Below are 72,089 nucleotides of genomic sequence, written 5' to 3'. Positions count from 1 at the left end.
ACCTCCTTTATCCATGGCTGGGCTGGTGTAATGGCTATATTAATACCTTTCTGTTTATAGCAGTGGTAGCCGGTACAGATCAGGGGTGGCGGGGTGAGGGACGGGAGATGTAAAAAAAGTAAATAAAACGTACCTTATCTCCACTGCGTCTCTCCAGTCTCTCCTCCACGTCCAGACTCAGCCAGAACAGGAACCAGTAAGCACCCAGGCTCCCTTGAACAATCACACTGCTGCAATGCAGCATTGTGATTGGTCTGAACGCCGTAGTGCGGTGCTCAGCCAGGGAATGGGGGCCTGGGCATGTTCTCCACGCAGGCTGTAGTGCTGCCTGCGTGGAGAACATGCAAAGTGCACATGAATGTTTGGTCGGCCCGAGACGGCCGGCCAAGCATTCATGCGCACTTAGAGAGGGCAAACCCCTCCTCCCTGCCCTGCTCTGGGGGCAGAGCAGCCCCTCCTGCCCCGGCTGCAATGCAGCAGGAACAAATAAAACGATAACAACATTCAGTTATTATCATTTTATTTTTCCTTTAGATAAACTGCTTAAAATAGTGGGGCGACGATCCTACGCCTTACCGGAGGAGCCGCCACTGTTTTGTAGCGGCTTCACAATGCGCATTTGCCATTATAAGTGCTTAAAATAACAGGCATTGATTCTGCCCAGTAGAATGGCACTCAAGTTACCGGCCTCAAAAGAATTTAAGTGTGACTTGGCCTTGGCAAGACTCACACTCTTGGCCTCGAGATCACTGTATTTTTTTTCCTTTATGTTTTACCAGCATGCATTCAAGTCACTGAGCCATCTTTCAGGCACAAATACAGATGGCGCAGAGGGCGGGGGCAGAGGCGGTTCTGCAGCTCTGCACGCGCCACTCTGCCCCAGTAGCTCAATCCTGACCCGGCGCTGCAGAGGCCTGACTGTCCAAGAAAAAAAAAAACACACTACACACTTCACTGCCAGGATACTTCATCACTGGTGAAGGCCTCAGCCGGCACGCTGTCAATCAAAGCGGTTTCACTCCATTCTCAAACTCTTTTGCGGCTTTTACTAGTTTATTTGATCTGCCGAATTGAATATATGACAAATCTATAGCGGCCTGATTTACAGGCGCTTTGCAGCAGCTCAATTAATGTACAATGCAGCAGCACAAGATGAAAAATGTAATCTGCAGAAAACCTTTTAGCTCGGCATAACTGCTGCTAAGTGGCAGGATTCACATCTTGCAAACTTTCAGCAGAACAAGCGCCATTTGCATATAATCTATTAACCGGGGCCGCGGCAAGCGAGCTTCCGGTGAATTGTTTACATGCAAGCACTTATTGTAAGGCAGTCAAGGGGCGAGAAGTCGAGAGAGATGAGAAATTACCCCGGCTTCTATCTTTAAACATAAGGGGACGTAGAAACATTAAAGCGAATCCATTTCTAAAGCATTTCTTGCCTGCTTTACTGTTTTTTTTCGTGGTCAGGACAGCCTGGCCTATCTTGTAGCACTGTCAGTGCTTAATTTGAGCCGGTGGCTGCAGGTGGGGCCCACCGGCACTCATTTTATAAGACCGAATATTATTATCCCTCATCAGTCATTTCCTGAGAGCAAGAGAGGGAAAAACACACAGGTCCTGATTCCAAAGGTAAAATGACACTTTTTTTTGTAAGTTTTACGTTTACTTTGGAATTCACAAACTCTTATTTAATAGTAAGTTTACAACTGTGGATGCTCCGCAGTCGGGTGGAGAACCCCATGCATAAGAAAATAGGCATGTTGCATTTTGTTTATGTGCGGAGTTCTCTGGCCCAACTGCGAAATCTCCGCAGTCGTTCACTTACTATTAAATCTGAGTTTTTGAATTCCAAAACAAACGTAAACTCACAAATAAGTGTACGTTTACCTTGTGAATCAGGCCCACAAAGAGGAACAAGCATTGGCATAGTCAATAGGTCACGCCTTTAGGACCTTATAAGTGTTTAGTTATGCAGCACATACATACATCGGGCCTCATTTACGAACAGTGACGCATCGCTGCGTGACTTCTCACTGCGCCCTCCTTGCGACATGCTGGATGCATCATATTTACAGTATGACGCATCATGTCGCATGGAGTTACAGATACGCCAGTATTTCTGACGTATCTGTAGGTGCAAAAATGACGCATTGCTGGACTGTGTCACAAAAGTGACGCAACTTCAGCAATGGGTCATTTCACATGGGCAAGTCCCATTTCAAATGTGCCTGCATCAATCTTCCGCCTGCTGTGAGGCAGGCGTAAGATATTGACGCATTTGCGTCTTAGAAGTGGCGCAGTGAAATCTCATAGATTCTAAGCGAAATAGCAAGCAAGAATTTTTAAAGGACAATGAAACAAACAAATGAAAAGCAGGAAGGGGGCTTTAATCCCACAAGAGAAGTATATACTAAAGTATATACTACAGGGCTTGAGCGCGACCTAATAAAGTACATACAATAGGTCTCGAGCTTACTTTAAAAAGGAAGGAAGAGAAAGACTGAAAATCCATCATAGTGGAGAAAGCAGGAAGCCACAAGAGTGAGATATAGGGGCAGGCAGTGTCTGGCAATGAATTAAAACTGCCCAGGGTAGTAAAGCTATACAGCCTTGGTATTCAGTGCACTGACATTTAATATCTGTAGAGGGATTTTGAGCATTATTTTACAAATTAAGCACTGTGTACTGTCCACCTTGAATTTACTTCATGTTGCGGTTACGAAAGAGCAAAAGATACGTACGGCAAAATAAGAGGGAGTAAATAGCCCAATCAACTTGCAATGTCAACATTAGTCAATGAAACAATATTGGTGGAGTGGATTAGATCCCCATAGCTGAATATGTGTTGGTGGTTGCAGGTGGTGGGCACAGGGACTCATTTTTCCAGACAGGATCCAGGTTTTCATCAACAGCATTTGACCCAGTGCAAGAGAGAACCAAGAATTGGCAAAGCCAATAAGTCTGGTGTTGGCTGCCTTTTTTGGCTTTGCTAATGCTTGGGAATATTAATGTAAAACTGCATATGTGTAGTACTTTTTGTGTAAGTGCTTATTTTCCAATAGCAGAATGCTGTCACTCACAGATGGTAAGCCAATGGCTGAAGTGGGCTAACACTGTGCCCCATTATGTATATCATAAGATGTATTTGTAAAGTGCACATTCACCCAAGTCTTGGGACTCTTGGCACCGAAATAACAGATGCTTATTGCTACCCAACTTATAGGTACTAATTGTATTGACCTCAGAAGGGTGAAAGGGTGAATGGACACACTGGATTCAAACCTGTGACCAGGAGGTCAAACACAGAACCATGGAGTGAAACATTAAACCACTGAGCCACAGACCCAGCTGTAAGCTGTGGTGAGTGGAACAAAAGAGTAAATGACACACTGACAAACCAATGGATGACAAGAAATGACTGAAAGTGCCTATAAGTAAGTATATTACGCACATTTGTTTTTAAATTAAAGGACTTGGCTAACAGGATACCTAAATAAGGCAGACAATGGAGAAAGAAAGTGGAAGATAAAGATCAAAAACTGACAAATAGAGAAACCAGTCATGAAAAAAAATACAAGATTGAGAAAAAAGACAAAGTGTAGAGTGGTGGAAAAAAGAGGCATTGATAGTCTTGGTATTCGGCAACACAGCATTGGGCGACTCAGACAACGGGCTTCTAGTGAAAGCTTTGGGCCTCCCAATTATTATTAATATTATTTTTTTGGGACAAATTAAGCAGTGGGCACCCTGACAATCTCAGAGAGAGCTTACCAGTGCCACACCAAGTAGACAGAAGGCATTCTTTGAATAAAGTGTTGCAGACGGGCTCATGCACATGAGGTGAACACCACATTGCAGTGGCATACTGAGGATGGGCATATGCCTACATAAAAATATGGAATGATTAGTACCTAGAGAAGCAGCAACCAGAGAAGCATCTGGCGGACCTGTTAAAAGGTGCGCCCTGCCCAAAAAAGGAGAGTGCGCCATATTGTATTGAATGTGCTGCGCCAGGGCAGCCACGAAGTCATGCTGCCTTGGGGGCAGCGCATTCAAGTGAAATACGGAGAGGCTTTGAAGCAGCTGCTCCATGCTTCACTGTGCAGGCGGTAGCCCGCCTGCACTTTTAAGGGGTAAATACAGATCCCCTTGCAGGTGGGAGCAGAGAGTGACTGCACCCGCTTGCAGGGAGCGGTCTGTGGGGGTCCATAGGACCCACTTTCCTCACCTTCAGAGGGCTGCTATCAGGGGGTTCGCTGACAGTGCTCCAGCTTTTAATTGGTGCACTATCAGTACGCCTCCTGACAGATTCTTTACCACTGCGCCCATATCTATAATATGGCGCGGGCTCAGAGGCATAGATTCCTTCATTTGCATGGGGCACGCCCCCATGCAAATGAAGGGACACCCTCCAGTGATAGCGCAGGTGCTCTATATGAGCCAGCGATATCTGTAATACAGAAGTACCGCACAAGCGTCTGCTACCCTTTCTAAAATACCAAAGTGCCCCGGAGCACTTTCCATAATATGGCCCTAGGTAGACAAAGGAACAACCAAATAAGTGAAAACGGGCTTGTTGGATATGCCTTTCTATTACCAAAAGATAGGGAATACCATATCCCACTGCAGAATTATCAACGTCCCTTGTTGCCCCCCAACATAGTATTAGTGTTGAAGAAAAGGAAGACAACCAGCTATCAGAATGTCCTACATTACTGCTGAATGTATATTATCCCTATGGATGTTTATTCATAACAATTTAGAAAATTTACGGATGGAAAAGGTCTCCTGCATAGCCCTCGGGAGCGGACGTCCCTACCTGGTTCCCATAAGGAGCTTCTCATATTTTTTTTTTATTTTCACCTCAGCACACAGAACAATCGTGCACCTGTGTTGGAGGTTACTTGTGACACCGAAAGAGACCCATATAAGTGTTATGTGTTCTGGAGGGCCACATCAAATGTGCACTATTTTTTTTTTTGCATGACCAATGTCAGCTCTCCAGGCTGTAGTAGACTAATAGTAGTGGCAGCAACTGATAGATTTGAGTGGCCAGACATGCAATTTTCATTTTCGCCTGCCAGGGCACACATCTATTGGCCTCGTCCATGTTTTAAATTGAGGTTTCAGTCCTCTACAACCGAGTCCTTCACTCCATAAATGTGTGACATGGATGACACCCCTGTGTGCTGTATATGTGTAAAGTAGAATATGTGTGGAGCAAGAGTGATGCCTGTTACTATGATACCCAGGAATCCATTTTGATTTCCTAAACCAAATTAGTACATGGGGTAGATATTGGAAAGAGCCCAGACAGCAATGTGAATCACTGGGCATATCTGAAGTACTCCTCTGGTCTTTTGTAGTGGACCAGACTCCGGTGTGTGGGGGAGAGGAGACAGAAGGGCCTTCTGAAGTGTAGGGAAATTCTCCTGCTCTACACTGTTCCATTGTTTCTAGAAGTGTTACCCCCATCTGGGCCTTTGTTTTAGGTCTCCCCTGGAAGGAAACTCCCAAATCCATCCCACAATTTATGTTGACACTGTAAAACAAAGACTGTGCTGGACGAGTCTGGGAGGAATACGCAAAAAAGTCAGTAACTGCTGAAATCAATCCCAGAATGGGCTTGTGGAATACACAACTCTGTCTGCAAACTTAGAATAAGTATGGAGCAGAAACTACCTCTCGGAGTACCAAGTTTCTCTTCCAGAATCCAGTGTCCCATGGTCCTATGGAAGTGGCAACCGAAAAACTCTTTTGAGCTTCAGGTTTGGGGTGTTAGGTGCTAACTTCCCAACTTATCTCACCAGAGTTGTGCCTACAAACCTAGCTAGTTTGTTTCTCTGATTGCCTTGGGACTGCCTTGTGTGAATTTGTGAAATGTGCACCTGATGTAGAAGTGTAAAGTCCTCGGTCTCCTCCCGATCTCCCGGGGAGTTTAACTGAAGCGCTCTAGTTACACTTCTCTAAGTCCCAGCAACCTGATGTGCTGTCAAACATGGATTGGGCATCAGGATGCAGGGACTTTTGGCTGTGCCACCCTGTGGTGATTTCCACAATCCATGGAGTAAGCAGTGAGTGGGCTTTGAAAGTCCTCCAGGACGATTTTGAAGATTTGCAAATAGTGGTGTAGCAAAGGGGGTTGGGGAGCCGGTCCGCCCCTGGTGGCATGAGTTTTGGGGGTGGTGGAACTCCCCCGCTCTTACCTGCGGCCGGCAGGGGCGGCAAACGCAGGGACCGTCACTGTAGTGTCCTGCTGGACACGTTCCAGTGTTTATCTCTGGTTTACACTCACACTAACCCCCTCCCATCAAAGGCGTCACCAGTCAGGTGACCCTGCTAATAAAAGGGGCCGGGCGCACATGCTCGAGGCCAGTTCCAATACAACATACCGTGCCTCTGTGTGGTCATTTAGTCAGCATGTGGGCCTAGGGCCGGAGACACCACAATTCACCACCGCCCATCTTCCCCTCTTACCTGCGGCCATCGCAGGGTGGCAAACGCCCCGACTGCCACGGGCGTCAAATGGCCTAGCTACGCCACTGTTGGCGAACGAAGATTGAGTCCATTGGGGCCGAAAAAGGTAGATGGGTGCTGTACCTGACTCTATAAGGCATCTTGCTGCAGGAAACCAGGGTTCGAGCCTCGAGGTCGCGTCCACATCCTGTGATTCTGGGCAAATCACTTAATGTCGCCGTGCCTGAATGTGTAATGTAAATACGGTGCTCATGTACAGCGCTCCAATACCTTCGGGTCGAGTTTGCGCTATGGAAAAGAAGCAAAAAAAAAAAAAAAAAAAAAAGGGTCTTGTTGCAGAACAGGACCTTTTTAATTACTATTTTATGTTTTGCATCTTTTGCTTGGAGAAAAACTAACAGGTTCATGTTTCAAAAACCTGGCGATTTATCTTAAATTGCGAAGATACGAGCCACCTCAGCTTATCAATCTTGCACAGCTCTAATTATAACATTCTATTAGTGAAAATTCTTCAAGTCCGCAAATACTTATTCCAAGTTTGAAATTCAGTAAAGAGATTGAAAATAAAGCAAACGCGTCAAATGTATCCCTTACTTTCAGCACATCCCTTGTGAACCCAGATATAATGCTAATAGTATTATTTTCGTAAAAGGTTTTATTTATTTTTTTATAACGGAAGGCATTGCTTCAGTTTCGTTAGCTGCCACATTAAATGCTATGCAGGACGTTTCAAAAGCCTGTTTCAACCATATCATTTTCTCCCAGGCCCCGCTCAGCTTCCTGATGAAGTTTCAGCATCTTCCAAAATCGCCTTCTATGTTCTTGGCTTTCAAAGAATACTTTCTACATCAAGGATGGAGTTCAACTTTTTCTTTATTATTAAAGAGACACAAAAAAGAGAGCAGCGTGCCCCGTTAACTCGGAGATCAGAAGTCATAGGGAACGGAAGCTGGTTTGGAAAATCAAGGCCGGGACTCCCTGCAGAGCAGACATGTATCTTCTAAGCTAAAAGAGTTGATCGGAATACACCCCCCACTGGAGGGGCGCAGCATTTCCCATTAGCATGGAGGCCGGCCGCATGAGGGTTCAAAAGGAAATATGTTAATGGGGAAGGTGGAGGAAATTATTCCATTTGCGGCCGTTTCGGTCTGTGACTTGAACGCAAACTCTGAGAAATAAACAAGGAAGGTAGAGTTAAACAACCATTGCCAAAGCCAATAGGTGTTAGTTTCGAGATATATTGAATTGTTAATTGACTAAAGCCATGCTGTGCAGCATCCCCGAGGCTGTGTAGCGTGATCAAATAGCAAAAATCAAAGGCTATGATGCGGCATAATTTTGGAGGCGCTGCACAAGGCTAGAAAATTATGTGGCTGCTTTCTTTCTTTTTATTGGCCGATCAAAGGGGCATATCAGCAACACCCGGCGATAATTATCGCTTAGCGCTCTTAGCGTGAGGATAATTATCGCCGGGTAACGTGGATTTGTATCGCTGAGATAGCGTGCTATTAGCAACGCTTATCTCCTCAGCGATAAAAATCCTTACGCTAACTGCCTAACGTGAGATTATCGCTAGAAACCCAGCAATAATCTCACGCAATGTGGCGTTAGCTTGCTGATAGGGACTCACAAACTTAGCCATGATATCCACCTTCCATAGGATATCATGGCTAAGTCAGTCCTGAAGCAGGCGTAAGGAAAGTAGCGATAACAGGGGTTATCGCTACTTTTCCTGACGCTATGCTTCATAGCGTGGGGCTTGATGATAGGAGAAATGTCGCTTAGCGACATTTCTCCTGTCATGTTAGTTCAGGAACGCCCACTTTGCATTTCATTAGAGATGCAAAGCTGGGCGTTAGGAATCCTGACGCTAAAGCAAGGTTTCACACGTTAGCGTGGCCTTGCTAATTAGGCGATAAAATTATCTCTGCTTTTCGGCCGAAAACGGCCGCAAGAGCGGCGATAATTTTTTATCGCCTGCTTGTAAATATGCCCCCAAGTTTTTTTGAAGGGCAGGTTGGGGATGGCGTAAGATGGCGTACCTTGATCAGTAAGATTGTGTGTGTGGGGGGGTGCTTCCGATTTCCCAGAAATTGCGCTGGCACGTTATGTTAAAATACATCATACAACAAACAGGTTGCACAAGAGGGGCTTAAGGGGAAGTGGAAAGGGAGAGGAATGTGGATTGATAGGGGTACTAAGTGAGAGATGCAAGAATTAGTAAGGCGCTGCTTGTGTACTTTATGTACTTAGCTTTTAAACATCGTCTTTCCTTCCACAAGCCTCACGTAAACTTACCTCTTTTGATCAATGGGTAGCGAAGAAAGAGGACGACAAACATCTCATAACGGAATTATATATGCTCCTTACTCAAAATCAGAAAGGGACTCGCACTCGAGGACAACTCAGGTGGGAGGCGGAGCTAGGTAGGGTTCTCACAGACAAGGAATGGGATAACATTCACTATAGAGCTCACCACACTGCATATAATACAGCTGGGACTGAATCCACGTTTAACGTTGCGACCTATCGGTATCTCATCCCTGCTAGGATCCACCAATGGAACAAAAAGCACACCGAAGAATGTTGGTGTGGCTGTGTGATGTCAGGCTCCCTTGTGCACCTATTATGGCATTGCCCGAGGCTAGAGCGATTCTGGGAACTGGTTCTCAATGATATTGATGCGGCCTTCAATACCGAGATATACCGCTTCCGATCCTACTACACTGGGGCACTACGACAGTGCCTGATCACTCGGCATGGCTCCATAGACTTCGGATGCCAAGCGCGACCATCCGGAAGCGCGCCCTTAGGACCCGGCTCCCCCCCGCCCCGTGCGACACACCCCCTTGGGGGCGTCAGCTTGGCCGGCAGCCTAAGTGGTTGCCGGGCAGCGGTTGTCCTTCCGGGTTATAGCAACGTTGGGCGAACGCGCATTTCCGGTCAAGATGAGTGGAGGTGGGGCGTAGGGGCTATTTAGGCCCGCTTCTCACCTTCACTCATCCTCTCTTCCTGCGGGGACAACGACGACTCCGGAATCTACTTACTTGCAGCGGTGTAGGCGTTCGTTGGCGAGACGTTGGGCTTGGCCGGGAACTTTGTCGGTCGTCGGGACTGCTGCTCGTCGGTTGCCGTGCTGCTGGGTGCATGCTGGTTGGGGCTCGGAGCTACGACGGTGTCGGTGTTCGGCGGTTGAGTCGAGGGTGCTGTTGCTAGGTAAGGTGCTTTGGGGGGTGAGGATTCGGGCTCGGCCGCTGGGGTTCTGCGGGTGGCAGCGTATATTTTATTTGCTGCTCCCACGGGGCTCTGGGCGTGTTACGGGCCTGCTTCCCTGAGCATCTGGGTGCGGATCGAGGCGCGTGAGTTTGTTCAGCGTACGAGGAGAGGTTCGGCTTAACTTTACAGTGGGGTGCATCTTCCTGTCTCGATAAACGGCGGCAATTTGGGGCACGAAGAGTTCGCGGGCGATTCGTATTGCTCGTTGTGTGGTCTGGACGGGAGTATTGTTGACCGGCTTCCGCTTCTGGCCGCGCTGTGGGTTATTGCATTATCGCTGGCTAGGCGAGGGGGGGTATAGGTGGTGTTTTACCCGCGCCTGCTGTCTGATCGGGAGGGAGCTGCTTTTTTAAACGCGTAAGGAAGGGCCTTTGGCGGTGCGTGGGCTGGTCACCGGGTGTGAAGGCAGGGAACTGGATACGTCGTATGGTGGGCGTGTTCGTGAATCTGAGGGCCTTGTTTGAATTTTAGACCTTGGTCGGCGTGCGCACGAGGAGTGTGGGGGTGGTATCAACAAGGGGACTGTGAGATCAAGGGCACTGCGAGCACGGGTGGTGTAGGCAGGACACATTACATTTGTTAAAGGGTGCTGGGGGAGGACGGTTGTTTGTGCAACCATATCCTCAGGGTCTTGTGAGGGGGCGAGCGCCGTCGAGCTGCCAGGGTGTTGAACCAGCCAGATCCGCTTGCTGCAATATGCCTCCCAAAAGGAATCAGAAGAGAAAAGGGGGGGATTCAGATATAGCGCAATTGTTGAAATTGGTGCTAGCAAAGATGAGTAGAGATGAGGACAGTGAGGCCGAAATACCGGAAGATGAAGGGGGTGAGGCTCCCGAGTCAGATACCGAAGGGGTGGCAGTGCCAGTAGCGCCGGAGCGCCCACGAAGGGCGATAGTTCCACCGAAGGCGGCCTTTCCGCCGTTGGTGAAGAAAGCGAAAGGGGGCAAGAGGAGGAAGGTGGTGAAAGGGAGTGATGGGGCTGTTCCGGGGAGGCTAGATTTGCAGCCAGATGTGCCGCAGCTGCCGGTAGAACCTGCGCCAGCCATGCTCCCTACTCCTATAGCCCCCCTGCCTGCACCTGCGCCCCCCGCTCCTGTAGTACCCTCACTGGCTCCTATACTAACACCTGCGCCACCGCCGGTCATTCCTGAGCCCATAGGGGCCCCACCAGCCCCACAAGAGGGGGCAGGGCTAGCTAGGGATGATATTGGTTTGATTTTGGCGGAAATTAGGGGAGCTTTCAAGACCTTGGCGCCACCCGCGAGTACCCCGGCCCCCCCTGTGCCGGAAGTTCCGGTGGCGTTTTCACCACCAGCAGTGATACCAGTTAGACAAGCTGAGGTAGTGGGGGCGCAAGTGCCTAGTACGTTAGGGGGAGGCGGTCAGACTGCTCACTCTAGTATTCTGGCAACCGTGGCAACGTTGTTGTCACAGCTGGGAGCGCCAGCAACAACCGATACAGCGACTGCCCCATGGGTTCCACAGGCGGGGGGGCAGTTCTGGCAGAGCTGGGCAAACAGGTGGCGCTATTAAGTAAGGCACAGGAGACAGCGACGAATGCGCCTGGACCAGCGGTGGGTCAAGCGGCCCCCGCGCATGCAGTGCCTGAGGTGACCTCTGCAGGTAAGGCAGTGGAAGGCTCAATTAATGGGGGAGGCAATGAACCTAAAGTGCCAAGGGGTGTGGAAACGGTGCTGTCAAAGAGAGGGAACTTGGCGGCGCATGTGGCACAGGATGTGAAAGAAAAGATTTGGAAGGGTGACTTTGTGGACATATTTTCACTGATCAGACCAAAGCGAAGGGATGAGGCCACTGGAGAGAAGGACAAGAAGGAGGGTTCCTTTAAGGATAGAAAGCCAAAGATGGAGGAATCCATCTCTAACTGGCTGTTTGGTTTTAACGTGTTTTCAATCATAATGCTTGAAAAAAGGCCAGAGTTGGCAGTGCCATTGATTTGTTATGCGAATAAAATCTTGAAGGTACAGGTGACATACGGGGGTGGCGCTTGGTTAGATTACGACAGGGACTTTAGGTGGGCTAAAGTTGAAGATCCTGATATGGGGTGGGACCAGACGGAGGTGAACGTGTGGCTAGAAAGTGTGAACAAGTTGCATGTGAGGCAGCCCTTTCGGACTTCCCAAGGAGGCCCGGGTGAAAAGAAAGGCACATGTTGGGCGTTCAACAGGAAAACATGCTCATGGGCTCCAGGGACATGCAAGTTCAGGCATGCATGTGGTTACTGTGGCCACCCTTCCCATCCCGAGTTCAAATGTATCAAAAAGTCCAAGGAAAAAGGGAGAGAAGCTAAGCCCCCATCTGCACAATGAGTTACCGATGCCGGTCAACGTGGGGAAACTGATGCTCTGGCTAAATCGGTACCCTGACAGGAAGGCAGCCAGAATGTTGTTTGAGGGTTTTTCTGTGGGGTTCCGCATTCCTGCCGTTGGGGTCCCACCGGTGGGTTACTGTAAGAATCTAATGTCAGCACGGATGCACTCAGATGTGTTGACAAGTAAGGTGAGCAAGGAATTGGCACTGGGGCGGGTGGCGGGCCCCTTTGGATTGCCTCCTTTGCCCGGGTTTGTGTGCTCTCCCCTGGGGGTGGTACCTAAAAAAGAGCCTGGGCAGTTCAGGATGATTCATAATTTATCAGCCCCGCAGGGGGCATCAGTAAACGATGCAATAGATCCAGCATTGTGCTCGGTGACATATGCTTCCTTTGATGCAGCATTACTGAAACTGCGGGCCCTGGGGCCACACGCTTTGTTGGCAAAGACTGATATTGAGTCTGCATTCCGGCTCCTGCCGGTGCATCCGGAGGACTATCACCTATTAGGTTTTCAGGTTGACTCCCGCTATTACTTTGATAAATGCATGCCTATGGGGTGCGCTGTGTCTTGCAAATATTTTGAGACGTTCAGCACGATGCTACACTGGCTGTTTGTGGAAAAAACCGGGCATAGGGAGATAGTGCATTACTTAGACGATTTCATGATCATGGGCCCTCCTGGGTCTGAGAGCTGTGGGTGGGCTTTGGGTCAGCTGGTATCTTTGTTGACTGAAATGGGAGTGCCCTTGGCCTCGGGGAAGACTGTAGGTCCTGTTACTAGCCTGTCCTTTCTGGGGATCGAAATAGATACCGTGGCAGGGGAGTGCAGACTGCTGTTGGACAAAGTGAGAGCATTCTCTCAGGCCATTGACGCCGCCTTGGCAGGCCCCAAAGTGACCCTGCATCAACTCCAGGTTTTGGTGGGTCAGTTGAATTTTGCACTGCGTATTATTCCTATGGGCCGCCCATTCTCGAGGTCCATTGCTCGGGCCATGACTGGGCTCACGCAGAAGTACCATCATGTAAGATTACGGGCTGAGGTCAAGGAGGACCTGAGGGTATGGCGTGATTTCCTGAAGGGATTCAATGGGAAGGTAATATGGCCAGAACCGGCACGGTCTTGCTCTGAATTGGGCTTAATTACGGACTCAGCGGGCAGCATTGGTTTTGGGGCAATTTTGGGGACCCAGTGGTGCAGGGGCGATTGGCCATTGGCATGGCATGAGAACGGGGTGGCCAGAAACATTGCTTTTTTGGAAATGTTCCCGATAGTGGTGGCGGTGGAGATTTGGGCCCCCTTTTTCAGGAACAAAACTGTGGTCTTCTGGTCTGACAATCTGGCGGTGGTGGAAGCCATTAATAGGCAGGGGGCTTCATGTAAGCATGTGTTGCGACTATTGAAGCATCTGGTTTTGGCCTGTTTGAAATTGAATTTGGTGTTCAGGGCCGCACATATTCCTGGTGTACGTAATCAGGCCGCTGATGCTTTGTCTCGCCTCAAGTTGCAGGATTTCAGGAAGTACCATCCGCTGGCGGACGAGCAGATGACGGCTTTCCCAGCTTCGCTATGGAGGATTGGAGTGCCGGATTAGCAGGGCTGGTGGGAGCATCTCTGAGCAGAAACACGAGTCGAATTTATCAGCAGCATTTCAGGGATTACAGGAATTTTGTGGGGCATGCAAGCCCAAATCGCCCCCCCCTTTTTTCAGCTGTGACACTTTGTGAATATTTAATGGTATTGAGGAACCAGGGCAGAGCAGCGTCTTATGCCAGGGCGCGCGTAACAGCGATAGGCTTCTTTGCAAAGTTGGCAGGGATCCAAGACCCTGGGGCTAGCTTCATGGTAAGGAGGGCATTGTCAGGTTGGGCCAGACTTGAGGGGTCTAGGAGGGATACACGCAGGCCTCTTAACGTACAGTTGTTAAGGGACATCCTGGGAGTACTGCCGACTGTTTGCACATCACGGTATGAGTGCACTTTGTTCAGGGCAGTTTTTTCTTTAGCCTTTTATGGGGCCTTCCGCTTAGGGGAGTTGGTGGGAGCTTCTAAGGAGGATCAGACAGGGGGACTGCAATGGCAGGACACAAAATTAGTCTCTGGCAGGTTAGAGGTGGTCTTGAGGCGTTCTAAAACTGACCCTCTGGGGAAGGGATCCATTATTTATTTATCTCCAGCCTCAGGGGACGTGGCCTGCCCTATAGCCAATATGGAAGCTTATCTGTCAATACGCCCCAGCGGGGTTGGGCAGGCGCTGTTTATTCATGAGCAGGGCGCCTGTTTGTCAAAATTTCAGTTCAAGGCAGTCTTTAAGCAGGCGTTGAGCGCTTTGGGGCTGGAACCCACAGGTTATTCATCGCATTCTTTCAGGATAGGGGCAGCAACTCTCGCAGCGGGAGCTGGTCTAACGACTGAGGCAGTTAAGAAGGTGGGGCGCTGGTCATCATCATGGTTCAAACGCTATGTGCGACCTGAGTTGCTCTGACGGACTGTTTTGATTCAGGATTGTCTTATGCTGACATGGCTTTCTTTCCCCTCATTTATTAGTATGTCGACGAAGGTAGTCTGGGTGCTGGGGCATTCATTCGTGCGGCGCGCCACGGTTCGGCTGCGGCAGAGGCGAGTGGTGAAACCAGCCGGTTTGAAGAGGGCATCCTTTTTGTGGCGAGGCGTCGGTGGCTTGAAGATCCGGCAGTTGCGCCAGCTGGTTCTGGAGACTCAGAAACGCGAGGGACTTCCGTCCCCGGATTTGATCATTTTGCACGTGGGTGGCAACGACATGGTGGATCTGGGTCGCATGGCTGTCAGAGAGGACTTACTGACGGAATTTGCTTGGCTAGGGAGGACATTCCCACAGGCCAGGATTGCTTGGTCGTGCATGATCCCCCGCCGGGTATGGTCGGGAGGGGTCAGATCCCGTGCCCTGAACGTTTCGGTGAGACGCCTGAATGGGGAGTTGGCTAGGCTGTGCTCAGTATCGGGCCGTCTATGTCACATCCCTCATAGACTGATTTCTGGTGAGCAGATGTTTCACTCTGATGGGGTGCACTTATCGGACATCGGCACGGACTTATGGATCAAAGGGATTTGGTCTTTTGTGCCGAACCTTTTCTTTGGTGGGGAGGGTGAAGGACCGATGGCCCCTGGTCACCCTAGTGGCGGAATAGAGGTCACAGGGTTGTGATTTGAAGACAACGGGAGGCCTGTTGGCATACTCCTGAACCCAGCATTGAGGGGAGAGATGGTAAGCTCTCCGCAGGGAGAACAGGGACACCGGCTGTTGGGGAGGCAAGGGCGACAGGTCACACGAGCCTCCTTGAACAGCCTGGTGGCGAGGGGTGGGCCCCCGGTAATACACGGACAAGGATCAAGGGCATTGGGGGCTCACCACTCATGGACGCAGGTGGGTTGCGCCTTGCGTGGTTCTCAAACGGCGGAGACGCGAGCCTGGAGGCCCCTTGGTGCTGGAGGGTATTATGGTCTAGAAGGATAGTTAGGTTGTGAAATATGAACACTTGGTTTAATTGTGTGATGTTCTTAAACTTCATGACCTAAGAATTGTCAAATGATATTTGATTGTCATGTTTGTGAAGATTTATTGTATTAAACATGGCCTGTTTTTTCCCACATCAGGAGTGAGGTTACTTTGTGGTTACATGGGGGGAGCGGGGGCGAGATGGGGGGTGTCCGGGTTCTATGCCAAGCGCCACCATCCGGAAGCGCGCCCTTAGGACCCGGCTCCCCCCCGCCCCGTGCGACACACCCCCTTGGGGGCGTCAGCTTGGCCGGCAGCCTAAGTGGTTGCCGGGCAGCGGTTGTCCTTCCGGGCTATAGCAACGTTGGGCGAACGCGCATTTCCGGTCAAGATGAGTGGAGGTGGGGCGTAGGGGCTATTTAGGCCCGCTTCTCACCTTCACTCATCCTCTCTTCCTGCGGGGACAACGACGACTCCGGAATCTCCCACCCACCCGTCCCTTGAGTTAGGGCTTCAGCTGGTTGGTTGGGGCAAGTGGGTTGCGGAATAGAGGTCACAGGGTTGTGATATGAAGACAACGGGAGGCCTGTTGGCATACTCCTGAACCCAGCATTGAGGGGAGAGATGGTAAGCTCTCCGCAGGGAGAACAGGGACACCGGCTGTTGGGGAGGCAAGGGCGACAGGTCACACGAGCCTCCTTGAACAGCCTGGTGGCGAGGGGTGGGCCCCCGGTAATACACGGACAAGGATCAAGGGCATTGGGGGCTCACCACTCATGGACGCAGGTGGGTTGCGCCTTGCGTGGTTCTCAAACGGCGGACACGCGAGCCTGGAGGCCCCTTGGTGCTGGAGGGTATTATGGTCTAGAAGGATAGTTAGGTTGTGAAATATGAACACTTGGTTTAATTGTGTGATGTTCTTAAACTTCATGACCTAAGAATTGTCAAATGATATTTGATTGTCATGTTTGTGAAGATTTATTGTATTAAACATGGCCTGTTTTTTCCCACATCAGGAGTGAGGTTACTTTGTGGTTACATGGGGGGAGCGGGGAGGAGATGGGGGGTGTCCGGGTTCTATGACCTTAGCAATGGAACGGCTCTCACTAATCCAAACTCTTACAGATGAGAAATATGCCGAACTCTGGGCTCCATTTATTACATTGCTATCAAAAGATCTCCGTGAGGTCACTTGCCCCAAACTTCTGCAAGTTTTGCATTTGATACCTCCCCCAGCAAACTGCGCAGACCCCTAAGTAGCGGGAGCAAGAGCGGGTGAGTTAGTGGAGTACGGTTCCTCTACCGCTCTAGGCCATTAGATACGGAATCCCCCCTTTTATCTTTTGTTTTTCTGTCATGGGGGGTGGGGGGGTGGGAGGGTGGGGATTCTCTTTTTCTTCTTATTGTTGTCTCCCCCTCTGTGTTGACTCTTGCTCTTGGCCACACGGACTCTCGGTTGATAGAGGCCGCTGCCTGCCTCCGGGATGTTGTCCCTATTACAGCGCCTTCTGTACACCCTTGCAAGCACTGTTTGTAGCCGCCGGCCCATGTGGTTGTAGGCTGAAGGCTGTGTACAACTAATGAGTCTCCTTTCAAATGTCTAATACAATAGATTTGTTCCATAAACATCGTTCTTGCACTACCGATTAGCGATTTAGGGTTCTTATCTGATTTTAATACAGGCTACTGCTATTCTTTTGCTTTTAATACTTGAGCTTAACTTCACAAGGGCCTTCCGACTCTCTGGTCCGCCCCAGGCTTTTTATACCGTTTGTGCGAAGAGAGTGCGTAGTGGTGCTCCTCCTTTCCATGTTAGACAGCCGCCATATTTAGCGCTTAGCGGTCTAGTTGTTCTGGGCTGCTGGGAGGATTTCCAGGCAATCAAGGGATAAATGAGCATGGTAACCCTGGCGTGCAGCAGACGCAAGAGTTAGTAAGGCGCTGCTTGTGTGCTATATATACTTAGCTTTTAAACATTTTTGTTTTTGAACTACCGATCTTAATCACCAATTGTTTTTTTTCTAATTGTTTTAGCGTTTTAGTGTATTTATCTGCTTTTAATACAGGTTACCGCTATACTTTTGCTTTTAATACTTGATCTTACCTTCCCAAGGGCCTTTCGACTCTCTGGCCCGCCGCAGCTTTTTTGTCCCGTTTGTGCAGAGAAAGTGTGTAGTGAGGCTTCTCCTTTCCATGTTAGACGGCCGCCATATTTAGCGGTTAGTGGTCTAGTTGTTCTGGGCTGCTGGGAGGATTTCTAGGCAATCAAGTGATAAATGAGCATAGTAATCCGGGCCTGCAGCGGGCACCCCGCTGGCATGCCGAAGGCACGCTGAAGGTACACCAAAGACAAGCCTGTCTGCGCCTGGACAGCGTCAGGCACCAGGACCCCTGCTCAACTGTTCAAATATACGAGTGATAAACTTCTGGCAATTCAGAGAGTTGGTGAGTTATCTCTCTGTCGCCCTCATACTCTATCCCCCGAGCTAAAATGTTACAAATGTGATAACTGCAACTATGACCTTAAGGAGACATATTTAGAGCAGCAGGATCTCAAAAAGCCCCGATAGGGCAAATTGAGAGGCAAGATTTAAGGCGGGAGGTCTTGTGTATGCTTCTCAACACAAGTTTTCTTATAAAAAACAAATATGAGTTTTCAGACTTCCTGAAGCAATAGAATCCAGATATAGCCTTTCTCACAGAAACTTGAGCTGATAATTCTAACGACCCAGACATAAATATCGCAATTCCAATGAGATACAATATAGAGCGCCTGGATAGAATACGCAAAAAAGGGTGTGGGGTTGTGATTGTGTTTCATAGTACAATAAAGGCCAATTTTCAGCCGAAACTCCATCTGGACTGTGAAGCACTTGGCTTTGCCTTAAAATTGAACAATACATTTACTTTCCAGGGCCTACTGATTTATCGCCCTCCAGGTCCAAAGGCTAACTTTATTCATAAAATACAGGACTTTACGGAATCCTGTACCAACTACCCCAGTTTTACGCTAGTGGGATATTTCAATTTCCACTTGGAGCTGAAGAATAATTCAGACACAAACAACCTAGCTGATATTTTCAAGAGTTTTAATTTAAATCACTTAATAACAGAGTCAACCCACCTTACCAACCATACTCTGGACGGAATATTCACTAATAATCTGGGGTTAAAAATAGAGAAGGTTTTGCCGGTAGTGTGGTCGGATCATAAGGCCTAATCTATGGGCCCTGGTAAACGCTGAATGTCGGTGAACTGAGGGACACTCTTTCAAACACTTACCCGGTCCCCTACGGCAATCCTCTCCATGCAGCAGTGAATTATACTCAGGGGCTAAACTCAGCTGCACTAAAATTGGTGCCGGAAAAGACAGTAAAAAGCTAAAGAAAGCATCCGTCAGCTCCCTGGTTTTTCATTGGAACTAAAGGCTTTCCAAGGGAAATGCATGTTGCAAGAGCGTCTATGGAGAAAAGAATATTGTACAAACAAAAGGGTTAAATAAAAGGCCTAATAAAAACAGCCAAAATGAAATTCTTTACAGAAAGCATAAGCGTATCAAAAAACTCAATTAGAGAACTTTTTAAAACAGTCAAATCCTTGTCAAAATTGAACACTGAGTTCTCTTTTAGTCCTAATGAAGCATTTTGCAATAATTTGGCAACCCTTTTCCAGTCTAAAGTCAATTCTATCTATCAAAACATTTCATATTCCCCAAACTCACTAAGTGGAAATTATGTTTCAATGTACATGCAGGAATCTGACTTACATAACACTGTTACCCCTTCAGGATACCCACAATTATGTAGCTTCTCTCCTTTTACTAAGAAGAAAGTAATTAGGCTTATCAAACTCATTAAATCCAGGGCGCCATCAGATCCTTGTCCACCACAGGTTCTTAAATAAGTCGCCAATGTTGTTGCCGGCCCGCTTATTGAACATTTGAATAGGATATTGATCTCAGGGCAATTTTTGAACATATGGAAAAAGGCTTCTATTTTACCACTGATAAAAGCCTTCCTTGGACCCACTGAAGATGGAAAATGTTGGCGTGGCTGTGGGATGTAAGGCTCCCTTGTGCACCTAATATGGCATTGCCTGAGGCTAGAGCGATTCTGGGAACTGGTTCTCAATGATATAGATGCGGCCTTCGATACCGAGATATACCGCTTCCCAGCCTATGCACTTTTAGGGCTATCAAACCCCTTACCTTCCCTTTGCGGTTGCTGCATGGCAGGCAAATGGCATTGGCTCTCCTTGCAGCGCGTCAGGCGATCCTACTACACTGGGGCACTACGACAGTGCCTGATCACTCTGCATGGCTCCATAGACTTCGGATGACCTTAGCAATGGAGCACCTCTCACTAATCCAAACTCTTACAGATGAGAAATATGCCGAACTCTGGGCTCCATTTATTACATTGCTATCAAAAGATCTCCGTGAGGACACTTGCCCCAAACTTCTGCAAGTTTTGCATTTGATACCTCCCCCAGCAAACTGCGCAGACCCCTAAGTAGCGGGAGCAAGAGCGGGTGAGTTAGTGGAGTACGGTTCCTCTATCACTCTAGGCCATTAGATACGGAATCCCCCCTTTTATCTTTTGTTTTTCTGTCATGGGGGGTGGAGGGGTGGGAGGGTGGGGGTTCTCTTTTTCTTCTTATTGTTGTCTCCCCCTCTGTGTTGACTCTTGCTCTGGGCCACACGGACTCTCAGTTGATAGAGGCCGCTGCCTGCCTCCGGGATGTTGGCCCTATTACAGCGCCTTCTGTACACCCTTGCAAGCACTGTTTGTAGCCGCTGGCCCATGTGGTTGTAGGCTGAAGGCTGTGTACAGCTAATGAGTCTCCTTTCAAATGTCTAATAAAATAGATTTGTTCCATAAACATCGTTCTTGCACTACCGATTAGCGATTTAGTGTTCTTATCTGATTTTAATACAGGCTACTGCTATTCTTTTGCTTTTAATACTTGATCTTAACTTCACAAGGGCCTTCCGACTCTCTGGTCCGCCCCAGGCTTTTTATACCGTTTGTGCGGAGAGAGTGCGTAGTGGTGCTCCTCCTTTCCATGTTAGACAGCCGCCATATTTAGCGGTTAGCGGTCTAGTTGTTCTGGGCTGCTGGGAGGATTTCCAGGCAATCAAGGGATAAATGAGCATGGTAACCCTGGCGCGCAGCAGACGCAAGAGTTAGTAAGGCGCTGCTTGTGTGCTATATATACTTAGCTTTTAAACATTTTTGTTCTTGAACTACCGATCTTAATCACCAATTGTGTTTTTTCTAATTGTTTTAGCGATTTAGTGTACTTATCTGATTTTAATACAGGTTACCGCTATTCTTTTGCTTTTAATACTTGATCTTACCTTCCCAAGGGCCTTCCGACTCTCTGGCCCGCCGCAGCTTTTTTGTCCCGTTTGTGCAGAGAAAGTGTGTAGTGAGGCTTCTCCTTTCCATGTTAGACGGCCGCCATATTTAGCGGTTAGTGGTCTAGTTGTTCTGGGCTGCTGGGAGGATTTCCAGGCAATCAAGTGATGAATGAGCATAGAAATCCGGGCCTGCAGCGGGCACCCCGCTGGCATGCCGAAGGCACGCTGAAGGCACACCAAAGACAAGCCTGTCTGCGCCTGGACAGCGTCAGGCACCAGGACCCCTGCTCAACTGTTCAAATATACGAGTGATAAACTTCTGGCAATTCAGAGAGTTGGTGAGTTATCTCTCTGTCGCCCTCATACTCTATCCCCCGAGATAAAATTTTATAAATGTCATAACTGCAACTATGACCTTAAGGAGACTTATTTAGAGCAGCAGGATCTCAAGAAGCCCCGATAGGGAAAATTGAGAGGCAAGATTTAAGGCGGGAGGTCTTGTGTATGCTTCTCAACACAAGATTTCTTATAAAAAAACAAATATGAGTTTGCAGACTTCCTGAAACAATAGAATCCAGATATAGCCTTTCTCACAGAAACTTGAGCTGATAATTCTAACGACCCAGACATAAATATCGCAATTCCAATGGGATACAATATAGAGCTCCTGGATAGAAGAGGCAAAAAAGGGTGTGGGGTTGTGATTGTGTTTCATAGTACAATAAAGGCCAATTTTCAGCCGAAACTCCATCTGGACTGTGAAGCACTTGGCTCTGCCTTAAAATTGAACAATACATTTACTTTCCAGGGCCTACTGATTTATCGCCCTCCAGGTCCAAAGGCTAACTTTATTCATAAAATACAGGACTTTACGGAATCCTGTATAAACTACCCCAGTTTTACGCTAGTGGGATATTTCAATTTCCACTTGGACCTGCAGAATAATTCAGACACAAACAACATAGCTGATATTTTCAAGAGTTTTAATTTAAATCCCTTAATAACAGAGTCAACCCACCTTACCAACCATACTCTGGACGGAATATTCACTAATAATCTGGGGTTAAAAATAGAGAAGGTTTTGCCGGTAGTGTGGTCGGATCATAAGGCCTAATCTATGGGCCCTGGGAAACGCTGAATGTCGGTGAACTGAGGGACACTCTTTCCAACACTTACCCGGTCCCCTACGGCAATCCTCTCCATGCAGCAGTGAATTATACTCAGTGGCTAAACTCAGCTGCACTAAAATTGGTGCCGGAAAAGACAGTAAAAAACTAAAGAAAGCATCCGTCAGCTCCCTGGTTTTCATTGGAACTAAAGGCTTTCCAAGGGAAATGCATGTTGCAAGAGCATCTATGGAGAAAAGAATATTGTACAAACAAAAGGGTTAAATAAAAGGCCTAATAAAAACAGCCAAAATGAAATTCTTTACAGAAAGCATAAGCGTATCAAAAAACTCAATTAGAGAACTTTTTAAAACAGTCAAATCCTTGTCAAAATTGAACACTGAGTTCTCTTTTAGTCCTAATGAAGCATTTTGCAATAAGTTGGCAACCCTTTTCCAGTCTAAAGTCAATTCTATCTATCAAAACATTTCATATTCCCCAAACTCACTAAGTGGAAATTATGTTTCAATGTACATGCAGGAATCTGACTTACATAACACTGTTACCCCTTCAGGATACCCACAATTATGTAGCTTCTCTCCTTTTACTAAGAAGAAAGTAATTAGGCTTATCAAACTCATTAAATCCAGGGCGCCATCAGATCCTTGTCCACCACAGGTTCTTAAACAAGTTGCCAATGTTGTTGCCGGCCCGCTTATGGAACATTTGAATAGGATATTGATCTCAGGGCAATTTTTGAACATATGGAAAAAGGCTTCTATTTTACCACTGATAAAAGCCTTCCTTGGACCCACTGAAGATGGAAAATTATAGGCCTATATCTCGCCTACCTTTCCCAGCTAAAATGCTTGAGAAATCACTTGATGAGGAGATCTTTGCATTTTAAGATGCTAACTTGTTGCTCGATCCCTCACAGTATGGTTTTAAAGCAAATCATTGTACTGAAGCTGCCCTGGTAGCAGCCTCGGAGGAAGGTAAAACAGTAATCAATAAGGATGGAAAAGCGGCACTGATTTTATTGGATCTCTCTGCTGCTTTCGAAACAGTTCACCATTCACTCCTCATGCAACGTCTCCATCTGCTTGGTTTCAGAAACTCAGCTCTGACCTTGCTTAGCTCATTTTTTAGCGATGAGCAGCAGCAGGTGGAGATTCTGGGAATAGAGTTCATCACCTTTCTCCTTACCTTGTGGTGTTCCACAGCGGTCTTTTCTCAGCCCCACATTGTTTAATGTGTATGTTAGCCCCCTTATCAGGCTCATTCAAAGCCAGGGTTTAGCTGTGTTCTCCTACGCCAGTGATACACAGACAGTGGTTTCAATCTCATCGGACGTAAACAAGGAGGCCAGAAATTTCTGTAACTGCATGTCCCAAGTGGCATTGTGGATGCAGAATAATTGTCTGAAATTGAATACATACAAAACGGAGGTGCTGCTTTTTGGAAAGGAGACCTCATTCTGGAACGACTAATGGTGGCCGTCGAGCCTAGGTATTCTACCAACTCCGGTCCAGAAAGTTCGAAATGTGGAAGTCATATTCGACACTGAATTATCTTTTTCAGAGCAAATAAACTCTATCGCCTCATCTGTTCTTTTGTGATGAAGATTCTGAAAAACATCTTTCCATTTATTCCCCTTGATTTCCAGAAGACGGTTATATCAGCTCTTATTTTCTCTAAGCTGGATTACATTAATGTTCTGTATCTGTGTGCTTAGAAATCTGTGATAAAGAAGCTGCAGGCTCTGCAAAATGCAGTGGCGAGACTGCTGCTAAAAATTACTACATTTAGTCCTGTGTCTGAATCATTGCAAAGTCTTCACTGGCTCCCAGTAAGGAAAAGGATTATCTTTAAGGCCATGTGCATGGTTCACAGGGCCCTTCATTGGACCGGCCCAAAGTATTTGCAAGATCGTTTCTCTTGGTATAAGCCAAGTAGGAACCTCAGATCCACTTCCTTGCTCTTTGTTATCATTCCTAGATCAAACAAAGCAAGATGAAGGGTAGGGCCTTCTCCATCTGTGCAGGTATATGGTGGAACTTACTCCCTCTCACGCTGCGATGTCAATCCTCCCTGATTCAATTTAGGAAGCAGCTGAAAACATGGCTGTTTACCAAAGTAGCAGAATAAGCTGCTGCAAGAGTCATGTTGCGTCCCTACGACTTACCTGCTTTCTGTCCGCCCCTATTATTTTTCTTAACTTTTTTTTCTGCAGCGCTATGACACCCTCGAGCATGTGCGCACTTATACAATTAATTACATTCATTCAGAAAACACATTCTTTTGTGAACTAACCAACATTTTTTAAGTCTTTCTAAATAGAGAGGGAGAGTGTGTGTGTGTTTTTTGTCTGTGTGTGTAAAAATTCCTGGTGAAATACGGCAGACATCTCACCATATCAGACTGATAGCATCTGTACCCAACTATTTATGACAAAATATATTTCTTAGCGGGGTGTAACACCCCCCTTAAGCTAAGCCCCTGGATGGAGTAACAAGTAGGGCGCAGGTAGGGTGTGCAACACAGAGTGCAAGTAGGGGTAGCAACACAAAGAGTGCAAGCAGGCAACACAGAGGGAGCTGGTGGAGGGAACCAATACGGGAAAGCAGGAGAAGTAACGGGTAGTGACAGAGAAGAAGGGCATGGGTGTGGGAAAGCAATACAGAGAAGGGGGTGCAGAGGAGAAGCAACGGGTAAGAGAGCAACGTGGAAAGGATGGAGGAGAAGCACGTGGGCCATCTTGTAGTTGTTCTGGTTCAGAACCAAATCACTTTTGACCACAGTTTAGTTATGCAGACTAAGTCCACATTTAGAGAGTCATGAAAATGGGGCACCTGCCAAAAGTGGCAATGCCCTGTCTGACAGCCTCGCAATTACCCCACCCTATTTAGATGTGGCATCCTACGGTTTCCACTAGCTGAGCCTCAGTTTAGACCACAAGTGAAACCCCTGACCTGATGTCCTTCCTGTCATTGGGAGCCTGGATACAGTGATAGTCAGCCCATCAGTTTCAGTGTAGGGCAAAGGTCAATGTGATTCCCTGCCCAGGACCACAACGAGATGCACAGCAGACCAGAGCAGAGATAATAACAACATAAAGCGAGATGCAGAGAGAAAACTCCCTGCACATCATGGCCATTGCTATTTTGTGCTACTAAAACAAACTCTGACTTTTAAAGTTCATTTCAGTAAAGCAAAACAGTTAGCCAAATGCGGCCTTTAAACACAACACCCACTCAACATACTTCCATGCCTAAAATGCATTTGTTGCACAGACAAATTTATAGAAGGCAGGGAGATCAATGCCAGGCTTGCAGGGATCTCCAAATATGACAGGCGGTCTTCTTTCTGTGTGGCACGGCCAACGTCCTCCAGGACCTGGCGGATGCCAGGCTGGTAGGATACCCCACAGAGTCTAAATGACACCCCAAGTTACTTTAGGCCAGGCCAATTTATTGTGAACTGTGAGAAGTTGGCCTGGTATATGATGTTCACTAGTTAAAGTGACCACCTTGTACCATGCCAAGCAACCCTTATGGTGTGGTTGTAAGTCAACCTTTTCGGACTAGCTGCCCTAGTGGTAGCGTAGGCTAAGCAGTCTTTGAGGCTAAACTCGTGAAACGTGTTAAGCAAGCTGTTTTACCAAATGCAACCCCCTTTTATACCAATGAAAGGACACCACACAGATATATATTCAAAATATATATGTATTTATTTCTCAAAGTAACCCCTAGTCTCTTTATGAGCACAGGAGCACAAATCGTCAAACAAGATTACAGTAGAATACACAGAAGTTGCACTTTATATGGATAGGCCCTGGTGGCCGCTCAAACCATATACTAAAATAGTGGTATAAGTACCACGAACAGAAAAGGGGAAAGGCCTAGGGCCTCTAGAATCGCTGGGCCTACAAGGAGCTAACTTCAGTTAGTGACCAGGAGGTCCACGGGTTGCGTGTGCAGAGCAAATAGTCACACGCGAGCTCCCATAGGTTTTCAATGGGTGCGTAAAAAGTACAAAGTTACTGCAAAAAGGATCTTCCGGATGGACTAGGAACTTAACATTCGAAACACAGACACTAGAGATGATACTCTACACTTGGGCACCGGAGTGCCAGCTTTACCTCACCCACAGGAAGCGGGTGCGTAGGTGTCGAAGTGCGTCGGGTTTCTTCTATATGTTCAATGGAGCCTGTAGATAAAGATGCTGCAGGCGGTCGCCCCGGAAGAGATGCGGTGGATCCAAGAGTGGATCGGAGATGTTGAAGACCTGTAAGCAGAGGGGACAGTGTTCACAGTCACTAGCCAGTGACCAGCGTGGCACCAGGTGGGTACCAGGCGATGTCGGGTGCAAACAGGAAGGAAGGTGTAGCTTGTCTCTGCAGCCACGTGGTCCCTGAAGGTCGACGACGTCCAGGAGTCGGGTCACGAGCTGTCCCACGCAGGCTCTCGCTGTCGGCAGTGTCGGCGACTTGATCGAAGCAAACAAGCTTTGGCAAAAGCAATTGTTGTAGGAGATGAAATAAGCTGATGGTTCTGACCAGCAAGGTCAGAGGGACTGCTCCTTTGGAGGGGAGCAAGGGCCAGTCTGGAGCAACCAGACCAGCGGTGTATTTCTTGAAGTTCGTCGCCAAGATGGCCACTAGCCAGCGGGCCAGCAACCGGTTAGGCGCGTCGAGTGGCAAAATGCATAAGGGCCCCACGCAGATCGTGGATATGCTGGAGGGCTCACCTTTGGTGCAGATGCTGCTCGAGGGTTGGGCTTTTTAGATCCCAAAGCACAACTTGGAGGGAGCCTCGGTTGTTGCACTTGCAGCTTGTCATGGTGTTTTCAAGATGGCTGGCTCCACGTGTCTCGGTGCCTCCACGGGTCTCCTCTTTTCAGGGACTGTGGATCGGGCGGTGAGAGGTCTGGAGGTCCAGGTCTTGTCAGTCTCTGGGCTCCGGCTCCGGCGGGAGGCGGCGGCAAAGTAGACGTTGATTCGCTGGATGGTGCTTGCGTTAGCAAGGTGGTCACTCCCTGACCACAGGGGAGATTGGCTTCAGTCCTCTGTGCGGCAGAGCGTCGAAGTTCCCGTCTTCTTCTTAGTTTCAAGTTGATTCCAGGATGTCTGAAGTCTTAGGACACAGCTCCTACCTTTAAGCGGATTCTAGGGGCCGGACTACCTGCTAGGTCCCTCCCTAAGGGTGGGACCAGGAAGGGGGGTGGTTACACCCCCAATCCTTTGTCCAGCTCGCCCCAGGCCCGGGACTGGTGTGCCCCAGGACCGGTATGGACTGGCATATGCACCGAGGCTCCTTGTGAGCCTCAGGCATGTCTGGTTTCTTTCAAGCCCTACCTGACCAATACACAAAATCCTGTCTGGGGTGGTGCACGCACCTCCCCTGGCAGGAAACCCTTTGTCCACACCTCCCAAGCTGGAAGGACTCCCAGCAGCAGGAGGGCAGACTTGTGTCTGTGGTGGCAGCATCCATTTTGTGGAGCTGAGGCTATGTCTGATTTTACCCGGTTTTCAGGTACTGTACATGTCATGTCCCTCTAGAAGGGTGGAATGCTAACCCCGTCGCCAGAATTGGTGAGGGGTTAGTATTCCAATTCGTATGACACCTTACTCGACATGTTTTGATAAAGCCAAACCAAAGTTAGCATTTAACCGCGAGGTTCATAATGCACTTAAGAGTATATGGTATGACGATATCTGGAAACAGTAGAAGGAAGTTGTTCCGACCACTGCAGACAGGCTCAGCTCATGCCAGAGCACCATCTCACATGGAACCAAGCACTCTGCCTTCAGGATTGTTAAGGCCTGCCATAGGAGTGACTTATAGGTTAACATGTGTTCCATTTAAGGTTAGGTATAGGTATACTACACCTAAGTAAGAGGTGGTTACACCAACTTACCCCAGCTGAGTGATCAGCCAGTTGTGTCAAATTTGTTAGGCCAAGCCTGGGGTGGCATAATACATGCTTCAGCCCCTGGCAGGCCTTAGATACACCAATGCCCTGGGTACCTAGTGTACACTGGTACAGGGGCTCACAGGGTGATCCACTTCCAATTGGTTATGCACCTATGGTGCATAGTGTGAATTTAGTAGAGATAACAGCAGGCTGAGATCCTGAATGGCAGGATCTCAGGCCAACTAAGTCGAAAAACCAGCTAGACACTAGGCAAAAATTTGGGGGTAACCATAGTCAGATATCCACCTTCCTACACAACCCCCCCCCCAAACGAAGGGAGATAAGGCTGACCTTGACCAGGTAAGCCTATATTGCCCAAGTGGCCATATAAGGAGGAACCAGCACTGGCATGGTTACCCCCTGTCTCATGGTCCACTAAGCAATCCCTCACCCTAAGGGTATCAGAGGGTCTCCACCATAGGGAATCTCTACCTTTGGTGTGTCTTGGCAAAGTAAAAGGCTGGTGTTGAGGTGGAGTACTGAAGTGAGTGTCCTCAAAGTGAGGCCTCAGCTTCCTCCAATCATCCTCCACCATGGATGCCTTTCTTTCCTTAACTGAGTTGCACTGTGCTCTCAGGGTCAGCCTCTGGCTACCTAAAGCTGGAGGCTGGGTCCCTTTTGTGGGCTTACTGGAGGGACAGGTCAGGTTTGGGGCCCTAAGGTCCCATGTTTGCCTGTGCCCAACAGAATCCCTCTGGGGGAGGTCCCTAACTACCTGTAAAGGAGATCCCTCAGGAATGTTTTTACCCATCACCTGACTAGGGCTACTAGCCAGGCAATCCTCATTCTTTTGATGGGGGGGGGGGTTCTTGTGGACAGGGGCCCTCTGGGGGTCCACTGGCCTCCCTGACCTCTGCAGCCCTGGGCTGACTGAGGCAGGGTAGAGAGAGGCAGGCTACCTGCACCAGACTGGGTCCCACCTTGGAAGGGGCCACTGACATCAGAGGCTCTGCCAGGCCAGGCCTGTCTACCTCTGGGGCAGTTCCTTCACAAGGGGTGAGGTCAGATCCCTGAGGAGGCTGACCTTTTCCTAATGTCTGGGGAGAGGGAGACCTTTCTTCCTCCCCACTACTCTCTGTTTGTGTGGAGTGATCCATAGTTTCAGGCTTCACTACACCTATGTCAGTCTGAGTATAGGCTGAGACCATTACAGCCTTGCCAACCTTTTCAGGGGGGCACTCAGTTTGTGTTTGAGCTGTGACTGTCACAGCTCTGCCAGTCTCTACAGGGAAGTCTGTCTGTGCCTGGGCTGTGGCTACCACTGCCCTTCCAACCTTTTCAGAGAGGAAATCTATTTGGACAGGGGTTGTGATTGGCACAACCCCACTACCCTTTTTTGAAAGGCCTACCATTTTAGAATGGGTGTCTTGTTCAACTCCAGCCCAAGCTGAGAGTTCTAAGTCATTCCCCAGTAAGCAGTCTACAGGCAAGGTTGGGGACACTGCCACCCTTTTAGGGCCAGTGACACCTCCCCAGCTGAGACACACCTCTGCCATGGGATGACTGTTCTGTTTGCCATCAATGTTAGTTACCTGGTAGGAGCAACCAGGCAAAAGCTGTTCAGAGGGAACTAGCCAATGGGCCACCATTGTGATGCTAGCTCCAGTGTCTCTGTAGGCCTCAGCTTTGGTACCATTGATATAGGGCTCCTGTCTGTACCTACCCAAAGTGTTGGGACAGGCAGTGAAGTTGGCAAACCCCATGCCACCATCACAGACGAGAGTAGTTGCTGCAGGGGAATTGGCTAAGCCAGGGTCCCCCTGTGTTCCCCAAGTAAACCCACCCAGATTTCTGGGGGCACTCCCACCACCTGGGGGATTACTGCTGACAGTAATAGGTGGTGTGACAGGAGTAATTGGAGGAACAGTTTTGTTTTTAGCCCTTGGGCAACTGCTGTCAGTTTTCCAATGCCCAGGAGTTTTACACTCATGGCAGTAAGGCTTTTTAGCTGTCGTAGAGGAGGGTGCTTGGGACCCACCACCCTGTGTGGAGTTTTGGGGCCCTGAGGAAGATTTCTCTTTTGCTTTATCCCCACCCTTCTCTTGAGGCTTGGTGGTATCTTTCTTTTGGTCACCACTCTGGTTTTTAGGCCTGATCCTGGTCCTGACCCATTTATCTGCCCTCTTTCCCAATTCTTTGGGAGAGGTCAAATCTGAGTCTACCAGGTGTTGATGGAGAAGCTGGTTTTGACAATTACTTAAAATCTGCTCCCTCATCATCAAATTGTACAATCCTGTATAATCAGACACCTTACTTCCCAGCAACCAACCCTCCAAAGCCTTAGTGGCACATTCCACATATTCAGACCAGTCCTGAGTCTGTGTCTTCTGGGTGTCTCTGAACATTAACCTGTACTGTTCAGTGGTTAGGCCTAACCCATCAATTAGGACACTCTTCAGGACTCTGTAATTTCTGACATCCTCTTCTCTAACAGTGAGGAGTCTGTCTCTGCCTCTTCCTTCAAAGGAGAGCCAGAGGATTGCTGCCCACTGGTCTTCAGGAACCTGCTGCACTTTGCAGGCTCTCTCAAGAGCAGTCATCCATTTGTGGATGTCATCCCCACTTTTGTAGGGGGGCACAACCTTAGACAGGTTCCTATTATCAAAGACCCTATCTTTGTCCCTAGGGACAATGCTGCCACCAGTGGGTATAGACCCACTCTCTTTATGCTGCCTAGCCTTGCTCAGTTTCTCTTCCATCAGGGCTACTGATGGAAGCTGGAAGGACTCCCAGCAGCAGGAGGGCAGACTTGTGTCTGTGGTGGCAGCATCCATTTTGTGGAGCTGAGGCTATGTCTGATTTTACCCGGGTTTCAGGTACTGTACATGTCGTGTCCCTCTAGAAGGGTGGAATGCTAACCCCGTCGCCAGAATTGGCGAGGGGTTAGTATTCCAATTCGTATGACACCTTACTCGACATGTTTTGATAAAGCCAAACCAAAGTTAGCATTTAACCGCGAGGTTCATAATGCACTTAAGAGTATATGGTATGACGATATCTGGAAACAGTAGAAGGAAGTTGTTCCGACCACTGCAGACAGGCTCAGCTCATGCCAGAGCACCATCTCACATGGAACCAAGCACTCTGCCTTCAGGATTGTTAAGGCCTGCCATAGGAGTGACTTATAGGTTAACATGTGTTCCATTTAAGGTTAGGTATAGGTATACTACACCTAAGTAAGAGGTGGTTACACCAACTTACCCCAGCTGAGTGATCAGCCAGTTGTGTCAAATTTGTTAGGCCAAGCCTGGGGTGGCATAATACATGCTTCAGCCCCTGGCAGGCCTTAGATACACCAATGCCCTGGGTACCTAGTGTACACTGGTACAGGGGCTCACAGGGTGATCCACTTCCAATTGGTTATGCACCTATGGTGCATAGTGTGAATTTAGTAGAGAGAACAGCAGGCTGAGATCCTGAATGGCAGGATCTCAGGCCAACTAAGTCGAAAAACCAGCTAGACACTAGGCAAAAATTTGGGAGTAACCATAGTCAGATATCCACCTTCCTACATGAACCATCTCAGCTTTGACCAGATTATTCATTTAGAATTCTGCCACATTTGATTTGACCAGGCTTCAATGGACTTGTATCTGTTGAACATTGATTGGTGGTAACAGACTGAATATTTATGTGTATGGTAGAAATGATCACTGAAATGTCCATGTGATAGAAATATACATCGTATTAAATGGGCGATGGGTACATGAAGACCATTTTCAGTCAATGCCCGTGCACAAGAGCGTATCTGGACAATGGACACAAATCGTTTAGAGAGTATCCACCACAGAAGAGACTTAACAGAAATCAGCAATCATAGACTCACCGTTTTTGGAGCACTCTCTTAAGCAGAACTGGCAGGCCGGTTTCAGGCACAAACGGACTATAGTAGCACACAACTCAAGAATATAGATGTTCATTTGAATGAATGAAGCTTTGCTAAGGGGATTTTGGAAATACTGTTGCCAAGAAGGATTGAGAGAGACTGGTAAAAAAAGGAAGGCACAGAGCTGAAGTGAATTGATTGGAGACAGGCTTGCAGTGTTGAGAGTTGGTAAGTGGATGTTTCAGCCTTCAAGGACCTTTTTACTACTGAAGAACATATTATCACTAGTCATGTGGAACTGCAGCTGTGTTTGGTGGACTCATAGTCAGCAAACCTAAAACCGTTGAACGAAGAAACTGTTCAGCATGTAGGCAGTAAGGCACGTTGTAAGTTCCCCAGTAAGCACTAACTAGGTAGTCCAGGAAGAGCTCCACCAATAGAATACCCTAACTTAGGAAAGTCATGTGAAACCAAAAGGAGTTTGCCCTAATACTTAAGAACTGGTGGGACATTCTTTCCAAGTGAAGGAGAATAAGGTCAGTCCCCAATTCTAACCTTTGTTTTCTTGGTTTAACCAATGCCAGAGGAGAAAGAAGGGAATATGAATTCTAATATCCCATGGACCACTAGACCACAAACAACCACCTACATACAATGACACTAGTGGGTATGAAGTACCTATGTTAAGATGCACCGGGGTTGAATAGAATCTACCCAGACCGTGTGGCTATATGTCCCTGGTGTGAAGAGGACAAGGCAGGATTCCCCAATATGGTATGGACGTGTCGAACCCTGAAGCCTTCCTGGGACACCGTGCTAGAACAACTAAGAGGCGCTACAGGCTGGGTGGTGCCTAGAGAGGTCAAAACAGTGTTGCTAGGGTTGCTTCCAGCACCCAAAAAAAAGAAGATCAGTAGACGATTCATCCTCCTGGGGTTGGGACTGGCTAAAAGGCGCTTTGCAATGGTGTGTTTGTGCTCCACATCTCCGCTTGAAGACATGTGGTTGAAAGACATGAATGAATGTGCAACCGAGGAAGTGGTCAGCATAAAACATGTTCAAAAAGACGATAAACTTGAGGACGAACTCAGGGCTTGGGCATCGATGCTAGCAGACTTAAGGGACCTGCTGACCTTGAATGAATTAGACGAAACATGGGCCAGGGTGAAGCGTGGAGACGGCAGCAGAATATCCTCCAAGATAAACATAACCAACGGACTAAAACAAGGCTGTATCCTTTCACCATGCCTTTTCAACCTATATCTAGCCAACCTAAACAACTACCTGTTAAAAGTAAATGGTCTTCATCCTAAACTGGCAAACGAGCCAATTCAGTTCCTGCAATATGCGGACGATATTGTGGTCGTGAGCCAAACCCCAATCAGGGTTGCAAAGAGTCATCAACAACCTGACCGATTATTTTGATCACTTAGGCTTGGAATTAAATAAGAAAAAAACTAAGGTGGTGCAACTAGCAGGCCCTAGGCCAGGAAAATATAAATGGTACGCAAAGGGCGCACAAATTGAGGAAATCAGCTCATATAAATACCTGGGCATTAAACTGGGCCAAAGTATGTCCTTTACGGATCAAAAAACAGATATAAAAGCAAAAGCCCAATCATTAATTTTTGCCTACAAACAGCTGTATAAGAAACTGCGATGTCCTTCCCACAGTCACCTTTTGAAAATAATGGCAGCACAATTACTCCCAACTCTGACCTATGGCCTTGAAATATGACGTGGTCAAGAAATCGATATTTAAATGAGCTGCAGACAAAAGTATACACAGCAGTTTTTAACCTTCCTAAAGGAGCATCTCCAGCACAGATACGCTTGGAATTTGGTCTACAGAACCAGGAATATCAAAGAAAAGCAACTTTTGCAAAATTGTGCTGGAAATTCCGAGCATCAGAATCTGGATCTCTAAACAACCTATGCTAGACCGAAATAAGGTCTCAGTTTGATCAGAAAACACCAAACACAAAGGGCAATTACTTGGGTACAGCCCTGGGAGTTTTAGACATCGACGAAGCTTAGAATAGCAAGATGGAAAGAACAGCATTTAACAGAGTGTGCAATGCCACGGCCAAGAAATTATCCTTTATGGAAGACAAAAGTAGATTAACCAAACGCCGACACGCCTGGGCTGTAATAAACTCGTATACAAAGCTAAAACCGCAAGCCTATTTAGCGGCCCACTTTCAACTAACATTAAAAAAGAGGTTTATGCTGTACCGATTAGGAGATCATAACTCGAAGGACTTGGTCCCCACCTGGAAAGGTGAACATCAGGTTGAAAATTGTCGTTTATGTGGCTACCACACAGAATCCATATGCCACTTGATGTGTGTTTGCGCCACTGTAAAAGACAAAAGAAGGAAGTTCCTAAACATAACTCTAAATTAATTAAACATCCTCACCTGCAGGCAGGCTGTAACAAGCTGGATGCGTGGCTCATCAAACATCTTAATTTGCCGAGGCGTAAAGTTCATGACACTGGTAGACAACCTCCTACTGAAAGCGGACAAGGAATAAATAATTGGGGTTGGAACAGGACTGGAAATTTTATAAAAATTGTAAACACTTTAAACAATGTTTTTATTGGAAACACTATGCTTTAAAATTTTGACTGTCATTAATTATTTATTACGTGCTTTATGGTTGTGATAAACCATATAAAGATTTTTTTGACTGACTGACTGACTGAATTGGACGATATAGCTGAATAGTGGATTGGATTGCCCTTGGCAGGCTGGTTATTAATGGATGGGAAAATGACACCCTGGGACACTTGCAATGCACATACACTGTATAAAGGTTAACACACGGACAGTCTCGACACACAGACATGGAGAGGGGAGGACCGGGAGGGAGTTCTATGGTTACACATTGGCATGGACCTTTGAATGCCACTAGGGGTAAAGATCTCCTTATAAACTGTATAATATGAAAGCAGGAGTTCCTACGTGATGGTAAATGGAGTGAGAGGTGAGGGGGATGGTATTGAACAACCCTCTGATACCTCCTGTACAAAAAGTGTCTGCTTTTGAAATGTCAATGAAGTTATTTGAAAAAAAGAGGCACCGGGGTTAGCTGTGCTACATAGCGCACCGCTTGAGTTATGGAGAGACATATGTATTTTTGTTTACTCATCTAGTGTATTTATATACCATGAATCTAAAGCCAAAGGGCAGTAGAGTGTTTTAAATAACAAACATATCTAAGTAGCCTTTGGTAGTTTATTAAATATTTGAATGTGGTATAGTTTACTTGAATCATAGGATAGTTTATGTAGCTTTGAGTTGATATAAACAGTAAAGCTCAACCGCCTATATGATCTATCACTGTAGACAACTCAATAGTGAAAGGTTGCATTACAAGCTATGAGGCAGACACATGATGCTTGCACAGCTGGGTATGTAGCTCAAAAGGCGGTGGAGCTAATAGAGGTTGTGAAGAGTAGGGACCCTGGGACTGGTGATGATAAGGTCTGCTGGAAAGTGATAGGTAGTGTCTCACAAAGTGGGTCTTAATGGAGGTTAATGTCCTCTCTGAATTGTTGACGTGTGAGAGATTGACTTACATTCAGAAGGAACTCATTCCCACCCCTCGGAGTCTAGATATAAAATGCATGCTTCCTTGTGCCCTACTAATGCAGGTTATGGATTTCTAGCCTTGCTAGACCAGTACTCCATGTTGTACGCAGGAGGGCAGAGTTAAAAGAGTGTTTCTGGCCTCTTTGTCTGTGGCCTTGAAGATGATGAATTACGTCCTTCATATCAGCAGTCTGGGAGAAAGTATCCCCTTTATCCATGATGGTGATGGAATAATTCGAGACCTGAATGGTTAATGTTTCCATGCCACAGCTAGGACACAACCACAAGTTTTACACTTCGAGAAATTGGTGATGACCTATGTGGCCCTCATGGTTACCCGGTACTGGCTCTTTCAAGGATCTTACGCTTTTTTGGTAGATGGGTGGCAGGATGGTAGTTGGGAAGTTTATCTGGGTCTACGTCTGGTTTCCTTCTTACGGAGGGTTTGGCAGGAGAGCAGGGAACATCCCTCCATGCATTATTTGACCAAAAGCATTGCCATGTATCTCCCAGTTACTATGTGAAGCTTTTTGCTACCCTCACAGAATTCTGTTGTATATAAAACCCCTCCAATAAAATAAAATAAAATACATTTGCCTACTGTGTGCCACAACTAATGCCATGCTTGACATGGCAACTGTGCTACTGGAGAAGACAACCTTCTGCTAAGACACACCCTAATGGGAAGGGATTTCTGTGTTCAACTACAGAGCAGAGGCAGAGGCTGTTTACACACTGACACTCAGGGCTAAGGAAAAACATCTCTGCTGTTGAATAAAACATCCTGCTCGCTGCCAATGTCCCAATTCCCTGTTCATGGTTACTGTTACTATGTCAATCTACAAAAGGAGGTACGGATGGCAGATAAAGGTCTAGCACACAAGTACCCAGAAATATATGAGTACACAGAGGTGTGCAGTTCCTACTGAAAGGGAAAAGGGGAAATGAAGAGAATGTATAGGTCGGAAGTGTCTGGCGAACCAAGTCTGGACATCTGCTTCATCAGGAGCAAGAGCCACCACACACCCAGAGGGGTGTCATGCTCCATCATAGGGCAGCTCCTCATTGGGCCGGCGCTGCAATGCCCAACGGGCCCCACAGGGGAGCTCTTTGCCGGAGTTCTTTTAAGATTCCGTAGCTCTAAATACAGGTCAACTTGTTTCTTGCCGTTTATGTGTCGTAGAGATGATCGTGGCAATTCGTCAGGACCATGAAAGGTGAAAACAAAACTACTCAAGGGTGAGACAGTCAAAAGTATCTGTTTCCTAAAGCCCTCCCTTACCCCAGCTTATTAAAGGTATATAATATACCTTGAAACATTTGATGCATGTACCGACCACTGAAAAGGTAGGCTATGGCTCCACAGGCAGTAGTGGAGTTGCGCTCCAAAAGCGCTGTACAGTGGACATCAGCCACCGCATAAAACATGCCAGGGTCAAACAAGGCCCGGACGGGTGACAGAGCGCTTTACATGAATAATAGATCAAAAACACTTTAGTGTAGGGTCTAAGGGAATTAACGACCTTATGAGGGTTCAGTCCCCAAGCTCGACAAATACATTAAACAGAAAAACCCAAAGGCCTATGTAACTACTACTCATTTCAATGAAGTCAAAAAGGAGAGATTACCAATCACCAGCTACTATGAGAGGATTGCTGAAAAAAGGAATGAAAGAACCCTTCTGAGTGGTTGGACTCCCATCAAACACAGGAACTTGATCAAACTTATCATCTGGGTTTCAATTCTTCCATCCACATGCCCTCTTGATCATAGAGGGATCGATCAGTGGAATCCGTCAGGAAGGGGGTCTAGAATAAAGACCTAGGAAGAGTTGCAGATGTATCTAGACTCAGACAAGTTCTGTCTAGTAATGTGAAGTGGAAAGGTGCAGTGCAATGTGAGTGAGTGAGTATAAAACAGGAGGTATAGCAGAGCAAAGTATTTTTATTCTGGTGTCTGATATACTCCTAGATTAAAAACAGTGCATTGAGGCAGTATCATAAATCACTGCCTACTTATGTGGTCAACATGTTTCAGCTATGGGGACAATTAGTCCCTAGCTTTCATCAGGACCTGTTAATTCATTTGCAACTGCATTTGTACACAGCCAAAAAGGTGCAACGCGTCAAAACCAGAACAAATAAATTGAAAAGTATACAAAGGGGTTGGAATCAATACAACCTCACTTTCAAATGCAAATCCTCCGTATCACCAGGCGATTATAGCACCTAGAAGAGAATAGTGAGTCGTAATACACTCATTAAGAATAAATTAAACAGTAGTAAAACATAATGGCAGTGTAGAACTCTTACACGTACCGACAATCTAGTATTTTCAAAGAACATCACAATAAATGTCTTGCTCACCCGTGAGATACAAGGAATGGACCTCACCTCGCCTGGAAACAACTCAGGTATCAGAGGCCCCGCTCTAAAGAGAAGTTGAAGAAAACAGACATTATTGTAATCCGTTACCAATGCTTAAAAAGACCACCTTAGGTCAGCCGCTTTGTCAACAAGTACAAAACAGTAGAGTCAAAACATCTCACCACTACTGTGTATAGTAATGTCTGTGCACATCAAGGTCCAGAATAGACAGGGTCAAAACTACCAAGAGACAAGAAAAAGAAGAAAAAGGGGTATTCTACATTGGGGAAAAAAACAAACGCTGGTGAAAACCTAACGTTGTTTCAATCACCAAACTCACAAGTTAAAAAATACTCCAGCCGCGCAGTCGCATAGGGGAACTGGATGTGCACATATATGTAGGTGCCATTTTGTAATAAGAAACCCCATACGATAACTAACCCACTGGTATCAATACATCAAATAAGTGTGTCAAAATCGGGGGGTCTAAAAAGGTGCAGTGATAGTTCGAAAAATTACCACAGTAAATCGTATCGCACGCAAATAACAAAGGTCACTCATAATCATAAAAACAAATCTCACAATCAGCCGTCCCTTACCTCTCCGTCGTTGCCCCACGCAGTGCCTGAGCTGTGGGTGGAGGTAGAGGCAACCGCGCACGGAAGTGTTTATATAGCTAAAATGTGCTGCCAGCTGAAAAATATCGAGCTTCCCGCCGGCGCGTTTATCATACGTCATTAAGGACTACTGAATAATGTGACGTAGAACTACAAAAACGCATGCTGTATCTATAGACGTATGTAACCATGTAGAAAATAGAATAGTAAAGTGAAGATGTTTATCACAACACAATGTTTATCACAAACGTGTTTACTGTACAGGACGGTTAGATCTGTTGTTAGTACTGCGGCAAATCCGGCACATCCACTCTACACCACTCTAAGATGGCGTCTGAATATCAGATCCACGTCCATACCACGCAATATACCTAATTCATGGCGTGCGGACAGATATAAATGCTAAATATAACTCCGTCCACAGTATATTGCGCATACAACAAAGGCAATAAATGTCCATTACATCAATTCTTTCACATTTGTCTCGTTCAGGAGTTCCGAGAACAGCACTGCAGTGGCCCCGTAGATACTCCAGAAACGTTCCACAAATAGCGCATCGAACTACAGAATGACCTCAGACCAACAGGAAGTGGTAGTTTTTGATCTTACAGTCTCCTAGATCACAAAACAGGGGGCGAAGCTCAAAATGCTGCATCTAGCAATGTGACCTTATTGGAGGAGTGTATAGAAGACTAAGAAGAACTGACAATTAAAAGGAAACTGCCACAAATTTAATGCACTCACTACATGTGTATGATCATGTGCAGCTACAACCAAAAGCTCACCCGGCAGGTAAAGCTTGAGGACTGAGTCTCGATATACCACTGATACGAGTAATGCGAGCACAAAAAAGAAGAGCATGATGTGCTCACCCTCTATTGTATAAAATGTCCACTGCTAGTTATTTGCGAATGGCGGTCCAGGGTATAGCTTCATTTAATCCGGAAATGTCACTATGTAGTTTAAAGACCCATCTTTGTTCTTTGTAAAAAAGAAACTTAGTTGTGTCGCTCACATGTGAAGGTATATTAGGTTTTTCTAGGACTGTCCAAACAAAATCTTCTGCCTTGTGCTGGTACTCTAGGAAATGTTTCGTCAAAATGGTGTTGGATTTTTTGCACCTGAAGGTACTCTTATGCTCAAGCATCCGTAATCTAACTTTCCTTGTCGTCATCCCTACATATTGTTTAGGGCAAGGGCAAGTGATTAAATAAATCAGGTTGTCACTATTAAAATTAGTAAAGTGAGTCTGTATCCAGGGCCTACTGGTGCCTATATCGATAGTTTTGGAATGGCTCGTCTGAGGGCAAATGGTACAAGTCCCACAGGGGTGGTGGCCCTGAACAGCAGGTAGGTTCCATAGTGTCCCTACAGGTCTGGGGAGCATGCCCCATGGTCGAGTGTGAACCACTCTATCCCGTAAGTTAGTACTTCTTTTTAAGGAGAAGAGGGGGAAGGGAATCTTATCATTACTGATGTTAAGGATCCGCCAGTGTTTGCGGACGCACTTCTGTATGCCATTGGTCAGATTGCTAAAAGTACTCACAAAGGTTAGTCGCTCTAATGCAGGTTTTTCAATAGAGGGTTCCAAAAGTGACTCTCGGTTATTGTTAGAGGCACGTTTGAAAGAACGTTTCACAAGTTTGTTGGGATATTTTCTGGCGAGCAATTGAGCAGTCAAATTGCTAGCATGTTCCTCGTACTTAACCATCGTCGAGCAGTTCCTCCGAACCCGGAGGAACTGTCCATATGGCAAGTTGTCTCGCAAAGATTTGGGATGTTGGCTATCGTAACATAATAATTAGTTGCGAGCCATAGGTTTGCGATAAAGTTCGCTCTCTAAACCTGTAGGTGTTGAGAAGATAGACAGATCCAAAAATGCTAGTTTGTTTTTGTCAAGTTCCACCATAAATTTCAAGAATTCATTGCGGGAATTAAGCCATTGTTGAAATGCTAAAATAGACGCAGGATTGCCTCGCCACACCACCAGGATATCATCAATATATCGCTTCCACAAGCGGATACTCTTGTGGAAGGGATTGTCAGGAATCAGAACGTGTTGTTGTTCGAAAGCATGTACATATAAATTGTCCAAACTAGGCACACAAACACTACCCATGCTGGTACCTGAGGTCTGAAGGTATATAGTGTCCTCATACCTGAAGAAGTTTTCTTTCATTACCATATGGGCACATGCCATAATGAAGTGCACTGGTGTTATCGAGTTGAATTCTGTATCAGTCAGAATGCCTCTGATGGTCTCTAGAGTTTCATCTTGTGGAATGGACGTATAGAGTGACTCAACGTCAAAAGAGACTAAATAATCTCTTTCAATATCAAATTCGACTGATGGTAAAAGACGAAGTACGTCTTTGGTATCCTGAAGATACGTGGGCATGTTCTTAACTATTGGTCTCAAGAAATAGTCTACGAAAGTAGACAAAGGTTCTAAAATAGAACCTAAACCAGATATAATAGGTCTCCCCCGAGGAGGTCGTGGGGGCTTATGTATCTTGGGTAAACAATAAAAATAAGGCATGGTTGGATGTGCAGTTTGAAGAAAACCTGCCTCATGGGTAGTTATCCATCCTTCGCTTAAAGCTTCTTCTACCATATTACTGATAGTTTCGCGAATCCTGTCTGTGGGATCTTGTTGTAAAGGACGGTAAGATTTAGTGTCAGAAAGTTGGCATAGGCATTCAGTACGGTATGTGTCAGTGTCTAAGATCACAATAGCACCCCCTTTTCTGCAGGTTTGATAGTTATTAATTCATCTTCAGATAGAGTTTTTATACAGATCTGCTCTTTCCTAGGCAGGTTAGTATAGGTACATTTCTTGTTTTTGCATAGTAGTCCTATCTCCTCTTTCACTGCTTTCTCAAAAGTAAGCACCTGCGATGGCACCATGTTAGAGGGAAGATTAAAAGTAGAGCGTTTCTTAAGGCCAGTATTGAGTTCTACTGTAGAGATATCTGTATGCACCTTTTCTTTAAAGAAAAAATGAAGCCGTATTTTGCGAAAGAACTGTGCCAATTCACATTGGACTTGAAATTCATCTCCAGGGAAAGTAGCTACAAACCCTAAACCTCTATTCAGGACTGATTCTTCTTCAGTTGTCAGTGTCCTTTTACTTAGATTAACTATTAAGTTGTCTCTTCACTGGTCCCTGGTTGAGGAGTCTTCTTCGTTTGACTCCGAGTGCCCATTGATGGCACTACTGGTTGGTTCCAGTGGACTAGGGTCTGAGAATTTCGTCTTTTGGCTCGAGTACGTCTTGGGCCAAACCCTAAATAAGGCTGGTTTGTAAATTCTTGTGGATAAGTCGGAAAAGGAGTCATAGGAGGTTGAAAATATTGAGGTGGAAAAGCCCATGGTGAGGGAGGCCACCACTGTTGGTATTGGGATGTTGGTTGACCACGTCGCCAATTCGGTCTATTCCACCTACCTCTACTTCTAAACTGGTGACTGTTTCCACTGTTATTATCAGAATCGCTAGATACATCATCTGAACTGGACCCCGAATATGTTCGAGCCATATCTGCGCCCTTTCTTATTAAATTCAGGAGGAGTGTAGTTCTCACTGGTGTAGGGATAAATGATCTCTTGTTTAAACCGTGCTAGGTCTTTTTTGAATTTCTCTATTTTGGTAATAAGAATGGAGTCCTTAAATTCTTTGTTAGATTTATTGGATTCCTCTTGATTTTTTCTGAATTGGGTTGCTGTAATAGTTGTTTTAATTTGAGATTCTAGAACTTGAATTTCTATTAAAATAGAATCAGCAACTCTTTTAGCGGTACTTATTATCAAAATTAACCAATCGCGCGTGCAGCGCCAGGCTATTAAGGACCAATCTTTCAGAAAGGCTTTGTCTTGCAGAAATAGGCGAGGGACATTTGTAACTATCAATCCTGAAGGGGCACAGTTACCTTTTAGGTACTCAGCCATGATAGCCCCATTTGCCAAGGTACGGGAATGTGATTTTTTCAAGATTAGTATTTGACCCCAATCATCTGTATTAGGTCCTGCTATATGTGCAGCGCTGTCTAGAATGCTTGGAGTAGTGTCCAATATGGACTGGTAAAAGGCATCATCATATGTCAAACCACTGAATTCTGCCATTGTTCAAGAAAGAAAAAAGAAGAAGAAAAGAACCAGAAAATGATGTCTAGTAGACCTCGTACTGTGTCACAGCTCCAACACTAAACTCTTAGTAGTGTCACTGTGAGATGGTAGATAAACCTCTATACATCGGTCTATATACCTGAAGACAACCCGCAGCCAAACAGCTGCACAAGAACAATAGATCAAAAACACTTTAGTGTAGGGTCTAAGGGAATTAACGACCTTATGAGGGTTCAGTATGCTCTGACTGAACCCTCATAAGGTCATAAAGCCTTTCTGAAAGATTGGTCTTTAATAGCCTGGCGCTGCACGCGCGATTGGTTAATTTTGATAATAAGTACCGCTAAAAGAGTTGTTGATTCTATTTGAATAGAAAATCAAGTTCTACAATCTCAAATTAAAACAACTATTACAGCAACCCAATTCAGAAAAAATCAAGAGGAATCCAATAAATCTAACAAAGAATTTAAGGACTCCATTCTTATTACCAAAATAGAGAAATTCAAAAAAGACCTAGCACGGTTTAAACACGAGACCATTTATCCCTACACCAGTGAGAACTACACTCCTCCTGAATTTAATAAGAAAGGGCGCAGATATGGCTCGAACTATTCGGGATCCAGTTCAGATGATGTATCTAGCGATTCTGATAATAACAGTGGAAACAGTCACCAGTTTAGAAGTAGAGGTAGGTGGAATAGACCGAATTGGTGACGTGGTCAACCAACATCCCAATACCAACAGTGGTGGCCTCCCTCACCATGGGGTTTTCCACCTCAACATTTTCAACCTCCTATGACTCATTTTCCGACTTATCCACAAGAATTTACAAACCAGCCTTTTTTAGGGTTTGGCCCAAGATGTACTCGAGGCAAAAGACGAAATTCTCAGACCCAAGTCCACTGGAACCAACCAGTAGTGCCATCAATGGGCACTCGGAGTCAAACGAAGAAGACTCCTCAACCAGGGACCAGTGTAGAGACAACTTAATAGTTAATCTAAGTAAAAGGACACTGACAACTGAAGAAGAATCAGTCCTGAACAGAGGTTTAGGGTTTGTAGCTACTTTCCCTGGAGATGAATTTCAAGTCCAATGTGAATTGGCACAGTTCTTTCGCAAAATACGGCTTCATTTTTTCTTTAAAGAAAAGGTGCATACAGATATCTCTACAGTAGAACTCAATACTGGCCTTAAGAAACACTCTACTTTTAATCTTCCCTCTAACATGGTGCCATCGCAGGTGCTTACTTTTGAGAAAGCAGTGAAAGAGGAGATAGGACTACTATGCAAAAACAAGAAATGTACCTATACTAACCTGCCTAAGAAAGAACAGATCTGTATAAAAACATCTATCTGAAGATGAATCAATAACTATCAAACCTGCAGAAAAGGCGGTGCTATTGTGATCTTAGACACTGACACATACCGTACTGAATGCCTACGCCAACTTTCTGACACTAAATCTTACCGTCCTTTACAACAAGATCCCACAGACAGGATTCGCGAAACTATCAGTAATATGGTAGAAGAAGCTTTAAGCGAAGGATCGATAACTACCCATGAGGCAGGTTTTCTTCAAACTGCACATCCAACCATGCCTTATTTTTATTGTTTACCCAAGATACATAAGCCCCCACGACCTCCTCGGGGGAGACCTATTATATCTGGTTTAGGTTCTATTTTAGAAACTTTGTCTACTTTCGTAGACTATTTCTTGAGACCAATAGTTTAGAACATGCCCACGTATCTTCAGGATACCAAAGACGTACTTCGTCTTTTACCATCAGTCGAATTTGATATTGAAAGAGATTATTTAGTCTCTTTTGACGTTGAGTCACTCTATACGTCTATTCCACAAGATGAAACTCTAGCGACCATCAGAGGCATTCTGACTGATACAGAATTCAACTCGATAACACCAGTGCACTTCATTATGGCATGTGCCCATATGGTAATGAAAGAAAACTTCTTCAGGTATGAGGACACTATATACCTTCAGACCTCAGGTACCAGCATGGGTAGTGTTTGTGCGCCTAGTTTGGTCAATTTATATGTACATGCTTTCGAACAACAACACGTTCTGATTCCTGACAATCCCTTCCACAAGAGTGTCCGCTTGTGGAAGTGATATATTGATGATATCCTGGTGGTGTGGCGAGGCAATCCTGCGTCTATTTTAGCATTTCAACAATGGCTTAATACCCGCAATGAATTCTTGAAATTTACGGTGGAACTTGACAAAAACAAACTAGCATTTTTGGATCTGTCTATCTTCTCAACACCTACAGGTTTAGAAAGCGAACTTTATCGTAAACCTATGGCTCGCAACTCATTATTATGTTACGATAGCCAACATCCCAAATCTTTGCGAGACAACTTGCCATATGGACAGTTCCTCCGGGTTCGGAGGAACTGTTCGACGATGGTTAAGTACAAGGAACATGCTAGCAATTTGACTGCTCAATTGCTCGCCAGAAAATATCCCAACAAACTTGTGAAACGTTCTTTCAAACGTGCCTCTAACAATAATCGAGAGTCACTTTTGGAACACTCTATTGAAAAACCTGCAGTAGAGCGACTAACCTTTGTGAGTACTTTTAGCAATCTGACCAATGGCATACAGAAGTGCGTCCGCAAACACTGGCTGATCCTTAACTTCAGTAATGATAAGATTCCCTTCCCCCTCTTCTCCTTAAAAAGAAGTACTAACTTACGGGATAGAGTGGTTCACACTCGACCACGGGGCATGCTCCCCAGACCTGTAGGGACACTTTGGAATCTACCTGCTGTTCAAGGTCACCACCCCTGTGGGACTTGTACCATTTGCCCTCAGACGAGCCATTCCAAAACTATTGATATAGGCACCAGTAGGCCCTGGATACAGACTCACTTTACTAATTGTAATAGTGACAACCTGATTTATTTAATCACTTGCCCTTGCCCTAAACAATATGTAGGGATGACGACAAGGAAAGTTAGATTACGGATGCTTGAGCATAAGAGTACCTTCAGGTGCAAAAAATCCAACACCATTTTGACGAAACATTTCCTAGAGTACCAGCACAAGGCAGGAGATTTTGTTTGGACAGTCCTAGAAAAACCTAATATACCTTCACATGTGAGCGACACAACTAAGTTTCTTTTTTACAAGGAACAAAGATGGGTCTTTAACCCCTTCGGTGCTCATGACGGAATGGTTCCGTCATGACCCACGGTTGAGCTGTGCTCATGACGGAACCATTCCGTCATGACCACACCCGCGCAAGATTCCGCCAGCACAGCGGCGGAATCTGCGCAGCATCGAAGGGGTTAAACTACATAGTGACATTTCCGGATTAAATGAAGCTATTCCCTGGACCGCCCTGCGCAAATAACTAGCAGTGGACATTTTATACAATAGAGGGTGAGCACATCATGCTCTTCTTTTTTGTGCTCGCATTACTCGTATCAGTGGTATATCGAGACTCAGTCCTCAAGCTTTACCTTCCGGGTGAGCTTTTGGTTGTAGCTGCACATGATCATACACATGTAGTGAGTGCATTCGATTTGTGGCAGTTTCCTTTTAATTGTCAGTTCTTCTTAGTCTTCTACACACTCCTCCAATAAGGTCACATTGCTAGATGCAGCATTTTGAGCTTCGCCCCCTGTTTTCTGATCTAGGAGACTGTAAGATCAAAAACTACCACTTCCTGTTGGTCTGAGGTCATTCTGTAGTTCGATGCGCTATTTGTGGAACGTTTCTGGAGTATCTACGGGGCCATTGCAGTGCTGTTCTCGGAACTCCTGAACGAGACAAATGTGAAAGAATTGATGTAATGCACATTTATTGCCGTTGTTGTATGAGCAATATACTGTGGACGGAGTTATATTTAGCATTTATATCTGTCCGCACGCCATGAATTAGGTATATTGCGTGGTATGGACGTGGATCTGATATTCAGACGCCATCTTAGAGTGGTGTAGAGTGGATGTGCCGGATTTGCCTCAGTAGTAACAACAGATCTAACCGTCCTGTACAGTAAACACGTTTGTGATAAACATTGTGTTGTGATAAACATCTTCACTTTACTATTCTATTTTCTACATGGTTACGTTCGTCTATCGATACAGCATGCGTTTTTGTAGTTCTACGTCACATTATTCAGTAGTCCTTAATGACGTATGATAAACACGCCGGCGGGAAGCTCGATATCTTTCAGCTGGCAGCACATTTTAGCTATATAAACACTTCCGTGCGCGGTTGCGTCTACCTCCACCCACAGCTCAGGCACTGCGTGGGGCAACGACGGAGAGGTAAGGTATGGCTGATTGTGAGATTTGTTTTTATGATTATGAGTGACCTTTGTTATTTGCGTGCGATACGATTTACTGTGGTAATTTTTCGAACTATCACTGCACCTTTTTAGACCCCCAGATTTTGACACACTTATTTGATGTATTGATACCAGTGGGTTAGTTATCGTATGGGGTTTCTTATTACAAAATGGCACCTACATATATGTGCATATCCAGTTCCCCTATGCGACTGCGCGGCTGGAGTATTTTTTAACTTGTGAATTTGGTGATTGAAACAACGTTAGGTTTTCACCAGCTTTTTTTTTTTCCCCCAATGTGGAATACCCCTTTTTCTTCTTTTTCTTGTCTCTTGGTAGTTTTGACCCTGTCTATTCTGGACCTTGATGTGCACAGACATTACTATACACAGTAGTGGTGAGATGTTTTGACTCTACTGTTTTGTACTTGTTGACAAAGCGGCTGACCTAAGGTGGTCTTTTTAAGCATTGGTAACGGATTACAATAATGTCCGTTTTCTCCAACTTCTCTTTAGAGCAGGGCCTCTGATACCTGAGTTGTTTCCAGGCGAGGTGAGGCCCATTCCTCATATCTCACGGGTGAGCAAGACATTTATTGTGATGTTCTTTGACAATACTAGATTGTCGGTAGGTGTAAGAGTTCTACACTGCCATTATGTTTTACTACTGTTTAATTTATTCTTAATGAGTGTATTACGACTCACTATTCTCTTCTAGGTGCAATAATCGCCTGGTGATACGGAGGATTTGCATTTGAAAGTGAGGTTGTATTGATTCCAACCCCTTTGTATACTTTTCAAATTATGTGTTCTGGTTTTGACGCGTTGCACCTTTTTGGCACTATACAAATGCAGTTGCAAATGAATTAACAGGTCCTGATGAAAGCTAGTGACTAATTGTCCCCATAGCTGAAACATGTTGACCACATAAGTAGGCAGTGATTTATGATACTGCCTCAATGCACTGTTTTTAATCTAGGAGTATATCAGACACCAGAATAAAAATACTTTGCTCTGCTATACCTCCTGTTTTATACTCACTCACTCACATTGCACTGCACCTTCCCACTTCACATTACTAGACAGAACTTGTATGAGTCTAGATACATCTGCAACTCTTCCTAGGTCTTTATTCTAGACCCCCTTCCTGATGGATTCCACTAATCGATCCCTCTATGATCAAGAGGGCATGTGGATGGAAGGATGGAAACCCAGATGATACGTTTGATCAAGTTCCTGTGTTTGATGGGATTCCAACCACTCAGAAGGGTTCTTTCATTCCTTTTTTCAGCAATCCTCTTATAGTAGCTGGTGATTGGTAATCTCTCCTTTTCGCTTTACATGAATAACAAAAGTAGTTACAAACACAAGCAGTAAGAGTTATATATATGCAAGATATAAGACAAAAGACATGAAGACAATACAAAAAATCCTGAAATTGGCACAGTTCGAGAGTTATCTAGGTAATGTGTAGTGGGTGGGAAATGGCAGAGACAGCGTTGGTCTCAGTGGTCTGAGTGATTTTCTCAGTGGTATAGGGAAGACTTGATACTATAGAAATTGGCAGCTGAGCACAGTTGGGCCTTATTGTGGGAGGAATCTCTTGACTAGTAGAGCTTTTAATTCCTTCCTGAAAGTGGATGAGACGGGTTGCACCGAGTCATCGGAGGGAGAGAGTTCCAGATTTTTTAGACCATATTGAAGAAGGAACTCTTGTAGGTTTTCAGAAAACGGAGGATAGAGGTGATATGTTCCCTTTCTTTTGAGCCCGTGATGAGGTGTGCTGCAGCATTCAAGGTAGCCTTCAACGGAGTTAGGTTGATTTTTGGAAGGCCCACGAGGATAGCACTGCCATAGTCTAATTTCGATATCACAAGTGTTTCAACCGCTGTTTTTAGATCAGCTGCGGGAAGTAAAGGTTTACATTTCCTAAGTGCATGAAGATTGTGATTAGCTCCTCTAGTTGTGGCGCTAATATGATGTTTCATGGAAAGTGTATTGTCCAAGGTTATTCAGAGGGATTTTGCTACGTCAATGATGTGTGGAATACAATTCAGGGCAGTAAGATGTGTCATCCAGTCAATGATACGTGGAGTGATACTGGGCGCCAAGATCAGTAAAAATTCAGTTTTTTTGGCATTGAGTTTGAGATGGTTACGGGACAGCCATTGTTGCGTTTCTGTCAAGGTATTATTAAGGGTGCTTATGTCATCTGAAGGTGTAATTTCATATATAATTGAGCATCGTCCGCATATATGTGGTAGGAGGTGTGGGAGAGTTTGAGGATTATAGTTAGGGGCTCCATGTAAAGTTTTAACAGTGTAGGTGAGAGAATAGAGCACTGGGGGATGCCAAGCATCACTGGTAATTGATCAGAGAGAGTGTGGTTGATTAAAACACATTGATATCTGTTTCTAAGAAATGAGGAGCACCATTTTAGTTCTGTACCAGAGAGACCCATCATGTCTTCCGAAAGATTCAACAGGGTTTTGTGATTGACCATGTCGAACGCAGCAGATAGATCAAGTAAGATGAGTTAGTACGATTCATTCTAGTCGAGTGAGCATAGTGCATCATCAACAATATGGATCAAGGCAGTTTCGGTGCTCTTACCTTGTCTGAAGCCTGATTGGTATCGTTTGAGGAGTTGGAAATGTTGAATGTGGCCTTTAAGTTGTAGGAGCACACATTTTTCCAAGAGTTTGGTCAGTGTGCAGATGTTGGAGATAGGGCCGCACTTGTTGGGGTCTAAGTTGAACTTTTTTGAGATCGGGTGACCTGGCCACTTTTGAGGCAGTCCAGTAAAGAGCCTTGAGTGACTGAGGCATTGATAATCCTAGTCCATGAGGGTAGCAGGAGGTGAGAGAAATCACTGAGGCGTTTGAAGGGAGGGGTATTGTTGAAGCGTTGGAGTATTTCAAAGAGGAGAGAAGTTTAAAGATGTCATTTCCCTTGAAGGTTTGGAAACATGACCAGGTGGCATTGTTTTGGGTGTGTGGGAAGTGTCTTGTGCATAAGTCCCTGTTGGACAGGCTGGCGTGTAAGGAGGGTTTGCGCGGTAAGAGCATTGAGGAGATCTGGATATTGGACGGGGATCTCTGCAAAGAAGGGGGCAAAACATTCACATTCTGGAGGTGATTTGCATTCTGAGGCTGGAACATTACTTAGGTTCATTTGTTTTTTGACAATTTCAAACAGTTTTTTTTGGTCAATTAATTGCTGTGTCGAGTTGATTAAGTTTTGGTGTTTCTGATGCGTCTATCGTAGGCATTTCATTTGTGTCATAGTAGTTTAAGGTTTGATAAAGAGGGAGTGTGTCGCCTATGATCTATCAACAAGCCCAAGGCATTGTCGTTCCTCATTAAGGTTACAGCTGAACCATGAGGTTGATCTTTTAACCGAAGATCTTTTAAGTTTTATATGGGTAATATTGTCCATTATTTTGGACATGGACATGGAGTTGAAGTAGTGGTCAGAGAGGTCCCCCATTTTTTAATATTTTTTTTATAGAGTTTTATATAGCGCGAACTTGACAAAAATAGGGTGTCAGAGCGCTTTACATAGCACCATTTGTGTTACATTAGGATACATTAATTTTTGTTAGGCACAGGGAGATTAAGTGATTTCCCCAGAATCACAGGATGTTCAGCGTCATTGCCGAGACACTTACCCAGTTCCCCAGATTCAAGGTCGACTGCCCTAGCCGTTAGGCCAACTCCTCTCCCCAATGTTAGGGGGAGATAGAGTTCTGATTATCAATAGTTGTCATCAAGACTGGGTTGATATTACAGGTGTTTCTGATCCAGTGTATGGCCTTCCTAGGTTGGCCCTTTGAGAAGGATGCATTTACAGTTATGAGAAAGGTGATGCACTGGTGGTCAGTCCAGTTGCAAGGTAGGATAGATACAATTTGTAAGGTGTTCTCTTTTGCAATGATTAAATCTAAGGTAGCCCCCTTGTTATAAGTCGGGCTATTGCAGGCTTGGATAAAGTTGAGGTCCTGGAGGAAGGATTTAAAGCTGTTCACAAGAGGGTCATTAGTGTTGTTCCAATGAATATTGAAGTCACCAAAGAAAATCTGTACGGTATGCTTGCTCGTTGTTGAGGGCGATAATGTCCATGATCTGCTCAATAAATGTGTGCTTGCTGACCGTAGAGTGGTAAAATGTGTGACAGGAGCATGGTGAGTTGTCGATGGTGGTGATGTTGATCCTGAGGTATTTGCAGAAGGGCAGTGACAGAGAATGTATTTGTATTAAAGAAAGCGTAGATCTTAAAGTGCAGGCTAGGCCACCCCCGGAACAGCCTGCGTGGTCTAGTCTGATGATGTAGTGGGTGGGAGGGACTAGTATGTCAAGGATAATGGAGGAGTGCAACGGCAGTTTACTCTATGATAAAGCCTCTACATTGGGGGTAATGACCACATGGCACTGTGGAGAAGCAATACCAGAGAATTTGGGAGACATTTGCTAATTTTTCAAGCATGGCAGAGCAACAAGCAATATTGCTGCACTGCGTTATGTGAAAGGTAGACAGCAAAAATTTGCAATATCTGCTAAGATATGGTGCACTTCTGCTGTCTCCTTGCGCTGGTGCACTCTATGCAGTCTAGCACCAACACCATGGTGCAAGGGTGTCTGCATTACAGGCAGGATTGTTTTTTGTGCAGGAAGAAAATCTTCCTGCACAAAAATATTCCTTAAAAGACATTTTCCTATTTCTATGTGAGCTGTTGAATGCAGGATGCATGGAAAGAAGAAGTAACGAGAAGAATTATATATATATTTCTCCTTTTCATGCCTGGTTCACGGAACGCATCTTTTTGATGCAATCCTAAATTTACTTGCATTAATAAATCTGGGATTGCATTAAAATCCATGCGTGAATGCATTGGAACACCCATGATCCACCTACAGAACGCCACTGTGACGTGAACTAATGCAAGGCAGCACTATACACTGCCTTGTTTTACTTTGAATTTAGTAAACCAAGCAAAGCCACGCAAAGTGGCTTTGTGTCGCTTAGTAAATGTCAAAAGAATTTTGTGCCAGGGCTGCGCCATAAAAGTGATGCAACCCTAACGCAAAACCTCAGTAAATCTGAGCCTTTGTGTAGATGAGTAAAGAGGAGCTCTTTGTTTAAGAAGCTTTTTCCATGAGGGTAGTTGAGTGGAGAAGGGTGAATATAAGATGCATATATCATAAAAGTGACTGGCAGATACCAGGAGTACAACGATCAAGGGATAGTTTGGAAGAAAATGGCAAAAAGATAGTGGAGTGTAGGAAAAAGAGTTGTCACTGGACAGTGTGTAAAAGGAGAATGACTAGGTGGCAGTGTTGAAGCTACTGGGCAGCCACAAGCAGCGTGCTCGAATCCCCAGTAGCTGGGTACTAGGATTTTCACCTTCCCAAAAATGCATGCTGGACTGCACCATCTATCCCAATCCTGTTGGGGGGCTAAATAATACCTCTTCACCCCAGCCACACCTCATACATGCTGGAACAAAACGTTGTGAATCCCCGCCTCAACAAAATAAGGAGAGTGCCCTGATCCTGTGCTCTGCTGTGCGACAAGCAGAAGGGGCTTCTCAGATTGTCTGTTTGGCCGGTCGTCTTAGGCCGGCCAAACAGACATGTGCAGTTAGGTTTCTCAAACCCAGCTGTATTGCACAGCAGGGTTAGAGAAACAGCCCACACTCCCTGTGCCTGAACAAATGTTAAACCAGCCCGTTCAGTCTAATCCCCGCACTTTTCTCATAGCATGAGAGCAGCATGGGACTGCACAGAAAGTTTCTGATGCTGTCCTAGTGTCTGCTGGTACTGGGAAAAAGAGGGACAGTGAGAAGCAAGGAGGCAAGTAGCTTAAGGTAACACTTTTTTTCTAATTATTTACCCCGTGATCCCCACCTCCCGTGCTACCACCGCGCCCCCTCCATCGCCCACCACTTCTTCTTTGTGTCAGTTGCCACTTCTCCCAGGGCTGCCGACATGTGTGGGTGACAAAACGGACCCCCTTCCTGACTGTCACGGAAAAGAGTTCCGTATTCACCCAGCCAGAGCTGCCAATACCAGGGGCTTTGGTAATTCTTGTGAGAAGATTAATGGCCAATTACAAGTTAGTCCATGATAGCGGACTTAAAAAAAAAGGATTTATAGGAAGAATCTGCTACTCTGGTACTGATTCCCTTAGTTATTCCTCATTTCTTTCTGGCGTTTCACTTTTGTTAGGTCTAGTCTTTAAATCCAAGATCCACAGAGTTACCGAGGGTCTCGTACTTTCATTCCACATCCGACTTGAACAATGAGCAAATATACATGTATAATTTATTACAATGCATATTTCACACACATGAACTGAACTGCAAATTAACTCCTTCCCACAACTCCTCAGTTTAAATTTAATGCAAAAAATAAATAAAGTATAACAAACTACATCCCGGTGAAATTTGCCCTGCCAGCCAGTAAACTAAAAGCAAGCTGCAGGCCGCTTCTCAGAATTTGTAATATCTTGGTAATCTATTTTTTGCCAAATTGCGGTGTATGCTTTCCTTTGAAATAGTGTATAACGTCAGTGAAGTGCAGAGATGGTTAACATTTAAGCAGACTGTTCCATGTTCCGTACATTTACCTTTGTATAGAACAATTCATTAAAAAACAACAAATATTTTAATTATCATAAAATTCATTATAAATTTAAAAATACTGTAATGTACAATTTTAATAAATTCCAACCCTAATCCTCTGTAAACCCAGCAATCTGAAGAAAAATTAAAAATTGCTAATTCAAATTTAGAAAATATAAAAATCCCAAACTGTACTAAAAGATGCAAAGTAACAATCAATCAAATGAAAATGTATCGATGCCAAGATTCAAAGTCATGTCCTCAGGCCACACCCGAAGTCAGCTGCAAGCACTCCGAAAACTGATGAATCCTGTCACCTTTAAAAACCATCCTTCATTTGTGCATTCATTCAGCCATTTCCTGATCCAAACCCTACATGGATTGTAACAAAAACAGATGGGGAGCTGTGCACACTTCATGTGCACAAAGAAAAGAAGGGGCCCAAACATCTCTCCCTTACTGTGCGAAACCATCTTGAGATGGCCCTGTCTAGCGCCTGTGATTAGTGGAAGTATAGTGGGTGTCTTTTTGTAGAAAAGGAGGGTCGAGAGGGTTGGCAAATGCACAATGGTCTCTGGTGAGGTCTAGGAAAATAACGACCAGCAGGTAGAGTAGATGAGAACAGAAGCTAGGGGGGTCTTTGAATGCCTCACTAGACGAGAATGATTAAATCCATCCATGTCGCTGCCATGTGTGGACGCCTTGTGGTCCCAAGCATAAGAGAGCATCTGCTCAGACACTAGAGCAGTGATACTCAGAGTATGGCCCAGGTGCCATATGCGGCCCTCCTGAACTTTACATTCGACCTCCTGTTGAGCATCAGAACTAATGAATGAAATCAGATTTATTACGCGCTACTTAGCCCAATGGGCGTCAAGGCACCTAAAAAAAAAGATAACTAATTAAATCATGAATAAAATAGAAATTGCTTACTGATAGGCTTTACTAAAATACCAAGTTTTAAGTGCTTTTTTGAAGAGGGTTATTGACGGTTGGGCCTTAATCTCTACAGGGAGAGCATTCCACAGCCGGGGAGCCACATTGGAGAAAGCCCTACTTCCCCATCTGACTTTCTTGAAACGGGGAACTACTAAAAGGTTCATCTCTGAAGAACGAAGGCACCTGCTAGGGATATAGTAGGTTAAGAGAGAACCCAAAGCGCTAGAGGGTCCAGCCCTTAAAGCTCCAAACACCAGGATTAACAGTTTAAAATAAATCCTGTACTGAATAGGGAGCCAATGCAGGCTTTTCCTGGCTAAGGTGGCCGATGAGGCTGCAGGTGCAGCCAGAACAAATCTGGCTGCAGAATTTTGTACAACCTGGAGGCGATAGATAAGGCCCCTATTAATGTCTGCATACAAGGTATTGCAGTAGTCCAATCTTGACCCAACCAACGCAACCACCGTTTGCATACGTGACTGGGGGGAGAGATAGTGAACGATTCTCCTAAGAATCTTAATAACCCCCCAGCAGGTAGCTATCGTTCTGTTCACCTGGAGAGTCATGGACAGTGAGGTGTCAAATATAACGCCCAAATTCCTAGCGGAGTGGGATGGAATAGGGCAGGATCCCAACGAAGGGGGCCACCACTCATTAGACCAACAGTCCTGATTGTTGCCAAAAATCAGGACTTCGGTTTTGTGCGTACTTTACAAAGCACTACATTCATAAAGATATTACAGACAGGACAAGGATTTATTTACAGGTGAACTGAATTAAAAAAAATGCACAGAAGGTTTCCAGTACCAGCTAACTTTAAGAACACCTCCATTTTTAAAGCCATCTTGCTACAAACGTGTGCAAATATGATCAAACTTCCTTTCAAAGTTCAAAAAAGTGCATTTCATTAACATGCAAAACCCTTTCACCTTAGTACATAGGATGTAAATCAATTCATTGAGATGGTTTTTTCATCAATTTTTTTTAATTGACTGCATTCAAACATGGATTTAGAAACATTCATGCCTACCCCACCCTGAAAACAATGGCAATAGTGAAATAAGAGGCAAAGGAGTTGTTATGTGCACCCTCTGGGTGCTATTGCATATGGACAACACTATAGTTTATTAAATCAAACACAAGGGAGGGTTTTGTAAAGGGCACATCCTAAAGTCATATATTTCAAGGTGCTCTTATATGTGGTGGTGAAAAAAGAAGGAAAATGGAGACCAAAATTGCCTAGGATCACACAATTTGGTCAAGTGGGGAAGCCAAGATTGATCCCTAGCGCAATTCAACCTCTAGATGGACATGCGCCACTTCCCCTACGCCCACCTTACACCTCCCGGGCCTTGACCTCCACACTGTTAGCATCAGTCCCTCGGTCACACCACAGAACCGAACCCTTTGGTAGAGTGACTAGGTGTCCCGGATTTGCCGGGACAGTCACGGTTTTCAGCAGTTGTCCCGGCAGATTTTGGTAAATTTGGCTCATGTCCCTGTTTTTTGAGAAGGTAAACTGAAAACAGTGAGAGGCACTTTTTAGGTCTCGTCTGACCTAGCGCATGCGCTGGTCTGGCGAGACTTATTGAGAGGGCTCCAAAAAGTGCTACCAGGCCAGCCTAGAGCTACAGTGCATGTGCGCGGGCGCGCGTGCCGCACTTTACCGCGATTACTTTCACTTTCATGGCCGCTTTGATGTTTATTCGCGATCACGATCACTTTCACTTTCTCGGTCGCTTGGCATAGCCAATAGGTCTCGCTTTTGGGACCTTATAAGTATTTAGCTATGCAACTGTTGCATGGCTAAACACATAAGGTCCCAAAGGCGAGACCTATTGGCTATGCCAATGCTTGTTTAGGTGTTCCAAACAAGGGCTAGTTAGCAGCTGTTATGAGTAAGCAATTTAATTAACAGGCATGATGCTGGTTTTAAAAATTACATTTCATCTTTTTTCTTAGTGCCTCTTCTGTGTTTCTATGAGGATGACCTCGGTCATTCTTTGCCACTTTTTTGATGTAAAATTGTAGTCCTTCCTCTATTTTTGCAGAATGTCCCGGATTTTGGATTGCACGATCTGGTCAGCCTACCTTGGCCTTTCAGGAAATGTTTTTGACTACCCATGCACTAGAGGCTTTAATAGGCACCCCAGGGAAGGCAACGCGGTGGTCCACGCCTCTTTCACCTGCCCTGCTTTCTGACACTGTGCTGAAGCTGCTGCTGGCCTTGCACTGCACTGTCTCCCCCAGCCCTCGTCCCCTTTAGCTCCCCCTCCCTCCATCCCTCCAGGCCTGGAAGCTGTAAACTGAAATAATTATGCGAATTACAGCCTTGGGGCAGCGCGGGTGGCGCGTGCCGCTGACCTGGGGAGACCTTTACATCGTGTCAGGTGACCCTCACGGCCACAACTCGGACAGGGCTGAAGGGGTCACAGCAGTAGGTGACCTTTGGTTGTTCTGGAACAGTGGTAATAATGCAAAACGATTGCTCGTTACATTAAGTGAAAGAGAATAAGGAGCTGCTTCGTGGGTGGGGGCTGTGGGGCATTTGCACGGAGTTGGACGGTACGCACCAATGGAGTGGCTTATAGCAACACAGCTCCTTTGCCTCTTCCTCCCTATAGAAAGGAATGTAAAGAAAGCACACATCGTCTGCCACATTACCTTGCTGGCCCTGCCATTGCCGAGTCAGGCAGACCACACAACCGTGTGTGAGGCAACGGGTGCTTATATAAAGGGCTCCGATACCTTCGGGTCGAGTTTGCGCCATATAGAATCACTTCTGGGAATGTCATCTAACACTTCCCATGGGTTTCTATTCTCCCTGTGCGAACTTCTACACAGTGGGTTTTTCTGCTCAGGTGGAATGGAGCCCCATCTGCAAGGAATCTCATTGTTTCCTGTTTTTTTCTGCAGGCAAAATATGTTTCCCCGTGGAGAACTCCCTTTGCCTGCACCCCTAAGAAATGTGAGGGTGAGCAGTTCCCTTTCCCCTCCTGGAAGCGGAGTTACTCCAGCCCTGTGCTGGAGTAAATTTCCAAGCATTCCCAACGTTTGTGAATAGTTAGCCACTAACGTCCGTCTCAGAAGCTTCCAGAGCAAACCACCCCTCGAGTGAAGTAGAAAGCTGCCAATAGCGCCCACGTGTGACAGAGAAACCTGCAGGTGTTAAGTACACGTGAGCCTGCCCTTGATGATTTTCAGAATCCCTGAGAGGCATACATGGAGGCATTTCCCGCCATTAACATGTGTTTGCAGCCGAAAAACCCCTTTATGAGTAGGGCCCTATATCTCCATGACAGTTCACCTATATACCGACCCCACAGCCTCCTGCCAGCCCAGGCAAACATGTCATATGTCTCATAGGCAGGAGCACCTGTCAGCCATCACTTGCATAGCTCACTTTATGGCTTAGGCAGAGCACGTCAGTCTCAACGGCAGCTCTGACTTCTGTTCCAGAGTGAGACACACACACGGCTCTGGCAACGGAACTCCGTCTTAGCCTGCAGCCCAGCCTCCTATTCCACAACAGGGAACACACACAGCTCCATCTTGAGCTGCAGCTCTGCCTGAGACATACACGCACACACACGCTTCTGGCAATGGAACTCAGTGTTAACCTGCAGCGCAGCCTCCTATTCCACAACAGGGAACACACCCAGCTCTCTAAATGCCTCTCCAACTTGAGCTGTAGCTCTTCCTCCTATTCTACAGCATGGAACACACCCAGCTCCATCTTGAGCTGCAGCTCTGCCTGAGACATACACGCACACACACGCCGCTGGCAATGGAACTCAGTCTTAGCCTGCAGCACTGCCTTCAATTCTACAGCAGGGAACACACACAGCTCTCTAAATGCATCTCCATATTGAGCTGTAGCTCTTCCTCCTATTCTACAGCAGGGAACACACACAGCTCCATCTTGAGCTGCAGCTCTGCCTGAGACATACACGCACACACACGCCGCTGGCAATGGAACTCAGTCTTAGCCTGCAGCACTGCCTTCAATTCTACAGCAGGGAACACACACAGCTCTCTAAATGCATCTCCAACTTGAGCTGTAGCTCTTCCTCCTATTCTACAGCAGGGAACACACACAGCTCCATCTTGAGCTGCAGCTCTGCCTGAGACATACACGCACACACACGCCTCTGGCAATGGAACTCAGTCTTAGCCTGCAGCGCAGCCTCCTATTCCACAACAGGGAACACACCCAGCTCTCTAAATGCATCTCCAACTTGAGCTGTAGCTCTTCCTCCTATTCTACAGCAGGGAACACACACAGCTCCATCTTGAGCTGCAGCTCTGCCTGAGACATACACGCACACACACGCCTCTGGCAATGGAACTCAGTCTTAGCCTGCAGCGCAGCCTCCTATTCCACAACAGGGAACACACCCAGCTCTCTAAATGCATCTCCAACTTGAGCTGTAGCTCTTCCTCCTATTCTACAGCAGGGAACACACACAGCTCCATCTTGAGCTGCAGCTCTGCCTGAGACATACACGCACACACACGCCTCTGGCAATGGAACTCAGTCTTAGCCTGCAGCGCAGCCTCCTATTCCACAACAGGGAACACACCCAGCTCTCTAAATGCATCTCCAACTTGAGCTGTAGCTCTTCCTCCTATTCTACAGCAGGGAACACACACAGCTCCATCTTGAGCTGCAGCTCTGCCTGAGACATACACGCACACACACGCCTCTGGCAATGGAACTCAGTCTTAACCTGCAGCACTGCCTTCAATTCTACAATGGGACACACACAGCTCTCAAGCATATCTCTGTCTTGAGCTGCAGCTCTGCCTCCTATTGAACAACAGAGCACACACACAGTTCTGTAAGTGCATCTCTATATTAACCTGCAGCACTTACTCCTATTCTACAACATGGAGCACACACAGCTCTCTATAGGCGTGTTTCGAGCTTGAGCAGCAGCTCTGCCTACTATTCTACAACAGAGAACACACACAGCTCTCTGCATCTCAACGTGAGCTGCAGCTCTGCCTCCTACACACAGCTCTCTAAGTGCATCTCTATCGTGAGCTGCAGCTCTGCCTCCTTTTCTACAACAGGGAACACACACAGCTCTCTAAGTGCATCTCTATATTAACCTGCAGCATGGACTCATTCTACAACAGGGAGCCCACACAGCTCTCTAATTGCATCTCTATCTTGAGCTGCAGCTCTGCCTCCTACACACAGCGCTCTAAGTGCATCTCTATTGTGAGCTGCAGCTCTGCCTCCTTTTCTACAACAGGGAAAACACACAGCTCTGTAAGCGCATCACTATCTTGAGCTGCAGCTCTGCCTCCTTTTCTCCATCAGGGAACACGCACACAGCTCTCTAAGTGCATCTCTATATTAACCTGCAGCACTGACTCCTATTCTACAACAGGGCGCACACACAGCTCTGTAAGTGCATCTCTATCTTGAGCTGCAGCTCTGCCTGAGACACACACAGCTCTCTAAGTGCATCTCTATCTTGAGCTGCAGCTCTGCCTCCTACACACAGCGCTCTAAGTGCATCTCTATGGTGAGCTGCAGCTCTGCCTCCTATTCTACAACATGGAACACACACAGCTCTCTAAGTGCATCTCTATCTTGAGCTGCAGCTCTGCCTGCGACACACACAGCGCTCTAAGTACATCTCTATCTTGAGCTGCAGCTCTGCCTGAGACACACACAGCTCTCTAAGTGCATCTCTATCTTGAGCTGCAGCTCTGCCTGCGACACACACAGCTCTCTAAGTGCATCTCTATCTTGAGCTGCATCTCTGCCTGAGACACACACAGCTCTCTAAGTACATCTCTATCTTGAGCTGCAGCTCTGCCTGAGACACACACAGCTCTCTAAGTGCATCTCTAGCTTGAGCTGCATCTCTGCCTGAGACACACACAGCTCTCTAAGTACATCTCTATCTTGAGCTGCAGCTCTGCCTGAGACACACACAGCTCTCTAAGTGCATCTCTAGCTTGAGCTGCAGCTCTACCTGAGACACACACAGCTCTCTAAGTGCATCTCTAGGTTGAGCTGCAGCTCTGCCTCCTATTCTACAACATGGAACACACACAGCTCTCTAATTGCATCTCTATCTGGCTCTGCAGCTCTGCCTGCTTTTCTACAAAGGGACACACACACGGCTCTGGCAATGCAACTCTATCTTAACCTGCAGCGTTGTCTCCTATTCTATAAAGGGGAAATCACACAGTTCTTGCATTGTATCTTTATCCTGAGCGGCAGCCTTGCCTGGTATTCTACGATGACACAGACACACGCACACACACACACACACACACACACACGCACGCACGCACGCACACACGTGTCAATTTTAACCTGCACCAGGCTTTCTTGGTGCTGGAAACACACAGCTCTTACAGTGCGCCTCACCCATGGGCTACAGCACACTACACTGTAGTAATAAGTGGCAATAGACATCTGTGTCACTCCACTCCTATTATGGCATACTACACGCTAGTTACTTTTTTAAAAAAAAGAGGGCAGAGCTCTGTTAAAAAAAAACGATTGTAAGCCGCATCACCTCCTTCCCTTAAATTTCAATCTTCTTTTCTGTTTTGTTTCATTCCTGACCTCGCACTGTGCACGTGGGTGAGTCTGCACTGTCAATCCCGCAGCCCTCTGCTCCTCTCCTAGTGTTGTTGGTGCCACGACCACCTGAAGCCTGACCTGCAGCACCCCCTGCTGTTCCCGCAGCATGTCCTTCGCACGGCTCTACACATGCTGCACGCGGCAGGAGTAGTAAACGGCCACGAGATTCACGCCTTGCACGCTCTTCGTGCAGTTCTGTCATGCTGTAGGGATCAGGATGACGTCACAAATCCAACCTGTGCATTTTTAGCGTTTCCGGGAAAACTCACTGGCAGTTCTCTGTCAGCGTGACTGTCTATCCCGAACGGCCTGCTCCTCGCTCTGACTCGTCACGTGACATAACAGTATTTCGTCAATGTCTACACCCAGGGCTTTAAGTGGGATGCAAAAACTGGGGGATCTCTCGAAAGGGGCGTGGCTGATGGCATCAACGGCGTGACGTAAGAACACTAAAATAAATATTCTGTGCTTAGCATAGTGTGTCACCTGACTGGTATTTTGCTGCTTCTGTCGTTGTATCCAGATATATAATACAACAGGTAACATCACAGCTACAACAATCCAGGACTGTTGGCTTTGCCAATGGTTGTTAGTTGCATAGGATAAATAAGCAACAACCATGGCTGCGTTGTAAATAATATTGAAAATGCTTCAGTTCTAAAATAATGAGACTGTGAGAGAACTATAACGAGTCTATTTGAAGTTACGTCAAAGGCAGTGAAGGGTGGTACTGCTGCAGAGTTAAGATTTATTTTTCACCATAGCCTGAAGGTGAGGGCAACAATGGAGAGCCCGATAGGGACCGGTCACAGGTCCTGCTTTTCAGGCAGGACCCGGCCCAGTTAAAGTCTTGTCTACACCCATTCTGAATGTGGCATTTATATACTTGCTTGTCCTTGTTCCCATGTTCCGATCTACGGGCTGGAGTCCAGTGGTACATGGCAATAGACCTGATTCAGGCGGGAGAGCCCTGACTTTCAAAGCCCAAAATATCTCTGTTTTAGTGGTCTCCCGCCTGAAATTGCCTCTTCTTCAATAGAAGTCAATGGCGAAAATACATTCCCTGATTTCTCCCAAATGTCCCACTTTTCTGTTCTAAAATGTTGACATGTATGATGAACTGATCGTGTCGTGTGTTGCACTCACGCCTATAGATATGCAACACTTGTTTGACCTTATATTGGTGTAGAGTTCTCGTCTGAGTGAAAATTCTGCCACACCGCAGAAGTTTGGCAGTTATCAAGTGCTTCATATGAGCTGGTGGTTGCTGGTGGGGACTACTCATTTTTGGGGACTGGCACTTATTTTTCCTGATCTGGCATTTCCAGAGAGAGAAAAACAAAGAGGAATGCAGGAGAAAGAGAAAGACTAAAAACCGTCACCAAGGGAGAAATAGGGAACCTGCAAAATTGAGCTAAAGGGGAAATGGTTGTCGTGGATTCGAGGTATGAGGTGGATTGAAGTCGACTCAGCCCTGATATTCGGTGCGCTGACATTTGATATTACCCATCGCGGGCTTCTCTGCAAAGCTTTTGGTAAGGGCACTCATGTTTTTTACAAATTGACCTTAGCCATTGTCACTTCATGGAAAAAATAATACAGGGACTATGTCTAAACTTAGATGAATCTCACGGGGCAGAGAACTCTGAATTTCCCTCAGGTAGGGATGAATTTCAGAAAATCAAAAGCTAGCAGTTACAATTAATATTTTGCAAAATCACCTGGAGTTGGAAGTTTTCCCACGTACATCTACTGGGACGGGTTCACCTACTTTCCACAAAAATATGACAAAGAGGGAATTGTTTCTGCAAGGGTGGGCAAACAAAAGTGTATTTTTCAGCAAAAAAACCTTTCTCTGGAAAAAGAAAGTTTTACAGAAAAAAGTTTGATCCAATAGGTGATTGGCAAGGAAATTTCCCCACAAAATAGAATCTTTGGCATGTTTCCTAAGGAAATTCAGTTCCCATTGACATTTCAGCCTAGAATATACTATGGTAAGGAATCAGTCGGTGTAAACTTGTGTTGTCTGTGTGCAAGTGGCAGCATAAATGTGTGTGGCCAGTGCCTATGTTTTCTTGTGTGTTTATGTGTGCCCTTGTGTTATTGTATGCATGCTTGATTCTACACGTGTGCGGTCTACTATTCACTATGATCTAAGTACGTGCAAGATTTTGTGTCCACTAAAGTAGGTATGTATGCATGCATAAGCAAAGGTGATTGTCAGATCAGAGTGATCTGCAACTCTTTTTTTGTGTAAGAATGATCAAACACGTGTATCTGGTCTGTGTGGGGGCTTTTATGGTTAGTTAGGCTTGCATAAGCATGAGTGTGTCTGTGTGTGCTAAATCTATGTGAACTTAAATAATTGATCATGTTGTGTGAACACACAGAAACAAATAAATATATCATATGTGTGCATAAGAAGAATATGGCTTCCTGGAATGTAAACATCCTAAAGTACCAACCTTTTACCACCTTCCGAAACTCCATAAGGACGCCATCAACCCACCCGGCCGTCCCATAGTTTCCTCCTTGGGCAGTTTGACTGAACATATGTCAACTTTTGTAGATTTCTTCCTGTCTGAATTCGTGACGAACCTCACCTCCTACATCAAGGATACTAAGGACTTCTTGATCAAAGTAGAAAGCATGCCTTGGGATAACGATTATGTAATGATGACTCTTGACATTTCTAGTCTATATACCAGTATTGACCACATGCAAGGACTGGAGGCAATCAAGTACTTTCTGAGTAGTCGCTCTATTAATCTGGTAGAACATAACAACATGCTAATAGAGTTCATAACATTTTGCCTGAGCAACAATATTTTTCTGTTCCAGGATTTCCTATTTAGACAGGTACGAGGTACCGCGATGGGGACCTGCTTCGCCCCCAGCTACGCGAATCTCTTCGTGGGCTGGTGGGAGGAGCAGGTCGCCTGGGCGGAGTCCAATTGTAACTGGACCCATAGGGTCGTAAGTTGGACCAGATACATTGACGATTTATTCATTGTATTCAAAGGAACAGAAACACAGGCACTGGAATATGTGAGAGTACTGAATAATAATGACCTTAACCTCAAGTTCACGGGGGAGATAAGCAAGGTTTCCGTGAACTACCTGGACCTCACGGTGTTTGCCGCGGAGGGCAGACTGTGCACTCGCTTGCACAGGAAACCCACCGCGGGAAACTCCGTGTTGCATGCTCGAAGTTGCCATTCGGAGATAACTAAAACTAGCATTCCATATGGCGAACTTCTTCGGATTAAGAGAAACTGCACACGTAATTGCGATTATGTCTCCGCAGCACAAGAGAGCATGAATAGATTCAAGGTCAGAGGGTACCATCAGGATATTCTAGAAGTGGCCAAGAGAAAGGCTGAAGCAAAATCCAGAACTGATCTGATCATCGGGGAAGGAAGTACAAACAGGGAAAAAAGTAGTAAGAGAAGTAAGAACAACAACTTTAGAATGATCACTAATTTCTCAGAGGATGCCCAAACTATTAGGGAAATTTTTAGAAAGAACTGGCACATTTTGAAAGCAGATCCCATCATTGGTAGGGAGATACCTAAAGCTCCACTCATTACATTCAGAAGAGCGAGGACTCTACGGGACGATCTAGTCCAGAGTCATTGTAACAAAATGAGCACTACACCACCCTTTGGGAAGATTACAGGCTTTTTTCCATGTACTAAATGCAGAGCATGTAAAAACAGTCGGAAGGTCATTAATTACAGCATACCTGGTCTTGATCACCCCAGAAAGATCAACAAATTGTTGAATTGCAATACCTGCTTCACGGTGTATTGTTTGGTGTGCCCGTGTGGCTTGCGCTACATAGGCAGCACCATACACCCCACTAAGATCCGTATTCTTGAACACTTGAGGGCCATAAATAACAAGGATGTAAATTACCCGGTGGCAAGACACTTTGAAAAATTTCACCAAAGTAATAGGGACTTGCTTAGTTTCTTTTGCATAGATCATGTACCACCTAGTGTTAGAGGGGGTGATAGACAACTTCAATTGAGAAGATTAGAATCAAGACACATAATAGACAATCAGACCAGGATGCCTTTTGGTTTAAATAGTGGAGAAGAAATGTCCGTTCACCTGTAACAGTAAGAATCTGTTTGAAATTTAGGATGCAGCATTGAAGTTTTTGGGCAGCAATATCACCCATCCAGGGTTTAATTGTTTTACATGTATTATTTTGTCCTTATTGTTTAAGAAAGCCCATTCAGGGCTGTAATTTGTAATTTGTAAACAATATGAAACGTCAAGTTTATGGCAGATTTTGCACGTTTAATAATGGCTGCCACTCTGGGACTGACGTAAGTCCTATGTTCATTGCAATGATACATGAAATGTATTTCTGTTTACCGAACGCGCGCGCCGATCACAATTGACGAAGGCGTTTTAACACAATTGACGAAGGCGGCAGCCGAAACGCGTTTTGTCGTGAGGCTTGTCTTTCAATAAACTAAAGACACTGTTCCCGTGAGTGCTGGTATTTTATTTGGAGTACCACGAGCCTGATCACACACGCGGTGTCCGTCACCGCTATGAGAGCACCCGATCGAGAGTGAAGAGAAAAAGACGGAGTTCAGAGCGTGATATATATATATATATACACACACACACATAAATAGCAAACATGCAGATGCATAGAGTATAATATGGTATTTATTACCATTGGCAAGTGGGAGGTTGACCATAACTCAGGATAGGCAAAACCTAAAGTGAGTCATAATGTTACAAACCTCCCTCAACAAATGTAATAAAGAGCATATTGTACTTTGCACATCTGCTTATATGGTTTATGCTATGACATTTTTTCATTTGCATTTGCCTTAACAAAAGTTATTTAACCAAACTCAGGATGAAAGGGGTTACATTTGTGCACAAAGATAAACTCGCATTAAGGGGATATTGGGGGTATGATATGCTACATGCAATATGTGTTTCAGTAGAACATGTTTTTCTAATGCCAATTTTGCTGCACTGTGATACTAGCAAACACAAGATAATGGACAGGGTGCTGAAACTTTTCAAACACTCACCGACAGTCAAGAGAGCTGGGTTGAATCCATCCTTCTTTTGCTCTCCATGCCACCACAGTTTGCACCCAGCTGTATGCAAATCAGTCTTGACCCTGCTCCCCATAGGAACAGTCCAGCCCGAACTGCCAGGCCAGGTCCTCCTTGGACTGGAAACAAGCATCATGGGACCGGTTTTGGGGTATCACCCCCTATCAGCCGGCTAGCTTGAATTCAGTGGCACAGCGAGCAAGGGGCCCACTTCTGGGCATAACCATGGGCACTTAGGGCGAACATAGCAAACACAACAAGATGGTGGACGGAGTGCTGCAACTTTACAAACACCCCCCTCCCCCAGTCAACAGATATAGGTTGAATCCATCATTCTTTTGCTCACCATTCCACCACAGTTTGGATCCAGCTATGTGCAAACCAGTCTTGACTCTGCTCCTCATGGGAACAGTCCTTCCTGAACCACCAGGCCAGGTCCTCCCTCGATTAGAAACAGGCAACCCCGGACCAGTTTTGGGGTATCACCCCTCACTAGCCAGGCTTGCTTAAATCCAGTGGCACAGCGGACAAGGGACACACTTTTGGGTATACCCTTAGACACTAAGGGCGAACATAGCAAACACAACAAGATGATTGACGGAGTGCTGAAACTTTTCAAACACTCACCCCCCAGTCAAGAGATGTGTCATCTTTCTCCATTCATTTTTCAATCAGGAAATGAACAACAATACCACAAAAACTGCTGAATGGAATTTCATCAGACTAGCTAAAAAGTTGCCCACTTTTGTAAATCATGCCAGTTTTGAAGACATGCTGTAAGGGTATTTTGCAATGTAGGGGAGACTGCAAGCATTTGTGTTTGCTGCAGGACATATTTGTTGTAATATTAGTGAAATCAACAGCAAAAAACGGCCACTTGGGCGTGATTCTGTTCCCGTCTGGTGAGCGCTCTCACCAGACGAGAACCGAATCACGCTCAACCCGCCACAGGTGTTGTTTCAACATTACATGGTGTGTGTATACATTTTCAGAGGCGCTGCATCAAACCCTCACCAACCAAGCCTACTATTTAGATTAAGGACCTCCATTTCTATACTTTTGAACCTTGAAAAAGTCACTGTGTGATGAAACATGTGTTGACTGTTCTCGAAGAAAATACATTTGTGATTTTTTTAATATGCTGAAGTCTATAAGTTCCCATACGGATAATAAACTATGTTTTGTTTTGAATTGACAAGTCCTTAAGGTCTGGACCATACATTATTCTACAACACTGTTGGAGTGCTTGGGTTATTTTTGATTAATATTTATGCACATTCTGTTTCTCTTAGATCCAGTGTGTAATTTAACACCTCGGGCAGTAGGGTGTTTATAACCTGACAGCACCATATCTTTATACTGTAAATAATTTATTGCTACACTGTTCCCATGACAAATACAGTTCTTCCTATATGAAGTGCAAATAACTAAATCACTACTCCCCCCTTTTTTCATTTTTGTTGTGAGCTGCAGGGGGTGCAGAAACCCCCCAGCAACATTAAAAAAAAGTTTCCTGGTTCACTGAATCTATGCTCCAGGAGAGCTTACTATATTTTTGTTAAGTACTGGAGCCGTAAGCTGGAGCCGTATACTGTTCAGCTGGAGGCAGGGACCAATTGTGGTGGGTTCTAGGGTTGCATTTTGTGAACCTAAAAATTATTTGAAAAAGACACAAAAACATTGATTTTTTTTAGTCAGGCTTTATTGAAAATATTTTATGACAATCATTTTTAAGAAACGCTGCACTCTATGAATTTATAAAACATACATTTGGTTATAGATGTTTACAAAACCAATAGGTCTGATTTATATATGCTGAGGTCCTGACACTTTGACAAAAGCCAATAGGCTCACTGTTTATAATTTGGTGCTCTAACCCCTTGACAAAACCTGCCTACCTTAAAATGACACCCTATATATCATTACATCACATAGTCAGCCGTGCATGCCCTCAGGGGGTTGGGTACAGGCCTGACCCTATGTCCAACCCACATCAGGTGAGAATGTCAGTTAAAGCAGCATATCATTTTAAATGAATAAAAACACTGAAATACGCCAGTTATGGTTATCTCAGGTGACTATAACTTGTCCTCTAAAGTAACTATAACTATAACCTCTCCATGCACTTCTAATTACCTCTCATATTACATCACTCATGGCAAGTTCTATGACACTATTGATAACATCCCTACAACATCTGAAACAACATAATTGATAACAATATTGTGCATGCACTGTTAGAACAGTCCATCTGACCGATACGAGGGATTCTCCAATTGAGGTGTTCCCCGCCTGGTCCAACAGCCGTTACATGGCTGCTAATGGAACAAATTCCGGACTGCTTAAGTGACAGGCTTCTACCGTGGAGCCCTCTGATCCCCCAGTGTGCCTTCATACTTTTCGGGCACTGCCCTATGAGTGTGTTCTATCTTGTTAGGCACCATTGGTGACATTGTTATGAACTCCCGGATTTCCTCCATGACCGACTCCTAAATGACAGTCTGTTGTTTCTCGTGTATGCTTGAATACTCATCGAGCACTGTCCCGTGAGTATAACCTTATCTTGTTGTGCACTTTCTGGTGTCATTGACTAATTCCATACAGGGATTCGTCTCCCTGTTTATTGATTTCTTCGCAAGTAACACCATTACCCAGGTCATCCTCAGTCCTGGAGAGACCCTTTTATGCTTCCATGGGCCCTGAACGCCATCAACATTTTCACAGACAGACCATTTGTTTGTTATAAAACTATGTGAGCCTTCCTTAGAGTTCCTGCATTCTCCAGAAACCAAAATTGTATATGGTTGTCTGCTATTTCCAATATACATGTAGTACACACACTTTTCTCACAACTTTTGCTTGGTTATAGTATATCACTTGGGGTATTGCGCACCTTTCACAGATTTTTTCAATTCTGTTTATTCAATTGCATTTTTTTGCATAAATATATTTAATTCAAACTATTTGAAAGTAATTCCTACATGCTGACTTTCTTTAGATTCTTTTTTAGATTCAATAAGGTCAGACATTTCGCTGTCTTATTGTATACTATGTATATGAGTTTCATGGGAATGCTTGATTCAACTGTGTCTTAATACCCAAGTTCGCATGGACATTTGGGTTGCGCTTGTCTCGCGAATATCGATTCAGATCTTGTCACACTCCAAGATGGCCGACTCATTTGTGAATTAATGTGAGTCCATTTGCCCTTTTTTGTTGTTAATCACATTCCGGTGTAATTTTAGGTGTTTCTGGGAAACATTGTTTACTTGAGATCAAGGCATCAGGAACACTGAAACGTGCCTGGTGTTTTTTGTACTGCACGATGATTGCTGCATGTAAAATTAATTAAAAACAGCATTGATTCAGCATCAATAGTGTGCATGTCTCTCTTGGAGGAGAGATAAGGTAAGTGTGTTGAAGATTGACAGGTTCGGCACCTGGGCACGCACCTTTACGGCAGGGTTTGGAGAATACGAGGACAGCTATGAGGAGGATATATATATAATTAGGACTTACTTTCTGTAGGAAAAGTGTTTTTTACTTGCTTTTGTCTTTGATGCCAGTAGACGAATCAACACGAAATTTTCCAAACACAGTGTGCCAGTTAGTATTATTGTGCATGGAAAGTTTTGGGGTGATCCTTTAAGCGGGGCCAAGAAAAAGGGTGGTCAAAAAGTACATTTCCTATGTTAATTCCCATATGGATTTTGAACATGACTACAGCCCGAACCGCTGGACAGAATTACATCAAATTTGGCAGAAACTGAAGCAGAAAGAGTCCTTTTTGTTATTGGGTGTAAATCCATTCAGTAGCTTTTGAGATATTTAAAGAAAAACACATTTGTTTTATCTAGATTTGTAAATACTTTGTGAATATTGACGATATCGTGCAGAGATCTGAGTGGCTGCCAAAACTTCAACCAGGAATATGAGGACCCCAGGGCCGAAATCAGCCCAGGAATGGGGTCAGCGCAGCTCCCCTCCCCTGCTGTAAAGAAAACATGGACCCTCAGAACAGGTTCAGAAAGAATATTTGCATGGTCTCCCGGGTAAAGTATGTTTCCTACAATGGTGGGAAAAACACACAGTGTTGTAAAAATACCCCTCACACACCAAAAGGACCCTTGGTGTCATGCTTCATCATAGGGGTCTTCCCGCCCCTCTACGGGACGGGGAGTGCCACAACCTATGATTACGTGGGAGCACCTTTTTGTTGTGAAAACGACTATGTGTTTTGTAGGGGAGTGAGTGCGAGGGTCAGGAGTGGATGGGTGAGTGAGGTTAAAAAATACCTTGCTCGTCGGTTTAGAAAATAATTTTTAATATACCTGTGAGCTAGTATTATTAAAATGGGGGGACGGAGGTAAATATGCATCAATGAGCTGTGCCTCCTAGGTGAGTCAACATGTTTCGAAGCTCCCCCAGCTTCTTCGTCAGGACTAGTGTGATCCCTATCTACACTCACGAGATTATGTGGAGTGCAAAATTACACTAATAGTCATAAGAATTTTCATGCATGTCGTGTCAGGTTCTCACTCTGCGGAATCCAGACGCAGCAATAAGCTCCACCTCCGGACCTTCCCAACACCCTGAAGTATGAAACACAGGGTGTTCGAACGATACGGTGAGGGAAAAACCCCAAAAGGGGAAAAAACCCAAAAGGAAGGGAAAGGGAGGGTCAGCAGGGAAAGGAAGCTGGAAAACATAAACAAAAGGGTTAACATAAGGCATACATGCTACTCTCATTAGATTCTCGCTACAATCGTTTAATGATTCACCTGTGAGGGCTCAGCACACTGGCTCTATCCCTGGAACGCTTCCGCTATCCCTTCTTCCTATGGACACACAAGAACCCAGATCCATAAACATGAAGACAAGTCACCTGTCATGCTCTTTAGAAAATGCAGATATATACTACCTACCCTCATGAGAGGGCTGCTTAACCTCTAAGAGAATCCATGTAGCTAACTCCTGAGTACGAAGGGTTTTGCTCCTCAACAAATCCCCCGAAAGTAGCAGCAAAGTAAACTAAACAAGAATATCGTGTTGCGGGGTATATTAACAGCATATACCCCGAAATGTTTAACCAAGGCTTTGTCCCCACACTGGGATTCCTCCAACCACGGTAGGGCGTAGTGATCAACTACCGCCGCCCGCGTTGGCACCTGTAATCCACTTAAGGCTGTCTTCGTGACGGCAATGCAGAGTATACCTGCCCCTCGCACTCCGCCACTTGTATGTACGCTGGGATACTTGCACGAAGGCACCGCCTCTCGGCTGCTCCCGGACTCACCGTACAGTCGTCCGGCTCCGGTTAAATCTCACCGTTTATCGCCTGGGTGTCAGTGTCTGGTCGAGTGCGTCTTCGGGAATTCAGTCGACCGCACGCCAGCACTTCACAAAGTCCCCGGTCCGTGTACACCTCTACCACTCCAACAAAGGGAAAACTACCGGACATTTGAATGGTAGCCGCCGCTCCCTCGGTTCCACAAAATCACGAACGCCTTTGTTTCCGTTAGCGTCTCCTATATCCGGTCCTACCGCAAAGGCTGATGGGAGTAGTAGTTCCAACCCCCGGAATTCTGGGAAATGTAGTTCGTTCGGCAGGCGCGAGGGCTAGACCCTGACAGTACGTCCCCCTCCCCAGCGCCTCCTAGGACCAGGCTTAGATGGAAACCTCCGATGAAAAGACGCCACGGCTTTTGGGGCATGCACGTTGCTCCAGGGTTCCCAGGAGTCATCCTCCACCGGATACCCCTTCCAGGAGACCAGGTACCACAACCGTCCCCTACGCAGCTTTGAATCGCGGATCGACCGCACTTCATATTCAGGCCCGTCATCCCCACACACCGGTGGGGGTGTCCTCCTTTGAGCCGTGAAGGCCTTCTTTAGTAAATGCACATGGAACACAGGATGTATCCGTAACGAACACGGCAGCCGCAATTTGTAGGCCACGGGGTTGACTTGTTTCACCACAGGAT

The sequence above is a fragment of the Triturus cristatus genome, chromosome 7 (genome assembly GCF_964204655.1).
Source record: "Triturus cristatus chromosome 7, aTriCri1.1, whole genome shotgun sequence".
Lineage (NCBI taxonomy): Eukaryota > Metazoa > Chordata > Amphibia > Caudata > Salamandridae > Triturus > Triturus cristatus.
Note: the sequence above shows the minus strand (reverse complement) of the source record.